This window comes from Medicago sativa, chromosome 2 (genome assembly GCF_051527215.1).
Source record: "Medicago sativa cultivar Bolivia chromosome 2, Bolivia_mono, whole genome shotgun sequence".
Lineage (NCBI taxonomy): Eukaryota > Viridiplantae > Streptophyta > Magnoliopsida > Fabales > Fabaceae > Medicago > Medicago sativa.
The window spans coordinates 80,514,665-80,576,088 of NC_140750.1; the positions used below are offsets into that span (position 1 = coordinate 80,514,665).

Here is a 61,424-nt window from a genome sequence, read left to right on the forward strand (position 1 = left end):
GGTGGCGTATAGCATGAGAAGTATAAGACTCTGTAAATTCGGGTGTATTCAAGATTATAAAATTTGGACCATGGCAGTGGCCCCTCTATAAAGTGTAGCATATTCCATTAATCAATTGGACTATCTATTATATTATATCCATAAACGGCGAAAAGAATTCAAGCATATGATTTTATTTTTTTTAAATTTTAACTAATGCTGTTAGAACATTTGATAAACAAAAATGCTAAATTGCACGACATCAATTTGTCGTGCTACCCACACGACTTTGTTTTCCACCAGGGCGCAATTTCAGATTGTTTTCATTTATTTTAATTAAATTTTATTTAAACAATGGATAGTGATGCCACATACAGGTCGTGTGCTTCGTGCTGCATATAGTGTCGTGTACTATAGCATTGCTCTTTGATAAAAAGTTTAAAGTGGAAGATTTATCTTAAAAGATCTTAAAAGTTGTGTATTCAACACAATAAAATATTAAAAAGAAATTTTTTTTCAATATAAAATTTATCAATTATTTTCTATTTTAAATCTTTAACAAGTACCTAAAGATATTTGTTAGCATGATTCTACCATTCTTTTTTTCTGGATCTAGACATATGATTCAAAGACAAACATAAAAGTTTCTCCAAAAATCCTAGGTAGCCAGCGTTCTCCACGTGAACCTCGAGGCTTGAGTTGAACTGCTACTTTACTAACTGTCTGTAGTCCTCCAAGTAGAGATACTAGTGAGCAGAGCAACTACTCCATCTGTTTTAAAATGAATGTCGTTTTAGCCAAAAAAAATTGTTTTAAAATGAATATCACTTTTAGTTTTCAATGCAATAATAACTTTCTTTTCAATTGTACCCTCCAATTAATACTCTGCACACTACTTCTAAAGTATTATTACTTTTAAAACTAACCAATAGTTAATAAGGATAATTTGGTAAAATAATCATTCTTTTTCTTTTAATCATTGCATTTCTTAATATGTGTGTAAACACCTAAAACGACACTAATTTTGAAACGGAAGGAGTATAAGATTTGTTGATTATTCCTAAAAAAAAATTATGTGGCCAAAGTCAGCATAGTGTTCCCTAAAAAATAAAGGGTTAAATATGTTTTTGGTCCCTATAAATATACCAACTTTTCGTTTTAGTCCCTCTAAAATTTTCCTTCAATTTTTAGTCCCTATAAAATTTTCAAACACTACTTTTGGTCCCTATTTTTAAGTTAATTTTAGTATTTTTTTTTTAATGAAATTGTGCAGAAATGTGTAGAATATTGTAAAAATATTTTCCAAAAAAAATTAGAATTTTTTAACAAAACATAAATTTAATATGAATTTTTAGCCATAAAATATATAAAAATTCATATTAAATTCATGTTTTGTTAAAAAATTCTAAATTTTTTTGGGAGAGATTTTTATAATATTATTAATTTTTCTGCAAAATTTTATTCAAAAATATAAATTCTACATATGAGTTTACTTTAAAAGAGGGACCAAAAGTGAAAATGGAAAATTTTTGGAGGACTAAAAGTTGAAGGAAAATTTTAGAGGGACTAAAACGAAAAGTTTGTATATTTATAAGGACCAAAAACATATTTAACCCAAAAATAAAATAAAAAGTAGTGTTTTTTAATTAATTTTTTTAACTCCGAACTTTACATATATTATGTATTGTCATTACCGACTGAGCTAAACCCACGAGAACGTTTTTTTATTAAATAAATGTGGGTTGTAATATTCAACGAATATGAGTGTGTATGAGCGGGTTATTTTCATACATATACTTTGGTATGTATGCTTTGCTGTGTCTAAATGATAGAATTTTCGTGAGTAATTATTATTAGATCATGATTGTTATAAATAACATAAGAGTAAATTATAATATCCGTCTCTCAAAGATGCTTGAATTATACTTTTTTTTCTCTTATATGTTAAAATATACACTCTCCTCCCCTCTTATTCAAAACATATTAGAAAACATTTCACGTTCCTTAAGAGAAGCTTAAATTACACTGCAATCTCCACTTATGTTAAAATCTACATTTTATTCCTTCGATAAAAAAAATTATTTCTAATAATCTTGGAAATATTATTGCGGGTCTATTTTAATATAATCAAAATTTGAATACATATTTTTTGCTATTTTTTATTCACAATTTCATTAACATATAGTTTTAAACCCTATTATAAAATATGAAACAACCCAAAATAAAATTAAAATATGTGAAAAATTACTAAAGACAATAAAGTAAGGTTATTCAAAATTTAATTTTATACTCTAAATTATAAAGTTAATAGAAAAATATTTAAATTTATTTATCATTGAAATTTAATTTATAAAGAAATGAATTTATTTTTATTAAATGGTGGTTCAAAATTAGTATATATCATAAAAATATTTATTTATGTTAAAATAGATTAAAGTGTATTGCATATTTAATTATTAAGAAAGAGGGTTGTAATTCAAGCATCTTAAAAGGGAGAGGAATATAAATTTTACTTTTCAAGGGAGGGGAGTGTATATTTTAACATAAGAGGGGAGGGGAGTGTAATTCAAGCATCTCGTTAACAAGACCTCAGGGGCACTATTTAAGCATTCTAAATTAAGTACTCCCTCCGTTTCAAAATGAGTGTCGCTTTAGGCTTTGGCACACAGATTAAGAAATAGAATGAAATAATCATTGGATATAACGCTTTTACTAAACTGCCCTTACTTTATAAGAAAAAGACAAAATTAAAGTTGCATTGAAAATTGTGTGAGAGAAGAGTTGGAGAGGGTAAAGTTGGAAGAAAAAAATTAAAGTTGTATTGGAAATGTAAAACGACACTCATTTTGAAACAATTTTTTTTGGCTAAAGCGACACTCATTTTGAAACGGATGGAGTAATAATTTTTTAAAGGGTCTTGTCAACGAGTGCTCCGATGCACTCATTAAACATTCTAAATTAAGTAATTATTCCTTAAAAATGTTAAAGTTTTCAATTTCCAATACATTGATTCCACAAACATTCATAAAAAAATTATTATTTAAGGTCTTTAACTAGTGCCCAGGACACTAGTTAATATTCTCCTAAAAAAACCCATTTATTAAGAAAGTAGAATGACTGCATTTAAGTCATTATAAAAAATAACATCTTTTCAATTTTGTCCTTGTCTTAGAATAATTTTTTAGGTAGTAAATGAGTGAAAAATCTTTGGAAAGTGTTAAACATGGGAATATGAAACAAATTGGATAAAGTTAACGAGGGTAAAATTGAAATAGTGACATTTAATAGGATGACTTTAGTATATGTTTGCTTACATTTGAGATCACCAATTTTTTTTATTGTTTTTTACATTTGAGACCGGAGGGAGTATAAGACATACTCAATACAATTTTCAACTATGAAAAATGATAAAAATTAAGTTTTATGTTGAAAGGAAGTTTTACATTGAAAATGACACTTTTTAAACTTGGCTAAACTACAGTTTTGACTCCCTAAGTTTGTCAATGTTGCGATTTTGGCCCCCTAATAAAAAAAATGACAATTTTGGTCCCCTAAGATTTAGCCCCTTTGCAATATTGACCTTTTGGTTAATTTGACCGAGTCAACGCCTAAGTGGCATGCCACGTGTGTAATTACTAAATTAAAAAAATAAAAAATCTATATAATCATTTTCGAAATAAAATAAATTATAAAAAAATTGTAAAAAAAAATAAAAAAGGAAAAAAAAAAGAAAAAAAACGTGAGTTCATGTTCAACACCCACAAAATCCAGGATTCATCCACAAAGTAATACTATTATATTTGATTCTTTAACAAATCTAATAGAGACACTTGTTAGTAAGACCCTTAAACTTTAATCATATACCAACAGACGCTTTTAGCAATGACCATAAAATTTGTAGGTATAGACGATATATACCTACAGACACCGAACAAGCCGTGGGTATAGGTATAGGAGGAATTCTAAGGACTCTCTTTTGAGCACTCTCTTTAACAGTCACTCTCTTATTGGAGAAAATTAATATATGTCCCACTATTTTAAGTGAGACCCATTTTCAATGTGAGAACCACCTTGATTTAAACAAATAAGAAAGTGGGTGTTTGGGAGAGTGTTGCTAGCACTATTCATGTGCATAGACGTTTAGTGCATCAGGAAAATAAAAAGATAAGCAAGTGTATAAACAATGATCAACAATGTATTGATTTATCAAAAATAAATTAGGAATACCTCAATCAATCCATGATCAAAGCCTCTTGGCAACACTGATTTGAAACATAAAGAGAGACACATAAGCTAGCACTATTCATTGGTATAGACGTTTAGTGCATCAGATAAATAAAAAGATAAGCAAGTGTATAAACAATGATCAACAAAGTATTGATTTATCAAAAATAAATTAGGAATACCTCAATCAATCCATGACCAAAGCCTCTTGGCAACACTGATTTGAAACATAAAGAGAGACACATAAGCTAGCACTATTCATTGGTATAGACGTTTAGTGCATCAGATAAATAAAAAGATAAGCAAGTGTATAAACAATGATCTATAATGTATTGATTTATCAAAAATAAATTAGGAATACCTCAATCAATCCATGACCAAAGCCTCTTGGCAACACTGATTTGAAACATAAAGAGAGACACATAACTAGTACCCCTTCATCTATGAATCTTCCTCAACTAGGAATATAATATTCATCAGATATATTCTCATGTATGAAAAAGAAGCACACAAAGGAAAAATGTTCCACCAAATTTGGTATATTCAATTAATATTCAGAAATTATTGGTATAATGAGAAATTTTTGTAATGATGCCTCTTTTTTGTTTGTTGTTATAGGGAATGTCACTGCTGTGGTTAACAGCCATGATCCCGTCGGCACGGCCTCCTGCTTGCATCCATCCATCTGAAGGCTGTGAATCAGCAACACCAGGTCAATTGGCAATGTTATTCTCTGCCTTAATTCTGATAGCAATTGGAAATGGTGGTATTGCATGTTCTTTAGCTTTTGGTGCAGACCAAGTGAATAGAAAAGATAATCCCAATAACAAAAGGGTTTTGGAAATATTCTTCAGTTGGTATTATGCTTTCACAACTATAGCTGTCATAATAGCTCTCACTGGAATAGTATATATCCAAGATCATCTTGGTTGGAAAGTTGGTTTTGGTGTACCAGCAGCACTCATGCTTTTATCAACTGTCTTGTTCTTTCTTGCTTCTCCTCTTTATGTGAAAATTACACAAAGAACCAGCTTGCTCACTGGTTTTGCACAAGTATCTGTTGCTGCCTATAAAAACAGAAAACTTACATTGCCACCTAAAACCTCTCCTGAATTTTACCATCACAAAAAAGACTCAGACCTCGTTGTTCCAACTGATAAACTAAGGTATATAGAATCAAATTACTATACCATCTTTTTAGCTTTTGTGGTTCATGGTTAATTATGTTCAACAGATTGATAATGAATACTTCCTCCAATCTCTATTATAAGAGAAAATTCACTTTTAAAGTTCATTCAATAAAAAATGTATGTAGTTTCTAATATCTAGACCATATAAATCATTTATTGAATGAATCTAAAAAGTTAATTTTCTCTTATAATAGAGACCGGAATAGTAAATATCAGGTGTCGAAATTTATTAATCATCAAAATAACTTCATTAACCACAAATTTGAATGTGATTAAGCACAATTTTTCAGAGGTTCAAATTTACATATAGTTGCAGACCTGCAAGCTCGTGTTGAACGAAGTTATGTTGCTAGTTAATGAGTTTCGACACATGGTTTATTCATTCACCATCTATAAATTGAGCATAATTAACCTTGTTAACCGTTTACGATGTTGTTGTGAAGATTGTCTAAACTTGGTTTTACAAAAATCATTTCTCATATAAAAAATTTGATTTCATTTTCAGGTTTCTAAATAAAGCTTGTGTTATTAAAGATCATGAACAAGATATAGCCTCAGATGGTTCAGCAATAAATCGTTGGAGTGTCTGCACAGTAGATCAAGTTGAAGAACTAAAAGCCATTATTAAAGTTATTCCATTGTGGTCAACGGGAATCACAATGTCTATTAACATTGGTGGCTCATTTGGATTGCTGCAAGCTAAATCCTTAGACAGACATATCACTTCACACTTTCAAGTACCAGCAGGATCTTATTCTGTTATCTTGATAGTTGCAATATTAATATGGATAATTATATATGATCGTGTTCTTATTCCTCTAGCATCAAAGATAAAAGGGAAGCCCGTAAGTATCGGTCCAAAGAAAAGAATGGGAATTGGGTTGTTTTTTAATTGTCTTCACTTGGTAGTTGCAGCAATTTTTGAGACTGTAAGGAGAAAGGAAGCAATCAAAGAAGGATATTTGAATGATACTCATGGAGTGTTGAAAATGTCTGCAATGTGGCTTGCACCTCAACTTTGTTTGGCTGGTATAGCTGAAATGTTCAATGTTATTGGCCAAAATGAGTTTTATTACAAAGAGTTTCCAAAGAGTATGGCTAGTGTTGCTGCTTCCCTTTCTGGATTGGGAATGGGTGTGGGAAACTTGGTATCCTCTTTAGTATTGAGCATTATAGAAAATACTACTTCAAGTGAAGGAAATGAAGGATGGGTTTCTGATAATATTAACAAGGGTCATTTCGACAAGTATTATTGGGTTATAGCTGGAATTAATGCTCTAAATCTACTGTATTATTTAGTATGCAGTTGGGCTTATGGACCTACAGTTGATGAAGTATCCAATGTGAGTGAAGAAAATGGTTCCAAGGAGGAACATTCAACTGAATTCAAGCAAGTAAATCCACAAATTGATGACAAGGTTAGTGATGAAACTAGTTCAAAGGAGAAAGAGTTAACTGAATTCAAGAATGGGGGCCAGGTTGAGAAAGCATTCAAGAATAGTGAAGAAAGTGACTTGAAGGAGGAAGATTTGTGATAGAGGGCTTATAGTTGGTCCAATTCATTTGGAGAAATGCTATAAACACTCTCTTTTTAACACTTTTAACACCTCATCTTTTATTGGATGAAATCTACGTGGAACTCACCACTTTATGTGGAATTCATTTTCAAAGCGAGGGATCAACATGTGTTTCACCCAATAATAAAGTGGTGTTAGAGAATGTTAGAAGAGCGTGTCCATAACACTTCTCATTTATGAATTATTAGTTTTTTTTTTTAGGAATATTAGTTCGCATATTTTGTTTATTATTTTGGTATATTGGTAGTTATTTTTGAATTCTTAGGTTTCTAAGATTTTCTTATGGACCTTGAGATTATGAGACATGGATGTGAGCATTTTATTTAGATTAGTAAGGATTGCCAATAAATTTGATTTGATATTTTTATCTATAGCATTTTATATTATTTATACTATCAGTTGTTACACCTAATTAGAAAGTGTAATAACGAATACTCTATTGTCTAATTTATCTAATATATTCTAGGAAAGTAAATTATTTACAACAAGGGATGAAATCAATTCTTAATTAACATCATCGAATTGATGTGGTTGGTCAATGGTCAATAAACATCAATTTGCTAACAAGAAATTGATAACACGGGTGTCAATAACCACCTTGCAATTAAGTAGTCATCATAGGTGTAACGTTGAATGACAAACGACTTTGATATGATTGGTGCGTTCATGAAAGACAAGACTTTCAACAACTTGGATGAACACTTGTGTTGTTGACTTAAAGAGATATTGGCCATGTTTGAGGAAATCCAAGTTCAATCAAAAGACCTTGAAAACAAATTATTTGCGAACAAGCAGCAAACATGGCACGTTACTCATATTCAGTAGAAGATTTAGAGTCTCTTACTTGCTTTTTACTTGTCAATGATATCGAAGAAGAACCAAGAAACATGCACAAACCAGTGACATATCGTTGAATGTCAGAACACCCTCCCCGATTAACATCAAGTAAGCACTATGTTTAAGAGTTATCCAAGTGGGAAAGAATATACCACACTAAGAGGTTACGTTAAAGTAGCGAATTATATGACGAACCATTGTCAAATGAAGATGGAAAGGAGTGATGTCAGTCTGTCATATCATGTTTTTAGCAGTTATTATGAGTCACTTCACAGTAATTTTAGCAAGGTTTAATATGTTTTAGTTGAGTTTTGTAACAAATCAAAGGAAAGATCATGGAAAGGGTAATGGTGGATACAAAACCTTGGAACCATGACAAATCACCCAAAAGAGACAACTATGTGGTCATGCTATACTTTTTACTTGATGTATCAAGTGATCCCAAGGGATATAGTCACTATATACGCTTTGGTGAGGAAAAATGGATAAAGGAATGAAGAAAAATAGAGGAACCGACTACTAATACATGCATGATGCATGCTATGAGCTGCGCGACGCACAACTTAAAGAAAAATAAAAAATATTTAGTCATTGGTACACGTGTGATTCATGCTAAAAGTTACTGAAGTAAAATCAAAAGTGTTTTGCCACCGATAGATATTACTATTTTTTTTTTTGTGGTGGCTGAGATTCAAACCCCGAACCTAGCATATATTATGTTTTGTCCTTATCAATTGAGTTAAGATTAGGGATACAATGGATATTACTATTAGTTAAAATAAAAGTCGCTTTTCAAATTCAGTAAAAATAAGTAACATTTTTACTTAAATACCCTTGTCATGTGATTGCTAAACCCTTTTCGGCTATTGACTCACTCACTCCACTCGCTCACCAAAACCCTTTCGATTAAGCAGCTACCATCGTCCGTCCCTCTCTACCTTTCGTCAAGTGTTTCATTCCCAATAATTATTAAGGTATTTTCATTTAATTAATTTTCCATACTTTAGCTTAATCGTGACTTTTATGTAGCTGGTGAATCCTACATAAATACTTAAATTATTCATCATTTCAAATGTTTGTATCAAATAAATTCATTTGGGGTTCTGTCAGTTAGATTTGTTGTTGTCTTATCTAGCGGCATGACATGAATAATTGTTTCAGACAGCTTATGAAAACAGCTTAGGACAAGGTCTTTTCAGCTTATTTTCATAAGCTCACGGAGATAGCTTATACATATCATGATTATAGATACTTATGATATAAGCTGCAAATTAAGTGTTAAAATTGATTCTAGATGTGTTGTAGAATTGATTCTACTTGAAGCTAAAATTTGTAGTTTTTGGCTTTTACAATTGATTTTAGCTTTGAATTTGTTGTTCAATTCACACTTACAAAAATATATTTAAATATAAATCACTTTTAGTCAAAATTAATTTTACAAAATTAGTTCATTCAAAATCAATGTGTCACTGTAGAACCATACACACACTAAGCTGTTTATCCAAACAGGGCCTTAAGGTATACTATCATAGTGAGTCCATTGCTTGTTCTTCTTATGTTTTGATTTCAGTTTCCAACTGTCATACTGGATTAGATGGTAGGTTTCATCTGAGTTGTACTTTGGCTTATTTTTTAGGTTTGTTTGTAAAATATGAGTTTAATATCTCAAAATGCTCGCTCTAGAAATGAGACCAAAAGAGAGGATGACGTTAAGGAAAAAGAAGTTGAAGATGGTCAAGATAATGATGTTGATACCGTAGAAGTGAAAAAGAGGAAGCTAGATGGAAAGGAAGAACATTTGGCAAAAGAACAAGTTAAAGAGATGAAAAAACTTGAAAGCTTTTTGTTTGGGTCTCTCTACTCCCCTCTTGAATTTGGAAATGGGGATAACGATGAAGGGGAAGCCATGACTGCTGCAAAGGCTTCCAATTTGTTCTTCACTGACCGTTCTGCTGATAGTGGCCTCACTGTTTACCAAGAAGATTCTGACTTCTCGGATGGAAGTTGTGATGATGATGCTTTGCGAAGAAAGCCGGTTTGGGTGGATGAGGAAGAAGAGAAAGTCACTGTTAACACAGCCAAAGTTAACAGATTAAGGAAGTTAAGGAAGGAAGAGGACGAGAATGTGATATCTGGTTCAGAGTATGTGTCAAGATTGAGGGCTCAACATGTGAAGCTCAACCGAGGAACTGACTGGGCACAGCTTGATTCAGGGTCAAAAATGGATGGATCTTCTGATGATGAATTGACAGATGATGGAAGTAATGTTGTTGCGAGCCGGGGTTATGAGGATCTGGATGATATTCTCAGAACAAATGAAGACTTGGTTGTGAAGAGCAGCTCAAAATTGTTGCCAGGTCATATTGAATACTCGAAACTTGTAGATGCAAACATTCAGGATCCTTCTAATGGTCCCATTAATTCGGTTCAGTTCCATCGAAATGGTCAGCTGCTTCTTGCTGCTGGATTAGACCGGAATCTTAGATTCTTTCAAATCGATGGCAAACGGAACACCAAAATTCAAAGCATCTTCCTTGAAGATTGCCCCATTCGAAAAGCATCTTTCTTGCCCGATGGGTCTCAAGTGATAATATCTGGAAGAAGAAAGTTCTTTTATAGTCTTGATTTAGTTAAGGCTAGAGTTGATAAAATTGGTCCGCTGTTGGATAGGGAAGAGAAGAGTATTGAAGTTTTTGAGGTCTCTCCTGATTCTAAAATGATAGCCTTTGTGGGTGATGAAGGTTATATTTTACTGGTTTCAACAAAATCAAAGCAATTAGTTGGTACTCTGAAGATGAACGGAACAGCCCGTGCGTTAGCTTTTACTGAAGATGGACAAAAGTTGTTGAGCACCGGTGGTGATGGCCATGTTTACCATTGGGATCTGAGAACAAGGACTTGTATGCACAAAGGTGTAGATGAAGGCTGTTTAAACGGCACAGCCCTTTGTACTTCTCCAGTAGGGACACATTTTGCAGCTGGTTCGGCTAGTGGAGTTGTGAATATTTACAATAGTGAGGAATTTCTTGGGGGAAAGAGAAAACCTATCAAGACCATTGATAACCTGAATACTGAAGTGGATTTCATGAAATTTAATCATGACTCTCAAATATTAGCAATCTGTTCAAGGTCAAAGAATAGTAGTTTGAAATTAATACATATACCATCCTACACTGTTTTCTCTAACTGGCCGCGTTCAAATGCGAGCCTGCATTATCCCCGTTGTATTGATTTTAGTCCAGGTGGTGGTTTTATGGCTGTAGGAAACGCTTCAGGCAAAGTGTTACTATATAAGTTGCATCATTATCACCATGCCTAAAGTAGATTAGAAATACTAGCAGAGTTTTTGTTGTCTTTTCTTTATTTGAAGTGTTGTAACATTTTTGAGACTTGAGTTGTATTCTATCATTAATTAATGAACATTTTTTTCTGCGTCAAATAACCAGAGCTTCATCTGTTGTCTTGTATTTTCTTACGCCTACTCTATCTGTATATGAAATGCACATGTTGTCTACTCCCCCTTACCCAACTTAGATTTAGCGATAATGGGGAACTGCAATAGCAGGAGGCTAGTACTCGGAGACAAAGTGCAGTGGCATTTGTGTTTGAAATGTGCCACCCCCCTTGGATTCGCTCAACCATGGTTTCACTGCTAGCATGCATGGTCAATAATGTCATATGCCGCAGACATTTGTGGTTAATATTGTCTCCATATCAAATTTGTTTTCATAGCATAACTATACAAACATGGGATATGTTAATTATACTAGTAATTTGATCACGATTGAACGATCATGACTTAAACTTTATCATTAATTTTGATGAGCAATTTCATTATATATGACACAGTTTAGAATGAGAGTGATACACTGTTTATCGGTTTAAAGCTTCCTTCAAAAGGATATGGTTCAAGAGTGGATATGAGAATCAACAGGGGAATTACAGTATTTTTTTCTCCCTTATACAGAGGGTTACAGTTGTTTTTTACGGAAGGGATTACATATAGTTTTATTGCTCATAATCTGCTTTTCACTTTCAGGGAGAGTGAAAGCTAGATAAAAGAGGACACAGGGTGAGAGTTTTAAAAGAGGACACACGATTCTTAAAGTAAAATTTCTTAGCCTTTAGATTAATAAAAATAGGTGGCATTTAGCATGCCAAAATGCATCTTCTTGTGTATGGTGCAAAAATGAGGTTTTCACCATTGATTTATTATTAAAATATTCAATGAACAAGATTGAACAAGGGGGTACTTGAATAGTAGGTTTGTTGTTAAAGTTTTGGTATTTTTAAAAAATAGTCTTTAACAATAATGCAATTGCAATTGTATTTATGTTACTGTAATTAAAATTTTTAAAAAGCTATTACGATTAAAATTTTGAAAGAAGTATAATTATTTGTTCATCAAGCCCAGAATAATCACAAACCCACACATGGCTAGTTCTCGAATCTCCCCCCTTCTTTTGCCTTTTTTGCTTCACAGCCAGTCTCCGACCACCACGAGCTTGTTCAAGGAAAATGATTAGCAGACCCCTTCTCTTTCATGAGATCTCTCTTTGTCTACTCTCTTTATCTTTTTGAGTTCTGAACACCTTCGACAGATCCGCCGTCCGCCACCGCTTGTACGTGAATCGTTGTTGTTCGGTTTCTATTTTATTTTTATTTTTTAGTTTTGCTATTTGAGTGAGATTTCTCTTGTGCTCTTGTGTAAATAATTTTTTTTCAAATTGATATGGGATTGGCTTCCATGAAATTACTGTGAAAAACGTTGTTACTGGATTTGTTTATATTGGATTACTGAATTTTTAATTGAGCTTTTTCATGAAATTAAAATCTAGTTCTCTGATCTTTTTCACGTTGTTACTTCCATGAAAAAGAGATTTTAATCAACTTTTTTTTTTTTTTGCAAGAACCTTAAAAAAATTATCTGGTTAAAGCAAAAACACGGGTATGGGTATGAGTTTTCCCCGATTTCAAAACACGGGTATGGGACGGGTAACGGGTATATAGGTACCCACCCCGAACCCATACCCAAACCCATCCCAAATGTAAAAAATTACTTTATGATGATATGTCATGTTATTTTGTTTGATAATTGTCATTTTAATAAAAACTACCATTGATATTTAAAGGATCAACTAAATCAATCCGTCTAATAAATGTTAAAGTGATCGTATTGTTGGATAATGTATTACAACGTTGCTCTTGGGGATGAAAAAAAACTTTTATTTTTTATTAAAAAAAATTATTCAATGCGGGGACGGGGATGGGGCGGGGATACCCGAACCCGTTGGGGACGGGGATGTGATTCAATTTCTCATCCCCGTTGGGTATGGGTAGGGTAACGGATAAGTATATTCAAATCGGGTATGGGGACGGGGAAGGTTAAACCCGTCCCCACCCCGCCCCATTGCCATGCCTAAGTTTACCAACTAAAACATGCATACACCTGTGTCACTTTCGGATTCAAAATGTTTTAAATTTCATTAATTGTATTGAATTGTGATCAAATAATTCAATTTTTTTTAACGAATCAATTAATGCATCATTGATTCATTTTAACATGAATTGTGCAGTAGAAGACTTTTTGTTTAAAGAATATTCCCTCCGTTTCTTAATATAAGCAAATTTACTTAAAAAGTAAAATTTGATTATATTTAAAAACGGAGGGAGTACAATATAAGACTTGTGTCTTACATAGATACAAGTCTAAGGCTCCGTTTGGTAAAAATAGCGAAAAGCTGATAAGCTAACTTATATCTTATAGCTTATAGCTGATAAATGTAAAATTACATAAAAGGATATTCTTAATTCATAATAAAATTTATATCGATATTTAAGTATTTAAAATTTCGTAATTTAAATTTACTTGTTTGAAAAAGTAATTTAAGTTTATTAACTTAATATATCTTTTATATTATAAATTAAACTTTATTTGCTAAAAATTTATTTTCATTTAAGTGTTTATACTTTATAAACATTGACGGTTACTAAATGTATTATTTTTTGACATAAAAATTGGCACACAGTAATGAAATTGGCAAACAATTTTTTTAGAGGTAAATTCAGTTCAAAAATAGGAAGATATATTTTCATTAAATAAAAAACACATATGAAGGTTATATTGTATATATCTAAACAAAATTAAAATGAAGTGGATTGAATAATTTTTTTAACAAAACATAAATTAAATATGAATTTTTAACTGTAAAAAAAATAAAAGAGCACACATACATGAATGATAAAGTGTAGTTCAGATTTGAGAAATTCCACCTACCACCGAAAATCCGTTCTGAGTAAAATAACATTGGATTAAACAACTAAAACCTATATCCTTTAAAGACGAAGGTTTGGCCCTTGAACAAATATGCAGCAAAACATTCCTAATGATGTAGGTTGAAGTGTCTTATATAGCAATATAACCCTAAGTTTATTATTTTAAAAAATATACTTAAACAACTCTAATTGTACTAATATTGTGTTAAATGAAACCAAAACAACACTAATTTAAGTATCCTTTAATAACATCATTAAAATAATCCTATCAACTTTATGTATACTCCGGGAAATAACATCATTAAAATAACACTAATTTAATAAAACTAATTTAAGTGTTTTTTAATAACATCATTAAAATAATCATATCAACATTAATTGTACTAATATTGTACTAAATAATTCGGATGACTTGCCTCCGGGAACCCGATCTGAGAAATTCAAGTTTTTGCATCATTTTAGGTTTGAGAAAGTCATTTTGAACGGTTGGATCGGTTGTACCTGTTGTCGTTCATATGATAGGCACGTTTAGGTCCGTGTAGTAAACTAGTTCCTAATTTGACTAGTTTATGAGGGGATAGTTTGTCCGGATGACTTGCCTCCAGGAACTCGATCTGAGAAATTCAAGTTTCTGCATTCTTTTAGTTATGAGAAGCTCATTTTGAACGGTTGGATCGGTTGTACCTGTTGTTGTTCATATGATAGACACGTTTAGGTCCCCGTAGTAAACTAGTTCCTAATTTGACTAGTTTATGAGGGGATAGTTTGTCCGGATGTCTTGCTTATGGGAACCCGATCTGAGAAATTCAAGTTTCTGCATCCTTTTAGGTCTGAGAAGCTCATTTTGAACGGTTGGATCGGTTGTACATGTTGTCGTTCATATGATAGGCACGTTTAGGTCCTCGTAGTAAACTAGTTCCCAATTTGACTAGTTTTTGAGGGGGATAGTTCGTCCGGATGACTTGCCTTCGGGAACCTGATCTGAGAATTACAAGTTTCTGTGTCCTTTTAGGTATGAGAAGGTCATTTTTAACGGTTGGATCGGTTGTACCTGTTGTCGTTCATATGATAGGCACGTTTAGGTCCCCGTAGTAAACTAGTTCCTAATTTGACTAGTTTCTGAGGGGATAGTTCGTCCGGATGACTTCCCTCCGGGAACCCGATCTGAGAAATTCAAGTTTCTGCATCCTTTTAGATCTGAGAAGCTCATTTCGAACGGTTGGATCGGTTGTGCCTGTTGCCGTTCATATGATAGGCATGTTTAGGTCCTCGTAGTAAACTAGTTCCTAATTTGATTAGTTTCTGAGGGGATAATTCGTCCGGACAACTTGCCTCCGGGAACCCGATCTGAGAAATTCAAGTTTCTGCATCCTTTTAGGTCTGAGAAGGTCATTTTGAATGGTTGGATCGGTTGTACCTGTTGTCGTTCATATGAAAGGCACGTTTAGGTCCGCGTAGTAAACTAGTTCCTAAATTGACTAGTTTCTGAGGGGATAGTTCGTCCGGATGACTTGCCTCCGGGAACCCGATCTGAGAAATTCAAGTTTCTGCATCCTTTTAGGTCTGAGAAGTTCATTTTGAACGGTTGGATCGGTTGTACCTATTGTCGTTCATATGAAAGGCACGTTTCGGTCCGCGTAGTAAACTAGTTTCTAAATTGACTAGTTTCTGAGGGGATAGTTCGTCCGGATGACTTGCCTCCGGGAATCCGATCTGAGAAATTCAAGTTTTTGCATCCTTTTAGGTCTGAGAAGTTCATTTTGAACGGTTGGATCAGTTGTACCTGTTTCCGCTCATATGATAGGCACGTTTAGAGCCCGTTTTGTTATAGTTTTTTTTTAAGAAAAAAATCTTCTTGTGACACTCAAAGCCCGTTTGTTATATTATATTTTTTAAAAGTATTGCATCAGTTTGTTACAGTATTTTTAAATATCAAAATAATCTAAAAAAAAATTCAAATGAAAAGTTGTTAAGAGGAGCTTCTCAAATAATATATTTTTTTTTAGAGGAGAGAGGAAATATGGATCAAAAGATTGAACCAATTTTGTAACAAAAAATCGCTTATAATTTTTTTTTTTAGAGGAGTGAGGAAATATGGATCAAAAGATTGAACCAATTTTATAACAAAACATCGGATCGCTGAAATTCGAGTTTGTATTTTGTCCTTAGTTCGCTTAGGTTTTATTCAATGGTCAAATTAATTAAATAGAAGAATTTCTTAGTTGGACACAACTCCAAATCAAAAAATTTAGACACATAAAAATTAATTATATGTGTGTCAACTTAAATTTTATTTAAACGTAAAATTTGGTCTACATAGAAACCCATAATAAAACGAATTAAATCATTTTGACATAAAATGAATTCATTTTATTTGTCGACTAGGAATTCAAAATTAATTCAATGTAAACCAAATATAATTCATTTTATTTCTCTCAATAGCTATCAAATTTCTAAAAACGAGTAAGACAAAGCCTGAGAAATTCAAAATGAGTCTTGGCCACGCTATGTAGTAAAAATTATTATTATTATTATTATTATTATTATTATTATTATTATTATTATATTGCACAAGAAAATAGGAAAAATAACAATGAGAAAGTATTAAACATCATTATTTCTCAAAACTTGTAACAACAATTAAATAAAATTAAAATCCGCAAAAATCATTAGTTCATGCTTGGTACAATTGGTGATATAGTCGCTGGTTTTATTGCATTGCATTATAGGTCGCTGGTTCTGCATTATAGATCGGTGGTTCGAATCTTGGTTGTATTATAGATCGGTGGTTCGAATCTTGGTTGTAGAATCTTGTATGGTGGTTCGAATCTTGGTTGTAGAATCTTGTATATTATAGGTCGCTGGTTCGAATCTTGGTTGTACTATTTTGATTTTTTTTGCCATTATAGATCGGTGGTTCGAATCTTGGTTGTAGAATCTTGTATATTATAGGTCGCTGGTTCGAATCTTGGTTGTCGCTGGTTCGAATCTTGGTTGTACTATTTTGATTTTTTTTGCCAATTTTTTTTATTACTCATCTTCTTCGCCCGCGATTTTAAAACGGGTTGTTTCGACCCATGATATGACCTGACCAGATCTCGTTCGAGACACAATGAAATTCAACTATTTTTACGTAGTTTTGATCGGATTTGAATGGGAAGGAGAAATCACATACATATTTTACAAATCCACAAGTTGATCGCAGTTAATTTTTTTTTTAAGGTTCTTTCAAAAACAAACATGGTTTAAATCTTTGATTTTTTATGGAAGTTACATCATTTCACACAGTAATTTCGAGAAATAATTATTCGCACAAGAGAAGTCTCACTCAAACTGTAAAACAAAAAAATGGAGTATGCGAAAAACTAATTCTCAGAACGGTGGAGGTATTTTTGACGGCGGACGACGGTGACGAACTGAAAGGGTGTGGATTGAAGGGAGTATGATGACAAACAGTCTGACTGTTTTTAAAATGGTGGACATATGTTTGACGGCGGAAACCTGCCGGACAGTGGTGGCGCGGCGTGTAACGCCCGTCTTAATTATTTACTTAATTTAATGAGGATTTATATATTTATATATATATATATATATATATATATATATATATATATATATGATTTAAGAATTTAAATAGTTTGCATGATTTATAGATAAATTATGTGATTTTATAGATTGATGTGAAGTATATTGATGTTGTGAAGTTGTTATGATTTGTGTGACTTATTTTATTATTAAATAAAATAAGTTATGAGAAATAAAATAAAAATATTAAAGATTGGGCTGCGTGGTGAGATGAGCAATTAGTAGTGAGAAGAGTAAAAAGGAGAGATAAATAGACAGACATAAGTTAGGAAAAGTAGTACGTACGTTTTTGGAGAAAAAGGGAGAAAAGTCAGAAAGAGAGAAGAACAAAAGGAGGGCTGCGATTCTGCTATTATCAGGTAAGGGTGAGACTAATTTCCAATATCATTAAGGGTATAATTCTATAGGATGAATTTAGCATGATTAGGTTAAGTTTTGGTGAGAAATGAGAATTAGGTTTAGGATCAATTTTGATGAATGAATCAAGAACAGATGTTAGATTGATGCAAAATTAGTGTACAGACCTTAGATATGACTTAAGATGATAATTAGATGCTATTTGGATGAAGGAATCATGAATATAGGTGAAAAGTTGTGATTTTTAGGTTTCTGGCCGTACTGACATTCATCGCTCGCATCTACGAGCAAGAACACTCGCAACGGCGAGCTAGAACCCAGAGCTCGCATCTGCGAGCAATGCAACTCGCAACTGCGAGCGACCTGTAAGCTCGCAACTGCGAGCAGAATAACTCGCCACTGCGAGTAAGGACTTAGGAACCCAGAATGCACGCTTTGCTCGCCATTGCGAGCAGAGTTACTCGCCACTGCGAGTTAGGCTGTTAGTTGCCCAAAATTGTCCCGATGCGATCCCTTCGCACGTGTAGTCTTGAGTTGACCTTAGAATTAAGTAAGAGAGCTGTTTAGGATGTTTTTATAGACCCTGCAGTCTGTTCAGGTGACTGAGGTTAGAAGTGTGGTTGCATGAATGTTATAATGATGCTTTATGGTATTTATGTTGATGTAATTCATACCTTAGATGATGTTAACGCATTCAAATGTTATTAAATGTTGTATCTTGTTGCTGTTCCCTGCTTTTGACTGTTAGTGTCTTGAAGTTGCATGAGTCGGTCTATGTTGTAGAATTCAAGGAGTGGTCCATGATTATGAGTCGTATGAGTTGTTTATGTTGTTGTCTAAGTTGTTGGAAGTTGAGTTCATTGCATACTCATTAAAGTTGGGGGCTTTAGGCCCGGCAGCCTTTGTGCTCATTAAAGTTGGGGGCTTTAGGCCCGGCAGCCTTTGTGCTCATTAAAGTTGGGGGCTTTAGGCCCGGCAGCCTTGTGCTCATTAAAGTTGGGGGCTTTAGGCCCGACGGCCATTGTGCGCATTAAAGTTGGGGGCTTTAGGCCCGGCGGCCATTGTGCTCATTAAAGTTGGGGGCTTTAGGCCCGACAGCCTTTGTGCTCATTAAAGTTGGGGGCTTTAGGCCCGGCAGCCTTTGTGCTCACACGTTGAAGAGCCTATTATGCTCATTTTGTTGTTGAATGGTACCACATGCATTTGCATATCAAGAAGTTTCATGTTGTTTAAGCTGTCAAGTTGTTGTTGAGTTGATAGAGTTGCATGGTCAAAGATGAGTTGTGTTGTCAAGTTGTTGTTGAGTTGATAGAGTTGCATGGTCAAAGATGAGTCGTGTCGTCAAATTGAGTGTTAAGTTGATTATGATTTGCGATGAAAATTAGTAATGGTATTTGATGATTGTATTTGTTATGAAATGAAAAATATGCTAATTGTTAATTGTTGATATGTTATTAATGTTTAAGTTGTTAAAATGCATTTTATTAGATTATATGCTTAATGTATTGATTATGAAATCTCACCCCTTCTGCGTATATGTTGCCTCGACCGTGGGTAATGTGCAGGTATTAAAGATTAGAGGCGTTTTGAGTGGACTCTCAGTTGGTGTCTAGGTGCTCTGATACGTAACGGGATGGGGGCTTGCTTTTACTTCTGTTCCTTACGTGTCTCTTTTATGAACTAATTTATGAGATTTTCAATAAGGCCTGCGTGCCAAGACTTTTAATTGTTGAACTATTTTCCGCTGCAACAGTTTAAGATTTTTCATGATGTTGAATTCGAAGGATAATTATTATTATCTGTTTTGAGATGTTAAAGTAGTGTGTAGCATTCCGTTATGAATTAAATACTCTGATTTTAAATGAAATTTTTATGTTGGGAAAACGGGGTGTTACACGGCGAGATAAAGACGGTGGAGTTTGGCAGTGAAATGGGAAATGAATATATCTCACTCTACTAGTTCAAAAAATAAAATAAAATCTGACTTATGGAGTTATGGTGTCTGAGATTTGATCTAGTGGAAAATTATTGTCATCAGTGACTCTTTCACTCACCATGTTCTACATAGAAAAAGGGCAACTGGTTCTTCTGGTAGAATGGATTGGAAGGATCTTGGTGAAGTTTTTATTTTTTTTTTATTTTTTTTCAAGACAAGTAAACACAAGCATGGAGTTGAAGCCTCCTGGTATTTTGCTTTTGGGACGAGCACATGAAAAAGATGAAGAACATAGTACAATTAATTATTTAAAGTTAAAATTTGTTCAATAGAAGAGATTAATTATGCATGGGGTAAATGTATAATAATCAAAACTATCGTGGCAGGTCCATAATAATATTAAATAAAACAATTGAGGTGAATGTCATAATCTCACATAAACCTGTAAACTGGTCATAACAGGTATTTTTATTTATTTTCATTTTTGTGCACCATACCAAAGAAGATTGATTTGTGTAGGCTAAGTGCCACCATAAAAATAAGAGAATTACTTTTCCCACCGTATGACCTTTCTCCTGCACCCTGTAAAATTTCCAAAAATGCCCTTGTGCAATCCGGATTTTAAAATCCGGATTCATGTTTATTATTTAGGATTTTATAATCCGAACAATTCTTATGTATCATCAGTCATCAGACTCTCTCACATTTCAGCAATTTTGAGTTTTGCTTTTAAAAACAACAAAAAAATTAAGTAAAAAAAATGCTAAAAACCTGTCAAATAAAATCATAAAAATACCACCAAAAAATTCTAAAAATCAAATAAAACTAATGCAAATTTTTTCGAATTTTTCTGAGAATATGAAAAATAAAAAAAAATAAAAAATAGGTCTAAACGATGGAATTTTGGATTTTGAGGGGCGGAGTCCCGTAATTTTTAATTTTTTCTGATTTTCTGGGGAAGTTTCGGAGCAATCCGATCAAGTTGCCCGATAACCCGATTTTTTTACTAAGAACAGGTAACAATGACCCAAAACAGAAGGATGAGAGTTAGGAAGATTAATATTGTCCCTAAAATGAATATCCATGTTACAAACATGTTTATAATTTGTGCTGATACAGTTCGGATTATATAATCCGAACTGTTTTTCACTTGAAAAATGGGGTTTAGGGGGTGTTCGGATTATATAATCCGGAAATTCATGTAACACACCCTATTTTTTGAAGTTTCCGGATTACAAAATCCGGAAAAATCCGTAACTCATTTTTTCACCCTTTAACAAAAGAAAACACCATTCCGGATTATATAATCCGGAAACTCAAGGACATTTTTGGAAAAAATAGGGCGCGCGAGGAAACATACAGAGTGGGAAAAGTAAATCTCTAAAAATAAAGGGATAGAATTCGAAGTCAAATTAAACTTTGACACATTGTGACAATTGATCCTATATGTGCATGAGTGTGTGAGTGCGCATGTGTGCTGAACGACCATAACCTTCATCAATTTGATTAGTGTTCCATTTTAAAACTTTGACAATGACATGCCTTCACGTATGTAGATGTTGGTAGTTTGTATCAAAGTTGTTTGGAGTTTTGCATTGTTTAGGTTCTCAACCTGTTGGATGTATAAATGTATTTGGATACCCTTATCTTTAATTATATTTTTTCGATGAGACCCAAACTAATTTAACATGATATCGAAGTCGGGTTGGTAGAATAGTAGCTTGATATTAGCCATTGTTTTCTTGTTGAACATGATTGAGTAAGTAATATGAAGACTCTTCCACTAAAGCATTATCTTGAAAGATCCTAAATCAAATTGATTTTTTTTATTAGACCAAAATGATCTTAAACATGCTTTTAATATTTTTAGGAAGATTTATTTTTAGGTTGTAACAGTTTGATTTGGATCGATTTTCAGTCAAAAAATGTCGCTCTCATGTTCAATTTGATTTAATTTTTACTGTTTTTTAAAAATGAAATTAAACCATACTAACCAGTTTAATTCGATTTGCTTCGGTTCTGTTAATCTGTTTTGTGCCACTAAATTACAACTTTTATTTACTAAATTTTGATGCAAAATATTTAAACTCAGAATTGGCACTTAGGCTCTAAAATCAAGGCACAAAACAAGTATAATGTAACTTACTCCAAATATTTTTCCAAAATTTTCATAACATCCAATCACGATAGAAATTAAATATCAAGTTTAATTAGAATTCAGGGTCAATACCCTTTTCATTTCTCAAAGAGATTGAGAACCCAATTTATGAGAGCGAAATAGACACACGTGAGATATTGATAAGACTCGCTTTTAACAATATTTAAAAAAATATGTCCTACAATATTTCACTTGTGTTTATACATTTCTTTAAGAAATAGGGAAAAATTCATCTCGAACAATCTACATTTTGTGTCCAAAAGATTCTAAATCATCCATTTCATGTTTTAAAAGTTCAAAAAATTGTTTTTTTCAATAAAGATTCTGAAAACACAAGTCAACAATAACTTTGTTTCTTTACTAAAAAAAACAATAACTTTGTTTTAAACAACCGTTAACAAATAACTTGTAAGTTTTGAAAACACAAGTTAACAATAACTTTGTTTCAGACAACAGTTAGCAATAACTTATAAAAAACAAATAATTTATGATGACAAGGAAAAAGGTGCAGATGCAAATCAACATCATTCCATGAATGTAAGGTGTGAAACCAAGTTGAGAGATTTGAGAAATTGGCAAACAACAATTGTAGGCGGGACGGTAGTGATGGTCTACCACTTACTCATCAAGTCAAAATTTCACATTATTTTATATTACTGTAATATTTTAGACATTTATCAAAGAAATAATTGCATGTAAAGCATAACTCAACTGACAATACCGAAATTGTAAAGTGAATGCCTTTACTCAGATTTGAACCCAGAATTTTACAGTATATGTGAGTTTAAGTGCTCTTTATCACTTCATCTACATATACAAATAAAAAAGGTTTAATTTACATATATTATCAATCAATCACATAGTCACATAATTCACAATTCGTGTTGGTACCCAATACATTTCCCGTTACGCGATAGGAGAAGAATTTAGTATGTATTGGTTCATAGTACCAGTACTATCTTGATTAAATATAACAAGCTACTTCAATATTGCAAAAAATTAGAAAAATTTTAGTAGCCCTCTGCATGAAACTAGTGTCCACTTTCCAAAGTATTTTTTTTTATATTCACTTTTTTTATGGTGTTATTTTGCAAGAGACATTCTCTTTCTCCAAGCTTTAAATAGGTTTTTCCGCAAAATATATTGGCTACAACTGATGTTTTTCTTTCTCTTTTATCTCCTACTCAATCTCTTTTTCATCTTTCTTTAATCATCACTCGTTTGTCTCGGTTCGTCAGTTTTCATTAAACAAGAGAATTTGTGCGAATCAATTCGCAAAAGTACCACAACGCAAATACCAATTTGAAGTTCACATCATGTTAAGAAAATTATGTGACTATGATCAATCATAACCATTTATAATTAAAACAGTTTAACTCTAATCATAACTACTTCTAATGTCACAAATACAGACAATTGTAATTTGTTTACCGTGTATCAAAGTTAAATTAAAAAATAAAATGTAAAATCTTTTACATGACAAAGCATAAGAAATTTTAACTTTTTTCCACTTGCAAAGACTATGGTTACCAAATAAGTCTAAGTATACACCTACATGCATCATGTGAACATGTTGAGTGGGTCAAGATATTAAGAAATGATATTTGTACAACTATTTTGGTACAACTTTTGTACAACTTTCTCTCTTATACTCACATTATGTTTTTATTCTCTCTCTTCCTTTTTCTCTCTCTATTGTTTTTGATCAATGAGAAGAGAGAACAACAAAGTTGTCTCAATAGTTGTACCAAAATGGTTGTCAAAATATCACTACTCCAATGATTGAATGATATTATGTGGTCCTTTAATGAGTTTGTAACTTCTATACAAATTTTATTAATAAAGAACCTTTTTGATGATAATAGGACACACATAGAGACAGTGCATTACAGATATGCATTTTTAGCAAATGCATTCACACCACATGAACACGCAAAAACGTTTGCAATTCGCAAGCATCGACATCATTTCACACCCAACTTCAATCAAAATGCATGGACATTGCTACTTTAAATAAACACTTCACTCTTCTTGTCTTTCCATCTTCCTTTTACATATATAGGATAGAAAGATCTTGGTAGTGACATAACAATAATAAAACATGGACAAGGAACTTCAACTTTGTTCTGTTGATGATGATGAAATGGTTCCTCAACAAAACATCTCTCAACAACCTCAAAGACGCAGGGGTGGTCTTATCACCATGCCTTTCATCATTGGTCCGTTATCTATCTATCTGTCTGTCTGTCTATATATTATGCATCACACTATTAAACTACCGAGTCATCCTCGATCTCTCTGACTCAGCAGAGATGGAGGATGACTTAGGTGTTGTTACTAGTGTAATCATGAACGAGATCTTTACTAGTTATACTTATACTTGGTCATTCACATTAAAGAGAATATTTGGATTGAATTTTGTTGTATAATATATGGTTTTATTGTTGTAGCTAATGAGGCACTTGCAAGGATGGCAAGTTTGGGACTATTGCCCAACATGATATTGTATTTCATGGGAAGTTACAGGCTTCATCTTGCCAAAGCTACTCAGATTCTTCTCTTATCCTCTGCAGCCAGCAATTTCACACCTGTGGTTGGTGCTTTCATTGCAGATTCTTATCTGGGTCGTTTCCTAGGTGTTGGATTAGGTTCATTTGTCAGTTTCCTGGTATGTCTAGATATTCATTTTTCCTCTACTTTGTTTCTTTCTTACTCCATTGTGTTTTTCTTATCTTTGGAGTTTAATGAATATGCATATGATTCAGTTCAATTGTTTCCTACTAGGTACTTTTGTTCAACAATGATAGATTGTAGCTTTTTGAGTAAATTATTATTTTTAGGTGGGGGTGAGGTTGAGATTTTCTGAAAGAGAAGGAAAAGTTGATAATTTTGTTTCTGATATGATTACAACAATACAATAGAAAAGTTGATAATTATTAATGTATGTATGTATGTATGTATGTATGTATGTATGAGATTCTGTTAAAAGTCTAATAGTATTCCTTTTTTATGATTGAAAATTGGATGTTGAGATGGTGATATATTCCCTTGTATGAAAAAGAAAGAATTACAAAAAGGGATAAAATTCCATCAAATCTTGGTAGGTATATTCAATCAATGTTCTGAAATTAGTTCTGTAATGAGAAAAGTGTGTAATAATGCCTCTCTTTATTTTTTTTTGGATATGATTAAATGCAATACAATGGAAAAGTTTATCTGATAAAGTATGAGATTCTGTTCAAGTCTCATCTGATTCCTTGTTATGATTCAAAATCAAGATGTTGATATAGTGATAGATTCCCTTGTATGAAAAAGGTAGAATCATAAAAAGGAAAAAGTTCCATAAAATTTGGTAGGCATATTCAATTTAATTCAATCAATATTCTGAGCCGAAATTAGTGCTGTAATGAGAAAAGTTGGTAACAACGCCTTTTTGTTTTTTGTTATAGGGAATGGGAATGTTGTGGTTAACAGCCATGATCCCAGCGGCACGGCCGCCTCCGTGCAACCATCCAACAAAAGGCTGTAAATCAGCAACAACAGGTCAAATGGCAATGTTACTCTCTGCCTTTGGTCTCATGTCAATAGGAAATGGTGGTCTTTCATGTTCCATTGCATTTGGTGCAGACCAAGTGAATAGAAAAGATAATCCCAATAACCATAGGGTTTTGGAAATATTCTTCAGTTGGTATTATGCTTTCACAACTATTTCTATCATAATAGCTCTCACTGTAATTGTATATATCCAAGATCATTGTGGTTGGAAAATTGGTTTTGGTGTTCCAGCAGCACTCATGCTTTTATCTACTATCTGTTTCTTTCTTGCTTCTCCTCTTTATGTCAAGATCACAAAAAGAACCAGCTTGATTACTGGTTTTGCACAAGTCACTATTGCTGCTTATAAGAACAGAAAACTTCAATTACCACCTAAGCACTCGCCTCAAATTTACCATCACAAAAAGGACTCAGATCTTGATCTTGTTATTCCAACTGATAAACTAAGGTATATAGAATTAAATTACCATCATTTTAGCTTTTGTATGTTCTGTATATGTGGATTGAATCAGTTGTGTTATTTGAACAAATACACTTTTGACAATTTTTGTCACAATAACCTAAGTGGTTATCGCTGTTTTAATAGGTTGATAATTACGTTAAGTAGATGATGCCGATACTCATTAACCATTAATGTAACTTCATTAATCACAAATTTGGGAGTGATTTACCGCAGTTTTTAGAGGTTCAAATTTACATGTACTTTAAGCCCTGATACGTCTAAATTTGTGGTTGATGATGTTATTGGTGGTTCATGAGTTCCGAACTTGGTATATCCATTAACCATCTATTGAGCGTAATTGACGAATAATTTGAACCGCATTAAACAATCTAAATTTGGTTGTACAAAAATCATTTCTCAGATTAAACGTTTGATTTCATCAGCTAATTCTTTTCATTTTCAGGTTTCTGAACAAAGCTTGTGTTATTAAGGATCATGAACAAGATATAGCCGCTGATGGTTCAGCAATAAATCCTTGGAGACTCTGCACAGTAGATCAAGTTGAAGAACTAAAAGCCCTTGTTAGAGTTATTCCATTATGGTCTACAGGGATCATGATGTCTCTTAACATTGGTGGATCATTTGGATTGCTGCAAGCTAAATCCTTAAACAGACATATCACCTCAAACTTTGAAGTACCAGCAGCATCTTTTAGTGTTATCATGGTAGGTTCAATATTTATATGGATAGTACTCTACGACCGCGTTCTTATTCCTCTAGCATCAAAGCTAAGAGGGAAACCAGTTAGGATCAGTCCAAAGATAAGAATGGGAATTGGGTTGTTTTTAAATTTTCTCCACTTGGTAACTGCAGCAGCTTTTGAGAGTATAAGGAGAAAAAAAGCAATTCAGGAAGGATATTTAAATGATACTCATGCAGTGTTGAAAATGTCTGCATTGTGGCTTGCACCTCAACTTTGTTTGGGTGGTATAAGCGAAGCATTCAATGCTATTGGTCAAAATGAATTCTATTACAAAGAGTTTCCGAGGACTATGTCTAGTATTTCTGCTTCCCTTTGTGGATTGGGAATGGCTGCAGGAAACTTGGTATCTTCTTTTGTATTCAACACTATAGAAAACGTTACTTCGAGAGGAGGAAAAGAAGGGTGGATTTCTGATAATATTAACAAGGGTCGTTACGACAGGTACTATATGGTTATAGCTGGAGTTAGTGCTCTTAATTTGCTGTATTTTTTAGTTTGCAGTTGGGCTTATGGACCTACAGTTGATCAAGTATCTAAGGTGAGTGACGAAAATGATTCAAAGGAGGAAGATTCAACAGAATTCAAGAATGTGAATGCACTATTTGATGATAAGGTTAGTGATGAAACTAGTTCAAATGCGAAAGAGTTAACTGAATTCAAGAATGGTGGTCAGGTTGAGAAAGTAGTCAAGATTAGTGAAGAAAATGGATCAAATGAGGAAGAGTCAACCAAGTATTAATGAGGTTGATTCATATAGAGATGTTGAAGTCACATAAATGTATGGTTAGTATATATGTTGAATTCTAGTCAGCTTGTTAGATTATAGAGCAAAAGTCCTTAATAGGAAATGATCATAATTCACACTCAAATTGGATATCCATATATTCCTTTATCCTGTTTGTTTTGATGAGTATTAGTTACAGATATGTGTAGGCTATATAAATTTAAAATTTGCTTATGCATACCCTTTTTGATAGAGAAATACGAGTATTATTTAAACAACCAAAACTTGCCAACTTATTTGAAAATCGAATGAAAATACATCATTTATAATTCTAACTATTGATTTAACTTGAAGAGAGAAAAAACAATAAAAAGACGAAATCGTATTTATACGGTATATAAATACGTTGTTGGCCAACTTGTCCAAATAACATTTCTCTTTATAATAACAAGACACCAAAGTAGGCTTGTCATCTTCTATCCTGTTAAACCTGTTTTATCCAAGAGTCCTATAAAACCAGTTAAAATCCCAAAAAGTAAAATGCAATGAACTTTATTGTATATACTCTTCGTTCCTAAATGGCAATGGTTTGGTATAGATTCTTTTTATGACATTGAAAGTTTGCACCATTCTATAGAATATGTAACTAAGTGCATTAAGCGTAAATCAAATTACTTAGATGTATATTTATTTATAACTCATAATAAATTTTATAAAACAAATGATTTAGTGCTAAATTGTGTACATTGAATTTGGTGAAAAAGCCAGTTCAACCTAATGACCATTGACTAACATTAGCACATTGAACTCAAGACTAGATACAAATATTTTTGAATTTAACCTTTATTATCAGCATGAGAAAATAATTACAATAATTGGACAAAGAAAGAAAGAAATAGTGTGAGTATAATAATAGGTAAAACAAAATCAATACATCATTGGTTTATAAAACGACATATATGGCAAAAAAAAAATAGCTCGACTTATATTGTGGGATGGAGAGAATAAAAATTACATAAAATAGTAACATTATTACCATTGACAGGTTATAATTGTTGTGTTATTTATTAATGTTTTTTTACAATCATGTTATTATTTATTAATTAACTAAAAGTATATACTCATTTCCTCTTATTTTAATTGTCACTTTAACATATTTTTTGTCTCAAAATAATTATCACTTTATAATATAATAAAGCATTTATTATGTTTTTTCACTAATATACCTTTATTTATTGAATTTCACTCTACTTAACTACTCTACTAACTACAATTAATAAAAATCTTTTAGTAAATTGAGATTAATTTCATCATTAAAATCAACACATCTAAAACCGTGTACAACCTTTAAAAGACAATTATAATAAGACGGGGAATAGTAAATAAACCATGCCTTCAAAATAATAAATTATTAATGTGTTACTTTTTCCAAGGTCAATACCTAAGACATGTTACCGATCTTTTCCATTTTCCATATCTCCATTTATTCTCTTCATTAGTATAATTTGGGATGAATAAAAAAAGATTTAGACTCATTTAATGTCGTATTCAGAGACTAAAAATTGAGTGTCTTTGGGGTGAGATTTCAAGGGTAGATGTGAAGCTTGGAGAACCAAAAGAGGAGGCTCTTGTAAAAGGGTTGATGTCTTTTGGAGAGAGATTCATGAGGTTCATAAACATAAGAGAGGAGAGTCTTTGTGAGCAACTTGAGTGAATCTTGGGAAACCAAAGTCTAAAGGTTGGTTTCTTTTGGGGTTAGATTCTAGAGTTGGGAAACAATCAAAAAACATTGGATAGTAAAATCATTGAGTCTCTTGGCCAAATGAAGAGATTTGGTGAAATGGTAGAAATTATGATTGCTCTTGGAGAGTTTGTTGAAGCTAATTTCTTGTAACTTTTTTGTATCTCTTTGTAAAGAATGCTTTAATAGTGAAGTGAAGAGATCTCTCTCCTTCACATGTTGGTCATTGTTGGGCCGAACTGTGTTAACAAATCCATGGTGCGTTGTTCTCTATTTTCTACTCTCTTTATCTAGTTGTTCTTTGGTTCGATTGTGATTTTGCTTACATGGGATTGCTAGGTTAGATGTACACCTTTTATTGGTGATTACGATAGTTTTGATTATTAGTTGTCATTAATATTTGCTTCACGCATCTAAATTTATTGGTGTGATTTTGAGTCCCGATTTCAGAACAAACTATTTTTAATCATATGTTAAGTATAAAATATTCACTAAATTCGACGATGACTCTAGTCTCTCCTCTCAACTAGGTCTTTTTTTATTGTGGTGGCCGAGGTTTGAACATCAGACCTTGCATATATTATGCATTGTTTTTACCAATTAAGTTAAGCTCACGAGGACTCAACTAGGTCTTTTAACTACAGAGATTAAACTCAAGTTTCTTAAAGCGATGCGAGTATAATTCACTCAAACCAATGTAATGGTATACTATTTGATATAATAATATTATTTAAAAAAAAAAAACGTATTCATGATGCTTTTATTATGCCTAAAAAAATTTATATCATAAAATTATATTAGACGACATGTAAAAATAATGAAAATTAAATATTTGTTTAACATGAGTGTGTAGTTCTTACGTAAAGAACTATTTGTGTATCATTCCGCAATTTTCAACAAGATTCATCTAGTTTCCTCAAAAATACAAAAGGTTATGGTGACTTTTTGTAAACTCTTCCATTATCACTAGCAAGTCTTTCAATTCTGACGAAATCTTAATTACAAGCTTTGTTAATTGAAAAGAAAGATGAAGTATTTTTATAGTTTAGAATTACTTCATCTTCTTCTTTAATTAACAATGGGTTTGTCTAACATGTGCAATATTGCACATGTTAAGGTAACTAAAATTAGTAATTTTTCATTGAAAACCAACAATTATTCATTAAAAGCTACATAATTAATATAAAAATCACAAGTTCCAAGTCAAAGTTATTACTTTAAACTTCTTAACATGTGCAAATTTGCACATGATAAAAAAACCCATTAACAATATATGTCTTTAAGTTGACGGAAGCACGTCAACCAAAGGTGTCAAGGCGGCGATGATTAAAAAAAAATTAGGTTGTGCATGTGTGTTGTCCCTATTTCTGTTTAATTTTATTTGTTGAAAAATGACCATATGGCAGCATATTTTTTGAGAGAAGTATACTTTTAGTATTTCATTAGCAATCAATTTAGTAATACATGATGGTAAATGATTAAAGATACGAAAGTTAGATAAGGATATGGCTACCCTTACTAATTGATGAACAACTTTATTTATTTGCTTTTTAATAAATGTAATGATCTCAAAATTGAGAGTGTAATAAAATTGATAATTGTGAATTGATTATTGAATGAAGAGTAAAATTGATAGATTAGAACTCAATTAAAATTGATGTTCTTAGTACATAAAGGATAAAGGAAAAGATAGAAGAAATTACTCTACTAGAGAGTACCAAAGGGAGAGAGATGAGAGACTTTCATCATTTTTCTTTCATACCTCTTAATGATCATTCTTTCCCTATTTATGCACAATCACTAGCCACATGTCCACTTACCACAACCAATTACATTTTGCCACGTGTATTTTCTAATGTGCTATTTTGAATCATAACATAAATTTAATATGAGAGTTTGTTATATGTATATTACAAAACTAGATGCTATTGATCAAATGGCCGGCTTCGAACTCGTGATATCACCACTATCTCTCTTAAAGTAATTAGCAACTCTCTACGAATCCACCTCAATGTCCATATTTGCTAATTGTAAATCATGAATCCACATGATAGCATGATAAAGCCCCACAGCTTCAGCGATTTGATTTATCACGCAGTCCTTAGCATGTTTAGGGTTTGCAATCACGGATCCGCAACCATCGCACATGATACATCTTTTTCATAGTACGGACTTGGATATACTTTGTTTCAATCACTAATATAATAATGTAGATGAATCATAGTTCCATCCCAACTATTGGGTGATATTGCTTAATTCGTACAACACTCATGCCAAATTGCCAATTGAACAAAGCATATCACATCATTCAAGATAGTGTGTACTTTCTTTTATATTTTAACTAATTTAAATCTTTGTGATTCCGCTTTTAGAAATAATTAATTCGACATAGTCCAAGGATGTTACAATCTATTAGGACAATCTTGCAGTACTAAGGTATAATAAAGTCTCTCTCCAGAAGATTAGGACGGTTGACACGTGCATGAAAATTTTGAACTTCACTACGTACTTCTTTCCCTTGATATTTAAATCCTTCTCTATAGGTTTTCTTTGTGCTAATTAAGCTGAGACCAAAGCATGGAGAGGGAATTATTGGAAGGAGCAGATCCAGTTCATGATGAACTCATTCATGACCAAAAAAGACGCAAGGGTGGCTTCATTACCATGCCTTTCATCATAGGTACACATTTTTCATAACGATCATATTATATGTAGGAAGTATTCACCAAATATTTTTATTTTTGATAATTTAGTACAAAATATCAACAAAATATCAATCGATTTTGTTGATGACTAAACTCCGTTGAGAAATATGGCTGGTATAGGTATTTAATTTGTTCTCAACAAACAAACAAAAAAAAATAAGTATGTGTTTTGAGTAGAAAAAAGCTAGCTTATTTTCCTAATTAGTTTTTATATTATGGTGTTTACATGAATGATATTATTATTGCAGCAAATGAGGCACTAGCTAAGCTGGCTAGTGTTGGGCTTATACCAAACATGATATTGTATTTGACTGAGGATTACAGGATAAGAGTAGTGAAAGCAACAAAAATTATGTTCTTATGGTTAGCAGCTACTAATTTCAGTCCTTCTGTGGCTGCTTTTCTGGCTGATTCTTATATGGGTCGCTTTCTTGCTATTGGTTTAGGTTCAATTCTCAGTTTTCTGGTAACATCCTTTCTCCTTAAAGTCTTGTTCCATCTTGGTGAAATAAGTTTTGTTAAAAGCACAGTGTTGTCATTGGATCATTTAATGTCCTGTCGTTTTTTATTTATGAGTTCCTATTTATTTAGATTTGAAAAAAAATCTTATATTATCTTAGATTTTTACATCTGGTATAACTCGTCCTTATCAAGAGACTTATTTACCTATATTTTTTAAACCAGTTTGTAAAGTGAAACGTGTCACTTATTATAAATTTTTATCAAGAGACCTATCTTACCTATATTTTTTACGTGGAACTTAGATTTTCTCTCAAATATATTGATTAATATTTTTTACTCCACTTTTTTTTTTGAGAGAGAGTACACCACTTGTTATTATTTTGTATTTTTTTTGAAGGATTGTTATTATTTTGTATTTAAAACTAGCACCTTTGAGAGTGATGCATATAATAATATGTTGGAATACTTCCAAAACATAAATTTGTAAAATTACATTTGGTAAATTATATGTAATGGTCCCCTCAAACAAAAAAAAAATGTAATGATCACATTCAATCACAAATGGTTGTGCCGTTTTGGAATTCTGGTGTGTTTGAATGGCATCGGTAGGAGTAGAACCATCACGTGTGTTTCCTTACAAACGGGGGATGTATATAATGTTCTGATTAAATTATGTTGAAATGTTTTCAAAGTGTTGTTTCTTCCCTTTACAAGGAATATGAGCTCCATTGCACATACATTTTTTATTGAAGGAAAAGTGTTGTATCTGGCACCGATACAAAATCGATACTTGTGATTATATTCAATTATATAATTTTTTTTAAAATTTTATCGATGTTGACATGTCTATATCAATGTCGTGTTCAGTATCCGTGTCTGTCCGTGCTTCGTAGGCTACGAGTTCCTCTATAAATAAAAACACTTTTTAGATAGAAAGAGATGTGATTTTCATATTTTTATCTGCCAAAAAAAAACTTTATTTTGTAACTATTTGAACTATACTACTAGCTTATTAATTAACTAATCATTTTTTCTTGAAACATCAACTCTCTCTTGTGAATTCGTGATGGGGGTACACAAGTATTAACATGACCTAATAAGTAACATAGCACGACTGACAGTTGCTTCGGTTGTATGAATTTAAAAATCAAATACTTGTACGTTAGATTTAAATAAAACTAATTTCAAGTTGATTTGTACCATGTAGTAGTATAATATTTTTAAACACTTTGAAGTTTGATCTTAAGAATATTCTCAAGTATTTTTGTAAGGTAAGATCAAGTACGTTTGCTTAAGATAATTTATTCGAAAAAAAATGTTTTAAATAAAACACTTTATAGGATTAAACTTATTATGTACCAAAAATAAATAAATAAAGAATTAAACTTAATAACATAGTATGATTTATTTTTTTTATGAGGGGAACATATAGTATGAAATTATTAGAAAACGTGACTGAATATAAGTTAATAAAACAAAACCAAAATTATAGATAATTAATTTGATTTTATGCTCAAGAGGTTGATCAACGACCTTGGATTCTTGGAAGCAATTTATTTGCTACTATAGTGTTCATATGAATTGTGCAACTATGCCTAACTAGTTATTTTTACTTTGTCATTGTGATTTAAAATGTAAAATTTTAATTAATCATCTATCCTATGATCTATAATAAGATTCGATTCACAATTCAAAAAATAATCTTCGCATTCATGATTTGAATCTTGATTTGATAAATAAGAATACGCGTAGAAAATGAGATAAACTTTTGTTACAGGGAATGGCAGTGATGTGGTTAACAGCCATGATTCCACAGGCAAGGCCACCTTCTTGCAACCATCATTCAACAGAAAACTGCCAATCTGCAACATCATCTCAAATAGCTATACTATTCTCTTGTCTTGCTCTCATATCCATTGGAGGAGGTGGAATATCATGTTCCTTATCTTTTGGTGCTGATCAACTCAACAAAAAAACTGATCCTAACAATCAAAGGGTGTTGGAAAGCTTCATAAGTTGGTACATTGCTTCTCAAGCTATTGCGGTAGTTTTTTCCTTGACAGCAATAATCTATATCCAAGATCATCTTGGTTGGAAACTAGGTTTTGGTGTTCCAGCTGCTTTTATGTTCTTGTCAACTTTGTTGTTCTTCCTTGTTTCATCGTGTTATGTCAAGAACAAACCACATAGCAGCATGCTTAGTGGCTTTGCTCAAGTAATAGTTGTTTCCTATAAGAACAGAAATCTCCCACTTCCACCTAAGGATTCAGTTGGAATGTATCACCAAAACAACGACTCAACCCTTGTTGCTCCGACTGATAGATTAAGGTTGAACTTGAATGCAATATTTTTTTACCTAATATTGTCTAAATCGACTGAATCGCCAATTTAGTCCCTAAAATTGCAGGCGTCTAAATGATTCCTGAAATTGAAAATACTCGATCACATTAGTCTTGTCGGATAATTTTAAGGACTAATTTGACCGATTCATAGAGCTAATGTGATTAAAGATTTTCAATTTCACGGACGACTGTTTAGGAGTATCAATAATTCCATGGACTAACACTTGGTCGACAAGCCCTACAATTTCAGGACAATTTTGGCGATTCACTCGATCTTAATTAAGTATGATAGAAACAATAATAATTAACTTGAGGTGATACTTTTGAGTTTTAGGTTTCTGAATAAAGCTTGCATCATCAAAGATAGAGAAAAAGATAAAGCCTCTGATGGATCAGCCTCAAAGAGATGGAATCTATGTACAATAGATCAAGTTGAAGAGCTAAAAGCCATCATCAAAATCATTCCCATTTGGTCTTCAAGTATCATGGTGTCAGTTAGCAGTTGCCAATCCTCATATCATTTGCTACAAGCCCAAACCATGGACAGACACATCACTTCAAACTTTGAAATTCCAGCAGGATCGTTCAGTGTCTTCATAATGTTGGCAGTGTTCATAACTGCAGGCGTTTACGACCGTATCTTCCTTCCTCTCGCGTCGAAGATAAGAGGAAAACAAGTTACTATCAGTGCTAAAAAAAGAATTGGAATTGGAATTTTTTTCTCCATTCTAGACTTGGTAGTTTCAGCAATTGTGGAAACTATAAGGAGAAAAAAAGCAATTCAAGAAGGATATATTGATAATCCAAAAGCAGTTATAAACATGTCTGCAATGTGGCTTATTCCACATAATATTCTGTGTGGAATATCAGAAGCATTTAATGCAATAGGCCAATCAGAATTCTATTACTCTCAGTTTCCAAGCAGCATGTCGAGCATTGCAGCGTCGCTGTTCACCTTAGGATCCGCTTTTGGAAACTTACTTGCTTCTCTTATAGTCAGCATTGTTGATGACATTACTTCAAGAGGGGGAAAAGAGAGTTGGGTCTCGGATAATGTTAACAAGGGTCGTTATGATAAGTATTATTGGCTTCTTACCATAATGAGTATTCTTAATATAATGTACTATTTGATTTGTAGTTGGACTTACGGACCAAGTGATGTTGAAGCTGCATCAGAGAAGGAGGAACGGTTAACTATACGAGCGAGTCACGTTCATCATGAAAAAGAGGCCTCTTAGGTGCAGAATCCAATCCTCAACAAATTGTTCACTTAATAATAGTCATGTCATGCTGGTCTGGTCGCAATGTAATTAATTAAATTTAAAACTGTTTCCTACCAAAATGAGAGAAGAACTCAATTTGGTTGGTACTTGGTATTATTTATTTTTTTTGCTTTTTTTGGTTCTTCCATTCAAGGTATAACAGTTCCATCCATGAATAAAAAATATTTGAGCACTATGGTTGTATCTTGCAATTTACTAGTCTTCACTTATTATAAGTTATATATTTGAGACAGAAAACTGTGAAATTGCCAACTTATAGCTTTATTTTCTTATAATTCAGTTACAAGCATCAAACACAAACACAAAAACCAATCAAAAGAAATAGAATTTTCACTCATTTTGAAAGAACTGATGAAATAGCTGTGATCACTTAGACATGAATTGAGTTGAGGGAGGTTTGTTCAATGTTGGATCACTTTGCTGTTTTGAATGCTGTAGTGCAAGAATACCATTCCACCCTGCACTCAAAAAATTTGTTATAGTTGTCAACTTTGAGTCACTTTATAAATGAACATTTTTATTCATCAAATATAAAGTGGAGGTGAATTAAATACCAAGAGCAGGGTCAAGTCCTCTAATTTTGAGCTCTCTGAACTCTTGACATAGGGAACAACAAGGACAAAAGATGTGAGAAATCACATCTGAATGTGGAGCTTCCACCAAATCATACTTCTTCCTTAACTTTGTTCTATACTTTGAACCCATAATCCATTGTGTGCACAAAGCAGGCATCATTAGCAGGTAAATGAAGCTTCCAAGATGGCAACCTTACATTATTACAATTAACAATTAATTAGAGCATTTTCATTTTATTTAATCAAATACATGGTGAGTTGAGGAGGTACTTACTAAGTTCTCCACCATCCAATACTTCTGCTATCTGTCCAAATGTTACACAAGGCAAAAATGCTGTCATAATAGCTGCAAACCATAAAAAAAGAAGGTATATATATAATCAGATAAACTATTCCTGCATATTACAAGTTTAACAATGAAATAATAATGTGTTTGGCAAGCAAAAATTTGCTTCTTTCAACTCTAAAGAATTCAAACAATTCATAGTTCATAGTAGGGATAAAAACAAAGAAGTCATGTGCTATTGACATGAACACAGATGACACGTCGACGCCGATAATAATTTGAGAAAATGAAATAATTGAATGTATCTATACGTGTTGATGTCAGACACAGATGACGTGTTGGATACACTTTCAATTTGAAGTGTCGGTGCTACATATATTTGTGACGGTCCATGTGCTCAAGAATTACTTAAGAACTTCAACAAGGTTAGATATTACCAAATTTCATCAAGTTTTTTCTTTACAATTTTTAACAAAAGTTGAAACAGATAAATAAACTAGCTATTATAAATAAACAAACTAGTTCAATGGAATTAAAGTTGAGTAGATATTAGTATTACCATTTGTTTGGTTCTCATGACAGTCAAATAGTCCAGTACTCCATGGACTCCCTACTTGCTGAATTGTATTAGCTTCATACCTTGAGCCAACAGCAGGTTCCTGCTGCTGAGTCTTCTGCTCCTCAGTGGTCTGCATCTCCCTTTTCTTTTTCTAGAAATTGTTCCAACAATGATAGAACACAAAAACTAAACAAAGAGTAGAATGAGCTTGTTGTTCAAGTAAGTTAATGATCATATATATATATATATATATATATATATATATATATATATATATATATATATATATATATATATATATATATATATATATATTGCATGTTGGAATTCTAATGTTTGCTTATAATATTATCCATTGCATGTTGGAATTTGAAAAGTCATTTGACCATAATTAATTTTGGTTCAATAAATAGATTCCTGAATTAAAAAAAAAGTTATAACTCGATTTCTGAATTTGTTAATAATTTGTAATTAGGTCCCTGAATTTTAAATAGTTTACAATTAAGTTTGTAAATTTAGGAACACAAATACAAATATTTAAAATTTCATAGACCCAATAAAAATAATTTAATTGTTTAAGAGGGACCTCATTATAAATTATTCAAAATATCAGGGACTCTAATAAAAAAAATAAGTTCAAAATAATCAAATTAAATATTTTTGAAAAACTTAATGATTCAGTTACAAAAAAAAAATTAAAATTAAGGAACATATTTAGAAATTCTTAAATAATTTAGAAATCAACAAAATAATTAAGCTTTTTTTTATAAAGTTTAGAATTTAATTTATACAAGTCAATGACAAGTAGCTTCGTTTTTTTTGACTAAATGACAAGTAGCTTCATACACCCTTCCTCATCCTATTGATAAAAAAAGAATACTTATATAATTTAAAATAAAGTCAAAAGAATGGAAAAATGTATATTAAATTTTAGTTAATCTCAACGTATTAAGCAGTCTTATCTTGTATAGCAAGCTGTGACATGCATGAAGGTGGACAACTAGAATTAAAACAATGAAATTGAATTAATGTCTTCTTTCTCTAAGAATCGGAGGACTAAAGCAAAATATATATATACACACACATAGAGATCAAGTTTAAAAAAAAAAAAAAATTATAGAGATCAAGCATTATTTCCCCTCTTTCAAGGGTCAGCAGAATACCTCTAACTATATAAAGGTCAAAGCCATAATGTGAATGCGAATACTAGTTTTTGTGGCTATATTTCCATTGAAATTGAAGGTCAACGGACCTTTTAAGTTATTGGAATGTTGAGGTTGCATAGTTGTAAGCTTAGTTTACAGAATATCATTACTCTTTTTTTGTCAAGACATTACTCTTTATCATTACAGCCTCATCAAAGGTTAATATATGCATTTTATATACTTCTTCAAGAAAAAATATATGCATTTTATAAGACATTGGACCGAACCTGCAAATTTGCTGAATGATTTGAATACAGGAAGTAATAACAATAATAGATACAAATACCATATTTTTTGGTCAAGCAGGTTAACAACAGAATCTCACACATTTATCATAGAGAAGCGAGGAACTTGAGATTCGAACTCCGACTCTTATATATTATTGTCTCTACAACTACCAACTGATTTGTGCTTACAAAACATATTCGTATAAGAATTGTCCCTACAGATACAAATAACATATTCGTATAAATGATAGATATAGAATTATAGTTCCAATAACTAAAGTAAATTCTTATTAAAAAAAACTAGAGTACATTTATAGATAAAACATAAACAACAAACTTCATAACCTAAGAGACAAATCAAGTTCAAAAATTCCAGAATGACATGCTTGTTTCTTGATGGTATGGTGATCAACGGATCTGCCAACCCGAGCTGACTTGTTTACAAGTATTTATACTATTACACATGAGAGATAAGTTTAAATTAACAAATTTTCCTGAGTATAAAACTCACCAACCAAACTACATACTAATGTAAGAGCAATAAAAAAGAAGAAGCGGGGCAGACAGGCTTAGTTTAGATAAAATAATTGGCATGTATACATTTTCAAATATCATTCATAAAAGGTGGTTTTTACAAACTCAATTGCATTAACAAAACTTCATTCATTTCTATTCCAAGTGCTCTTAAATTACATATTTTCCCGGAGTCATTTCAAGTTCATATCTCATCTCAAGTAAAAGAACATTTAATCACTTCATATCGACATATGACATATGATCGTCATTTAATCAATGCATGCCACCTAATTTTTCATGTTGGATCATTAATCCAACATTGACCTTATATGTGTATAATTATATATTGTGGACTGTCATTTAAGTTAGGCCCAATTAAAGTGATTTAATAAGGGAAGTTATACCCCACACCCCTACATTTGTACCTTCACCCCAACATTTAACACAAAGTTCCAATTTTACCCTTTATATAAAATCAAACTCAATCACTCTTTCACTTGTTCACCCACCCTTTTTCTGGAAATCTCACAACAAACGTTCACCCACACCTTCTTATGGAAAACGTTCGTAAGCATTTCATGATTGAGGTTGTGTTTGTTCTCTCAATCGTTTACCGAAATCTTTGATTGAGGTTTTCTAGATTACCGGAATTGTTCCGCTCCATGGTTGTGTTGGATCCATGTCGTGTTTTGGGTTACTGGAATCAAAATCGTTCTTTGATTATACGGTGTACTATCCAATTTCATAGTTGGAGGTTTGAGAATTGTTTTCATAAATTAAAGAAGTTTTGGTAATTATTTTGTCTCCTATAGCCGACGTGTGAGAGAACAGAAACAACCTAACATCATGGATTGCTCTATCACTTTTTTTAGTCACAATATTGGGAGTGCTCGTGTAAGTGCTACAGCACACATGACTTGATGATTTCACAAGCAGGAACATTAATATATATTTATCGGAAAGAATGTGTGGAGTTTTTTGGCATAGCTTTCGAAAAACTAAAGATGAATGTTCCGGGAAAATTTTGGAAATGTATTATAGGATGAATAAATTGGAAATACATACTCGGAAAAATAGCACGTAGGGGTGAACTTGAATGGGAAATGTTGAAATTGAGAAAAATAGCACGTAGGGGTGAACTCTTGAATGGGAAATGTTGAAATTGAGGGTGAAAAATTATGTGGAAAAAGGTTAAACAACAGAGAGGGTAAAATTGGAAATTTTAAAGATTTGTAGGGGTGAAAGTACATGTGTCGGGGTATAGGGTAAAATTTTGGCTTAAACGCACTTTTCACCCCCTAACTTTGCATAAGTTGCAATTTTGGCCCCCTATTAAAAAAAAATGGTAAAAGTGACCCCCCATGTCTACCCCCTTTTGCAAAACGTCAATTTTGACTTGGTCAATCCTACGTGTCATGCCACCTGGGTATTTTTTGAATTAAAAAATAAAAGAAAAAGCCACGTGTGTATTTATAGAATTAAAAAAAATAAAAAAGAAAAAGAAAAAAGGGAGGCACGTGATTCTCTCTTCTTCCCCATTCTTTCTCTTCCTCCCCATTCTTTCTTCCTCTTCCTTCTTTCCTAACCCACCGCCCCCTTTTTCCTCCACCCACCGTGGTGCCTATACCCACCATTTATCAAACAAAATACATAAATGGTATAGGCACCACGAATCCCTATTCCCGAAGGCCCTCCCGAATCTCTTGATTTTAACTACTGGCATTATCAGATTCCGAATCCATTAATTCAAGATCTGTAAACAGTGTCAACTCTTGCAAATTGAAGGGTGTCAAAGTTGTTCCACTTAAAGAGAATAATATCTTAGAGCAAACTGAGGGAAATGTAATTGAAAGTTTCTCTGCACAGGAAGAGGAAGACAATGAGAAGTATCTTAGTTTACTGAAAGTATTGACTGAAGGGAACAATTGGAAAAGGAAGTGTAAAGTGGTAGAGCGGTTAAGACTCTTGCTGTGGGATGATGAGGAAGCCAGGATTTTTATGAGGGCCAATGGATTTGTTGAAGCACTTTTTCAATTTCTTCAATCAGTTGTGCATGAAGGGAATGCGATGGCTCTGGAAAATGGAGCTATGGCTTTGTTCAACCTGGCTGTGAATAACAACAGGTAGGACACATAATGATTTTAGATTTGAACAGTAATGTGAATCTACTTTGTATATGTTCACAAATTTAAAACAGTTATCATTATTGTTCCTAGTGCTCAAGGTCGAAAATGCAGAGAAGACGAGCATAGTTCACAAGTGCATGCTGAAAATAATGTTGTCACCTATTGAATTGCAACTTTTATTTAGGACGTTCCAATGTTAAACTGGACTAAATATTTTTGAAGAAATAGAAGTATTAAGTTCCAATAATTATTTCTGAATTAGGATAATGGTTGCTATTTTATTTCTTTTGTTCTTTCTTTTCTTTAGTGCAATTCATTAACATAAACTCAGATCTCTTTTTCTTCAACAGAAATAAGGAACTTATGATATCAGCGGGAATCTTTCTTGCCTTGAAGAAGCCAAGCATATGATTGGCGCGAGTCAGGCTGTGCAGTTCCTAATCCAGATGAAGGGGGCGGTGGGTTAGGAAAGAAGGAAGAGGAAGAAAGAATGGGGAGGAAGAGAAAGAATGGGGAAGAAGAGAGAATCACGTGCCTCCCTTTTTTCTTTTTCTTTTTTATTTTTTTTAATTCTATAAATACACGCGTGGCTTTTTCTTTTATTTTTTAATTCAAAAAATACCCAGGTGGCATGACACGTAAGATTGACCAAGTCAAAATTGACGTTTTGCAAAAGGGGGTAGACATGGGGGGTCACTTTTGCCATTTTTTTTAATAGGGGACCAAAATTGCAACTTATGCAAAGTTAGGGGGTGAAAAGTGCGTTTAAGCCTAAAATTTTCTCTAATAAGGTTTGGCTAAAGTGGGCTTATGAGTATCTAATAGGGTGTGGGCCTTGAATTCTGCTCTTTACCCAAACGGTTCTGCTCATTCCCAAAGTAAAAGTCCAAAATGCCCATACGCATGTTAACATGTGTTAGTGTATTATGAGCGTATGTTAAGTCACGCTACGTGACTTAACATGCGTTAGTGTAGTATGAACGTGACTTAAGTCACGTACCACTTAGCACTAGCGCAAGTTAACTCACGCTAGTTGGCCAGTGAAGAACAAACGTTTTTTCCAACTTTGGTCAGCTTTTCAACATTCAATGTACACGTTTTTTACCACTTTCACACGTTTTTTTTACCACATTTATGTTAGATACAACCTAGGTTCACATTTCTACCTATAAATACCCTCACATACTTCCCATATTCCTCACATTATCTCCTCCCACTCTCTCACTCTAATTCTCTTCTTTCTTTGTTTTTTTTTCAATATTCTCTTTGGGGGATAAAAGTGATCAAAATTCGTCGGGGTAAAATAGTGAGTAGCCGACTTGGGGAAGTGATCGACCCTTGGGATAATTTTAAATCTGATTTTTTAACCGCAGAAACTTTTTACCGTGGGTAAAAAGAACTTCTTGTGGTAAAAAAAAACAGATTTAAATTTAGCCCAAGGGTTGATGATGTATTTTCCCCAAGAAGGCTGCTCACTATTTTACCCCACGAAGATTGATTACTTTTTACCCCCAAAAAGGATAAAATAAGTAGATTTAGTGAATTAGTTCAAAATTATTGTATGAATAATTGTAATGTATGAATTATCAATGAAATGAGATATTGTTATATTTACTTTTATTTATATTTAGTCCATTTGCTTTTATTAATTTAGTCCATTTACTTTTATTTATATTTGTATTTATTTAAAGAATAATATCGAATCAATAATTTAGAATAATGTTAACAAAATAATTTCAGAATAATGTTAATAAAATAATTTAGAATAAAGTTAAGAAAATAATTTAGATTAATGTAAACAAAATAATTTAGAATAAAGTTAAAAAATTAATTTAGAAAAAATTAAGAAAATAATTTAGATTAATGTAAACAAAATAATTTAGAATAAAGTTAAAAAATTAATTTAGAATAATGTTAAGAAAATAATTTAGATTAATGTAAACAAAATAATTTCAGAATAATGTTAATAAAATAATTTAGAATAAAGTTAAGAAAATAATTTAGATTAATGTAAAAAAAATTATAATAAAGTTAATAAATTAATTTAGAATAAATTCCTTAAATGTAACAAAAAAAAAGGCCTAATTGAAAATTATTTAGTGCATAGTTTTTATATGCACTAAATGCAGTCAAAAAACAGTAAAAAAAACGTGTAAAAATCAATAAAACCATGGTTGAATAACCGACCAAAGTCCAACAAACGTGTTCTTGAGTTGTGACCACCGGCCTAACTAGCGTGAGTTAACTCACGTTAGTGTTAACCTGTGCGTGAGTTAACTCACGCTAGTGTTAATCCTTGGTGTGTTAACTTGTGCGTGAGTTAACTCACGCTAGTGTTAATCCTTGGTGTGAGTTAACTCACGCTAGTGTTAATCCTGGGCTCAAGAACACGTTTTTTTGACTTTGTTCAATGTATTTTAATTGATTTTACACGTTTTTGTTAAGTTTTTACACGTTTTTTGACCCTATTTATGGTAGATATAACCTATGTTACAATCTCCCCCTATATATACACCTCTAAACTTTCTCATTTCCTCACACCATCTCCCATTCTCACTCTCTCCCCCCCTATGAATCTTCTTCCTTTCCTTCTCTTTTTCCTTCTTTATTTTGGTGTAAAAAAAGAAAGGATGATAAGTAGTGGGAATGCTGGGGAAAAGATAAGTAGTGAGCAGCTTTCTTGGGAAAAGAACCACATTGAGTAAAACTAAATGTGCAGATTTAGTTTTACCCCAGGAAGGTTGGTTTTCTTGTGGTTTATTTTTAGGTTTACCCCAGGAAGATAGGTTTTCTGGTGGTTTTTATTTTTTCGCAGATTTAGTTTTACCTATTGTAAATGTAATAAGAATTATATTAATAAAATGATATTTTATATCCATTATTTTTGTTTCTTTATTTTTGTTAATTGTTGCATTTATGTTACGATTGCGTATTGAAGAATTAGAATAAATTCAGCGTGAATTCGAATAAATATTGTGATAGCGTGAATTCGAATAAAAAGTGCGATAGCGAGAATTCGAATAAAATAAAAAGTACGATAGCGTGAATTCGAATAAAAAGTGCGATAGCGTGAATTCTAATAAAATAAAAAGTACGATAGCGTGAATTCGAATAAAAATTGCGATAGCGTGAATTCGAATAAAAAGTGCGATAGCGTGAATTCGAATAAAAAGTGCGATAGCGTGAATTCGAATAAAATAAAAAGTACGATAGTGTGAATTCGAATAAAAAGTGTGATAGCGTGAATTCGAATAAAATAAAAAGTACGATAGCGTGAATTCAAATAAAAATTGCGATAGCGTGAATTCGAATAAAAAGTGTGATAGCGTGAATTCGAATAAAAAGTGCGATAGCGTGAATTCGAATAAAATAAAAAGTGCGATAGCGTGAATTCGAATAAAATAAAAAGTACGATAACGTGAATTCGAATAAAAAGTGCGATAGCGTGAATTCGAATAAAAAGTGTGATAGCGTGGATTCGAATAAAATAAAAAGTACGATAGCGTGAATTCGAATAAAAATTGCGATAGCGTGAATTCGAATAAAGAGTGCGATAGCGTGAATTCGAATAAAATAAAAAGTACGATAGTGTGAATTCCAATAAAAATTGCGATAGTGTGAATTCGAATAAAAAGTGCGATAGCGTGAATTCGACTAAAATAAAAATTGTGATAGCGTGAATTCAAATAAAAATTGCGATAGAGGTATCGTTACATTACATAAACGACATGTATGTCAACAATTACATTACATTCCGGAATGTACCTTCCAAGTGCAACAATTATCTTACCACTGAATGGGGCAAATTCAAACTTGCTAAGTAGCAGGACTCCAACATTCGATGAGCATCTTGAACGATGGTATTCAAGTGCCAACGAAATGAGCTCCATTCCTTGACACTTGAGTACCATCGTTCAAGATGCTCATCGAATGTTGGAGTCCTGCCGATTAACAAGTTTGAATTGCCCCATCCAGTGTAAGACAATTGTTGCAGTTGGAATGTGCAATCCAACTACAACAATCATCTTACCTCTGAAATGGGGTAAATTCAAACTTGCCAAACAACATGGACTCAAGCATTTCGCTCGACATTCATGCTTTCCTTTGAAAAGAATAAATTTTTGTTAGGCTTGATTTAGATTAAGGTATTCAAGTGCCACCGAAATGAGGTCCATTCCTTGACACCTAATACCTTCATCTAAACCAGCCTAACAAGAATTTAATCTTTTCAAAGGAAAAACATGAATGCCGAGCGAAATGCTTGAGTCCTCACCGTTTGGCAAATTTGAACTACCCCATTTCAGAGGTAAGACAATTGTTGTAGTTGGAATGCACCTTACCCTAACTAACGACGATCTTCTGGCGGAATCAAGCTGTTGATGATATCTTCAGTTGATCTCAGCAACGTCACCCGCATATCGATCCACTGGAACTTGGTGTGCTCCCAAAACATGCTCGTCACGTTTTCGTCGTTCTTTAACTCCACACAAGTGAATGATACCCTCTGATCGTCGAGCTTTGGACGTTTATACCGAACGTTTTGCACCCTCCTTGTGTCTCTGGGGTTGACTCCTTGGTTGAATTCATTCAGTTGATCCTTGAGACCTCTTAACGTTACATCAAGGCACCGAACCTTCAACCTCTGAGGTTCTCCGCCGTTGAATTGTGCATGAACGTCGATCCACCCGACCATTGCTTCAAATCTACACAATTACAAATTAAACACAATCAATGAAAAACTCATTCAAACATTTCATCAAACACTTGGAGTGCAAATTATACATAAACCCTAAAAATAATAACTACAACATAAACATGCAAAAATCTAAATAATTAAGCAATATTACTCATTTGCTGTAACATTGTATCATATGTTGCAAAAAAAAAAAAAAAATTAAACAAACCCTAAATCTAAAAAAATCTAATCTAAGTGTAAAAAATCTAACATAATCATGCAAACATCTAAACATCATAACAATTAAGCACTATAAGTCATTTGCATGTAGCAATCTATCATTTCTTGCAAAAAAAATTAAAATTTTAACAAAACACTAAACCAAAAAAAATTCTAGATTAAGTGAAAAAAATCTATCATACCAACATAATTTAAGTGAAAGCTTACTTGTTCTTGTTGTTGTAGTGTTGTTTGATTTGAAGTTGAAGGAATTTTGGAGTTGGGTAATTTGAGAGAGAATTGAGATTTGAGTGTGTGGTGTTAGATAATGAGGCAGGATGAGGTTCTGACTGGACTTATAACAGCACGCAACGCAACTTAAGTCACGCAGCGTGACTTAAGTTGCGTTTATTTTCTAACTAGCGCATGTTAACTCACGCTACGCATGTTAACATGCGTAGGGGCATTTTGGACTTTTACTTTGGGAATGAGAAGAACCGTTTGGGTAAAGAGCAGAACTCGTGGGCCTTTAATGTGTAGAGACTAATGAGTAATTCTATTTTTATGATGGGCTAAAATAGAAATACCAATAGTTAACCCTAAGTTGGGTGCTATAAATAAAGAGGTCATGGTCCCCAAGTCACACACCAAGCCGCCGTTCTTTGCTGACATCACATCATGAGATCAAGAGAATAACAAAGGGTTCTCTCAGTAAGAGTGTGTGTTGATCTGGAATGTCATTACCACATCAACAATCTTCGAATATGATTTCAGGTACGCTTCCGCATATTGATTTGTTATTTCTGATGATTAACATGATTTGACTCTAGGGTTTAAAAGTAAGTTTGGTTTTAACATTTCACTCCTAACTTAGATCTACCCCATTAACAATAAAAGGAAACAGAGATATAGTGTGAATTATGTATATCAACACAATGTCAGCATCATATGATATTCTCTCGTATATTTACTTTAGATGATTTTATTTAATATTTAAGTTGTGTCGGCTCAATGGTAAGAACTTGAATTTATAAGTTTAAGGGACATAGTTCAAATTGCACTTGAAACAATTATAAAATGATCATCAATACCACATTATTAATAATAATTTCTTTCCCCGATTATTTAAAAAAAAAAAAATATGATCTACATACTTGAGCAAACAATAGAAGATAATTTATTCTCTTATATTTTTGTTATCATCATAGTATTGTGAGAACTATTTATCAATTTGTGTAATTTTAATGAATGTGATATGAAAAAACAATAACATATTTCTAATTTCAAATGATGTGATGTAAAAATTAATTGCTCTCTTATATTTTTGTTATCTTCTAGATGCTTTGGCCGAATATTTAGCCCCAAGATATGGGAAAGGCTGTTTCGATGCTAAAGGGCAAGGGGGCACCCTAGAAAAGGGCCAATAAGCCTTTGTAGAGGGCTAGCATGCCCCTAATAGAATATTGGCGGTTCAGTTTTGCTCTTTCAAAATGACAACGTCTTTTTCATCCATTTCTTGCTCCTTGAACTCGTCTTCTATGTGATGGTCTCGAAGACAGAGAAGTTACCAAAGTCGTCGTCCCCTTCATCGTTGTCGTCGAAGTGATTGGGATCTGAGATATTGGCATTGTCATGGTCGTGGTGTGTGGTGGAGGAATCTCCAAGCTCATCGAGGGGGTTGGGACTTGAGGTCTTCGTCGATGTCATTGTTGTTTTTTTGCATAGTGAAAGAGAATGTGGTGAGGGAGAGGAAAACAATGAGTAGTTGATGATTCAGTTGTCATGATTTTCTCAAAGATCTTTACTCTTACACTATTAAATGTTCAAATAAGACATTGGTATTTTGATGCCAACTGAAGGAGAGAAAATCACGAGAAATGGAGATTTGTATTGTGATGGGTTTAAAAAAAATGTTTTCCCGTTTCTTTTATAAAATTAAGTTGGTTACGATACGTTTTGAGTTAAGAGGGATAAGAATAGGGATAAAGACACAATGAATTTATTCTGGTTCACTCCAAACTCGACAACTACATCCAGTCCTCTCTTCACAAAGAGATTTCGTCTCAGTACCGTTGAGGACTTAATCCACTATAATGTGAATCAATTACAAGCACTAATATATATCTTTATCTACCTAACAATACCTTATATTTCTCTACAACTTGGCACTTTGAAGAGTTACAACAATGATAAGATACAAGTGTTTGATGCAGTGCAGAGTATACTTTACAGAGAGAATGATACCGTTTCTAGCTCAATACAAGTGTATAATCTTTTGATGTAAAGTGTATGAAATGAATAGCACTTGTGACTTTATTTCTCACTTAGTAAGTGTTGTTCCTCTCTAAAACAGATTTGAATGTTGCTCAGTATTTCAATTTTTTTTTTTTGGATAAATATTTCAATTTTTAATTGTAGCTTTTTCTCTTGCGCTTGTAAATATGTCAATTGTTGTACTTTGTTGAGAGTTGGAGAGCTTCTTATATAAGCAAGTAAAATTGGACAGGTGCAACATGTATCCCCTTGATGTTTTAATTTATCGCAGTGTTGTCCCTTTCATTAATATTTGATTGAATTGTTGAAAAGACTGAGGCTACTACCTTAGTTGTCTTCATTCTTGTCTACATTCAAGTTTTTCAGGAAATGTCTACATTCTAGTTTCTCTCAGGAAATGAGTGTAATTTTTTGTAATATGTTTTGCATAAAAGGGAGGGTAACATATATTTTGACATAGGAGGAAATGGTAATGTACTTTAAACATCTGTTAGGAGAGAAAAGTGGAATTTACTCAAACATTTTTGATAAAATTCAGATACAAATCTACAGCCAATAAGAAGATTTATTTTATCCCTAAAAAAAGATTTATTCTTAAAAAATTTACTTTATTTTTTTTTTAAGTCATAAAATCGTAATAAGGTACTGTATTCAAATCAAAATAAGTTAACATTGGAAGTTGCAAAGGCATACTAATTGTGATTATATAATACACCAACTGATTTGCATGGAAAAGGGGGGACCCAGAAAAAAGCAGCAACATGGTCACTACTCACAGGTAAAGGAATATATATTTTGTTTGTTTGTATCATCACACACTCAAAAAGGCAGCAACATGGTCACTACTCACAGGTAAAGGAATATATATTTTGTTTGTTTGTATCATCACACACTCAAAAAGAATCCCTATATCTCAGAAGATTCTCACAGACTATACAACATTCCCCAAGTCATAACTCAATACAAATCATATTTAACAAGGGAGATCATCAATATCAATATATGTTGCTCAGACAAAGTATAAATCCTTCTTGAAGACCTGAAAGGAGTGATTTTTCAGAGTCTAAAGGCACTAATCTCCAATGTCCTGTTACAGTGCCAATTGACATCGTCCACAGCTCAAAGACATGGCCATCGCAAAATGGTTGCTAGACACTACTAGCCTTTCCGTTCCCCAAGCCCCTTCTTCGGCTAAATTAGGTTGATGAACTCATTATCTGGATCTGTAAAAAAAATATATGGCATGGTTAGATAAAAGAAAATAATATAAAAAGATAAGTAGCAAAAGATCTTGCTTAAAGTACCTTATTCACAAGTAAGTTGACTTGTTCTCTGTACATTTCCTTTAAATCGACAATATCCGCACGAAGTTCCTCCAGCTATACACATTCAATTTTGTTCAGATAGAAAGTAGATAACTTTTCTATTTATTTATAATTATGTGAAAGGAAATCGGATAGAATAATGACAGTGTTTTAGAGTCAGAGGCTTGCATAACTAACTAGTTTAACCCAAAAATTGTTATCTTTTCTCCTTTGTCACTCTCTGTATTTGGGGTCCAGTGTGACTAGTGCTTTTATTTTATTTTGATTTATCAGATTGTATGGAAGGAGGATAGAAATCCAGTTGTGCGATGTCCGGGCTCTTGAATATTTCAACCACGAGAAAATTTATAAGGTGAACAAGAGTGAGTTCCTTCTTAAATTTCTAGGAGTGCAATGACTTTCCTTAAAAAAGAATTTGCAAGATCGACAGGAACTGTCCAAACTTGTATCTGAACAAAAATTATCTTTCAGGGTGAGTTTGCTTCAAGGTCTGGTTACCATAAATATTTTGGAAAAGTGGATTGGGAATAAAACATTTCCATGTTTGGTACTAGTTTATAAAATCATTCACATGTATTATTTTATATTTATGGAAATAAAACACAACTAACAATAACTATTCACTTCCCTCTGTTTACTTGTTCTATTTTTAATATTTTAAATTTCAAACTAAATAAATTTAAAAAAAAACTAGAAATATCAAACACTTACAAAACACAAACACCCCCTAAAATATCGCTTTTAGAAAGCAAAATTAGGTATAAAAATTACCTCTTCATCACGTTCACCCATCAACTCCAAAGCAGCAGAGTGCCTCCTCCTCAGTGCTTCTAGCTCTGATTTTAAGCCAGGCAGCACAGCAACCTCTCCACGCAGCTTTTCACACTGCAGTGTGGATATACAAATTGTGCTCAACAAGGAAATGGACCAGAGGATAATTGTTAAGAGTTATTAAAATAAGTTGCTAGGGTTTAGTCTTGAGTATATGGGCTTGATCCACATGTCTTTCTTTTGTATTACTCTCTTAACCTAGTAACTAACTAGTAATATAAATATGAGGGTCACTACACATTATAGTCTATCCCATTATAGTATTCTTGCGTCTCCTTTCTCTCTTTCTACGGTAATATACAGGATGCTGAACTTACCTGTGCTGTCAATTTGACCAACTCTTCAGCAAGAGAATCACGAATAGATTCCAGTGATGCCTGAAATTTTTATAATTAAAAAAATGTCATCATTGTATTCTAAAAATAAAAAATAAAATTAACATCAACATCAACATCATATGATCTAATAGCTTAATATAAATTTCATTACTTATACATTATGAGAAGTTCTCAATGACAAGAAACAATAGAGCTATCAACTGGATGGTATGTGTTAAGCCTCTAACAAAGAATGTTTATAAGAGGAGAGGAAGAAATTAATCTGTGCAGTAGACAGTTATTTATTTTATAATTAGCAGTTATTAAGTTAGCTATGTGTGGTGTGTGAATAAAAAGGAAACAGCCTGTCATTGTTGGTTATCCAGGAAATATTAGAGTGGCTATTTGGAAAGGGAGAGATCCCAGTCTCTCGAATCCTTGGTAGGAATTGTATCTTCATATGTGTGTTCTGTGCAACATTTCAATTATGTTTGTGTGCAAGTGTAAGTTCTATCTCTGATTGAGAACCTTACTCTAGAGATTACTCAATAATTAACAGTTGCTATTCAGTAACTTAGGCTATTGGTACCACGCCAAATATTAAACTAGAGAATGAAGGCAACAAACCATACCAGGCGTGACATATACGAAGCAAGTTCACCCTCCTTCTGGCGAAGGGCAGCCTCAAAAGAACTGGGTGTCATGCTCTTCATATAGTAAGGACTCATGCTTAGTTCTCCCGGATTTCTCCGTTCAGAAGAACTGTCAGATGAATCCAGTGATGCTTGAAGAAAATAGCTTTCTTCCATGCTTCCAAGAGAGCTTGCAGTAGAAAGTTTTCGGGACAGATTCCCTACATCATAAAGTATATTATAGAAATTATGACATACAAGACAACTGAACCGAGTGATGTAAAGAGAAGCAGAGCATCACACCATTCTCAAAAGCAGAATTATGCTTTGTTGTGGAAGTTTGTTCTGATGATGGCGCAGAATGAGCGCGAACAGTCCTTTCCAGATCTGATCGAGCAGCCTTTTCTTTTTCTATTTCCTGGAAAAAAATGACATAAAAATCACAAAGGTTCTAATAAGATGGATGGAATTCAACATTGTTACCAACAATACCATATCCCATCAATTTTTTGTTTTTATTTTAGTATATGGTTTCAGCTCCATAGCTTTCTCACATGTTCTACATCATGTCGCTAATATTTGTTATATCCCAAAGCATCCACATATGTTTTGAAATGCCTAAAAAAGCAAGTTGGCTTTCTTTTGTTACATTTTTCAGAAAAATTCATCAGCAAGAAACCAAATAAATGTCTTTGGCTGGTACATTCAATGACCAAAGTAATGGAAGAATTGAAAGATAAGATAAATTTAATGCAAGAAGAAACCAAGAGCTTCATATAACATGGATGCACTTAACGATGCAAGTTTGAAACCCTAAGCAGAAACTCTACCTGCTGAAGAAGCTCCCTGTGTATCAATGCCTCCTGCAACTCTTGCTTGTGTTTCTGTCGTATGTCTCTAATCTCTTCCTCAAACTGTCTAGCACGACCTTCTTGAGTGTCAGCTTCCTCCTTTGCAGCATGATATTCCTGCCTACTTTCAGCTGCCCTTTGTCTCTCCTTTTCAAGGGTCCTACTTAATTGAGTTTGTTCTGCCCTAAGACATGAAATCTGAAATTCATTGAAGTTAGTCACACATACACAAAAACCGCCATTGAAGACATGATTTCACTCAAGAAATTGCAGAACCTGAGCCTCAAGAACATTAATTCGAGACAAGGTTTGAGACAAGCGATCATTCACAGATCTCTCTCTTTCTTCAGCAGTTGCAGCTTTAGCCTCGGCTTCCTGTAGATTTCATTGAAAAAGATAAATAAATACAATAATAACTAGTAGGAAAGATTCTAAAATTAGAAGTAAATTATTCTAGAGACCTGTAGTCGAGAATTAAGAGTTCTTTCAACAGCAGCCCAAGCTTCAGCTCTTCTGGCATTTGAATCCTGTTATCAGGTGAATTCTAGTTTAGCACAGATCCCACGCAGCAGAACAAAAAACAGAAGGAAAAGCAATTCTCGATCATATGTTTATTACCTGCATGGCTTCAATTTGCCTTAAAAGTGGCCTTGTAGATTCTGGAACTTGTGTAATCAGTTCCTCACAACGTCTTTCACTTGCCTAGCAAATGCAAGTCAAATTAGAAAACTACCAAAAGCGAAAAAACCACTACTAAAACTTCAATAAAACAAGGAAAAGCAGCATCCTCAAAAAGTTAAATAACTGACAGACAAGCAGAGAGCAGGGGAGCAGACCTGGTAACGTTTTTGAAGATCCTCGATGTCTCTACAGAGCATGTCTTCTTTAAAAACAGCCTGGATATGAAGGAAACAGTTGAATTAAATCCTGTGAAAGTCAATTTAGTAAAAAGAAAAGAAGGCAGAAAAGACAACAAAAACCTGCTGTTCCTTTCTACTTAATGTTTGTCTCAGCTCTTCAAGTGCCTGGACTAGCATAGATTCACGTTCCTCGGCTTCTCTTAGACGACTCTCTAGCTCAGTTCTTGCTTCATTGTTTGCTCGAGCCTCTGCTAATGCTTCAGACTCCTTAGCAGCAGCCAAAGCATTAGTGTAATACTCTTTCTGCACTGCGAGTTCATTTTGATGTTTTTCTATTGTTTCTTGCAACAACTTCTCTGTAGCTGTCTTGTCCCTCTTGATGCTTTCTACTTTATTCTCCTCCACCTGGATTGCATGACATCAACCAAACAGCAGCTTAAATTAGAAATCCAAATAACATTAGGAGTGTCAACACCTACTACTTTAAAATGGAATTTGATGCTTTCTAAAGACATAGAGGATCCACAGCAGCAGTAGCACACAAGAATAAATCATAAATTACACTCGAGACCTAAAAGTAATATGACATTTATATAATTACAATCAGTGAAATGGGATTTTTACAGCCAAACTATATCACGAAGAAAATCTTTTTCAACAGAGTAATAACTTTCAAAAAAGCAGCAAGAAAAATAATAACTTTCAATAATGCTCTTGGTATTCACTTACCTGAAGTTTAGTAGTCAAACCTTTTTTCTCCTCCTCAAGATCTCTAATCTAGCTTTCATGAAAAAAGGTAAATATAAGATTCATCATTTACGGATAGAAAAGGATTTAAGACTGTTGTAGGAAGATAAAATAAGTACTCTGCATACCTGAGCCCTAAGTTTCCTTATTGTAGATTCTTGAGTAGCCTGTTTTTTGGAAAGCTCTTCACCTGAGATGAACGGAAAATTTAATCTTAAAAAAGGGCCTCTATAATCAATCGCTAGTAAGTAACCTGTTGGCATAAGCTTCAATAGAGAAAGTTTTTGATTTAACAGCAAAGCCCTTAAGATGAAATTATCCATTTTCAAAGCAGAGCGGAGAACAGTAACAGACTCACAGTTCAAATACAAACTTTACAAACTAGACATCATTCTTCCTTAATTTATCCCTTTTTCCCAAGGTTGTTAAAATTGCGAGTGGAAATGATTTCACGAGTCTATGTATCAATTTCGAGTTGACTCTGCTGTAAATACGAATTAAGGCAAACTTGGAAATGAAACCAAGTTTACTCGGCCGGACTTGCAGCGAGGCAAACTCACAGGGAATTGTTAAGAGTTTATTTTATCTTTTTTCTATCTCATTTTTTACATTCAGTTCCTTTTCCTTTTTGTTAGTTTGATTTTGTTCATATAAACTTCTTGCTTTATAATTGAGATGAAATTTTGAATTATGGATGCATTTATTGTATTGTATAAATGTATGTCATCTATACATTATTTTTTGTCACAATACGAGTTTTCTTAAACTCTCAATTTTGACAGCCTTTGTCTTTTCTCTTTTGTTGACATTATTCAATCCTTTCCACCAAGCGAACCTCTAAAAGAATTAATTTGAAAATATGTTTGGTCAACTTTTTCATCTATAACCTTAGATCCCAAGCTGTAGTGTCCATCAAGCTAGGTTTCAATCTCCAATACCATCTATCAAAACACCAAAGTAGCAGTCACTAAAATTGAATTGATTAAACACTTTTAACCTTAAAATTCTTGCCTACAAAAACTTGAAAGGAAAAAATTAGTATGCACAATGCATCTAGTTTGTTTGTGCTATGAAACATGGTTATCAGAAGGACGGCCTATTTTTTGAATCGTAAGATACATTATTAATAAAAATATGACAATTTTATGTAAAAACAAATGACATGACAAAAAACATAAGCTAGTGCATATGAACCTCAAAATAATTCAAGATTCAAATAAAAGTTCACATAAAAAAGGCTAGCCGCACAAAGTTGACAAGATAAAAGTGTGTGGCTTCAAAGTTCGGGGGCAAGCTGTAATCGATTGGATTTGATGCACAAAGTGGTTGGTATCGATTGGATTCAGTTTTGACTGATTGTATTTTTTTTTCTATTTATGAAAAAGTACAACTAAAATAAAAATCGTTTGTGTCTAAAATCAAAATAAAAAATAAATGCATTATATTTAAACTTAAATTACAAGGTTAAATTTATCTTTTACTAGTTTGATCGATTTCTCTCTACTCATTTCTATTCATCCTACCTGGAGCAAAGAAGTTTTTGTGTTTCTCTCTTCTCTATTTCTGTTTATCCAAACAATATAAAATTTCTACTCCACTTCGCTGTTTCTCTCTTCATATTTCCTTCGTTTCTATTTCTCTTGGCATCCAAAGATAGTGTTATTGCTATAGTATTTGTCTAAAGAAGTATCCAACAGAACAATTTAGAGTTACAGTTTTTGTCATTTCAGACTTTGTTGACATATCTCTAAAAGAAACATCCATATAATTAACCCTAACAAGACACATCAAACAAAAAAGTTCTGTATCTACTGAAGTCAGGATAATACAGATTTAGGTTTGATTTCAGATAGTGTTACCTTCTGCCATAACTTGAGTGATTATTTCATCCTTTTCCTTCAATAGAGCAGCTGCATCACTTTTTTTATTCTGCTCTCGACGAAGCGTATCCCGTTCCTTGGTGAGAGCATAAACCTACAATTAAATACGAGTCTCATAACAGTTTTAGTTAAAAGTATACCCTTAAAACATATATGTAATATCCAATAATCCTTTTGATAAATCACAATTTTCAAAATCCAAGATGAATTTCTAATACCAACCAACAATGCTTAACATGCTCGTGATCTCTAAAATTGAAATTATAAAACATGCTATCATCCCCATAACTCTTTTTCTTGGCTAACAAGACTTGTGTCGTTTGTGGCACGGTATATTGTTTTCCATGACAAAAATTTCAATTATAACTTTGATGTACAGATTGAAAATGTTATACACAACTTTTGAACAAATCATTTTGAGTTACATTATTGAAAACTTTGTTGAATAAGGACAGGAAACATAAGATTTATGACAAATGATACCTTTCTCTCTAGAGTTGAAACCCTCTGATGGTATTCCTCTCGCAAAGACTCAACTTCAGCTTCATTGGACTTTCTCTGCTCCACAATTATCGATAATTAAATAAAAATATTTTTAAGAACGTTGGGGTACAGGACACATGACAAAAAAGAGAAACAGAACATGCTAATTAATTAGTTTACAAAAACAACAACAACAACCGAGCCTTTTCCAACTAAGTGAGGTCGGCCACATGGATCAAATTACAACATAGTGTTCTATCATACACCATCTTTCGGTCCAACTCATTAATTTCCAAATCTTTCCCAATAGTTTCTCTGATAGTTTTTCTAGGTCTTCCTATGCCTCTAGTGATCTGAGTATCCTCCATCTGATTTGCTCTCCCTACTACATAATCTATAGGTCTTCTCTCTACTTGTCCAAATCACCTAAGCATGTTTTCTACCACCTTTTCTACTATAGGTGCTACCCCAACTCTCTCTCTAATATGGTCATTTCTAATCTTATCCCAGCTGGTTTTACCGCACATCCAACACCAAAAACACCAAAGGATTATCAAATAGAGATGTACAAAGGAAAACAAATACATAGTGTTCAAGGAAAAAAAACTACAATGCAGCATAGTGTATGAAAAAACTACTATTAAAACATAACATGATCCTAACTACCATTTATTGAAAAAATAAATATACCTTTAAATCTTCAATTAAAGCTTTGAACTGTTCATTCTCATTCATCAATTTTGCTATCTCATCAGCCTTAGCCTGCAAAGAGAACCAAGAGTAAAAAATTGTGATAATACATACAACACTCTCATGGCTGCAAAAATTGTACATAGGAGACAAAGGTTGGGAGCCTGGGAGCATAATTAGACAAGACATGTAGCTTTTCGAACATATAGATACATTAATTAAAAAAATCACATCAAATGATTTTTCGCCAACAATGATTCATAGTACGAGCCTTCAACTTATCTAGTCCATGACGCGTCAACTTAGTGGTAAAAGCTTGAATTTGTAATCTCAAGAGACCGAGTTCAAATCCCCTTAAATACAGTTGTAAAATGGTCATTAGTGTCGCTTTATTTAATAAAAAATTCAGAAGATATAAGTTGGTTATAGATGAAGAAAAGGGGTAAAATGGAGCAAGAAAACAAATTACAATAAAGTGAATTAAAAACTAACTATTTAACACCACAAGGCAATCTTCATGATCTTAGTTTAATGTACAAGAAGCCTAGCAAAATATCCCTAAGGCCATAACCAATAAGAAAAGTACAATTAGGCCATGAAGAAACTTCTTAATCATAACAAATCCTGCCAAGTGCCAAGAGACCATATGACCACTTGTTTTCATGCTCAAAATGTAATAAGATATGAACCCTAAATTGACTTGTCTGGGAACTTGTTACAAAATAAATATGCATCACAAAAGCTTTCATTGCTAATACCAAAAAGAAAAAATTTGTGAAGTATACTTCTCAATCAGTCCACAACAAAGCAAGCAAGCATATCTATGACAGTGAATTAGAAACCTTAACAAGAAGAAAAGTTCAACAGCAGAGCAAAACTTCTTCACTTTAATAATAGCTACCTTGAGACCATGTGAACATTTTCATGCTAAAAAAATAAGATTGGAGCCCTACATTTTTTTCCAATCTGGCCACTTAGAACAATATTCTTCCCATCTGGACACTTGCAACAAAAATGAATGTGCACTCAAAAGCTTTTTTTATTTCTTTAAAGATTATGTAGAGTTTATGAAATACCTGAGCTTGTCTTGCAGCACCTTGTAATGCTGCCTCCATCATTTTCATCTCCCTCTTCACCCTCTCCAACTCAAGTTTGGAATCCGAGTCATGCATATTTTGTGTTGAACTCAAATGCTGCTCTTTTATGTCTGTTTCAATATTGTTGGCAAGATGGTCCCTTTCATTTTCTTCAACAATTGTCTCATTGTCATGTGAAACCAAATCAGATACCACCTCAGATGATTCATTTGGAGTGGCAATGGACTGGTGTTCATTATACGGTTGATCGGTGCTATTGGATTCTTCAGAAGCTACGGAATGTAGAACAGAAGTGTCTGTATCATCTCTTTTCTCGGTATCGTCTGATGCCTCGGGTTGAACAGAAGAAATTCCCTCTACATTCTCCTCTGTGTGTATCCTCTCTTCTTCTTTACTCTCCTCTTCTGTCTCAACTCCAATAGTATCATGCACATCACTAGTACCACGAGACTCACCAAGCTCACTAGTACTACCCTCAACTACATCATCTCCAAGGTTAGAAACCATGGGCTGCTGCATCATAACTGGACTTTCCAAGGTTCCCACTTCAGCAATCTCTTTCTCTTCAAAATTGCTAATCGAATCCGAATTCTCGGACTTCTGAATGGGAGATTCGGGTAATTCAACAGGCATCTCCGGTAACTGCTGCTGTTCATCCTTTCTGTGGTCCAAATCCTGTACAGTTGTTCCATCCACTGACTCTACATGCTCACCATCTTCTTCTGTCTCGTGCACTTTATTTTCCTCTTGTACAGTGATTTCTTCAGCTTCCACATTGTCTCTTTTATCTGTTTCAACGACTTCTTTTCCCTCAGCCACAGGAACATGATCCAAAGACTCAGGTTTTTCCTCTGACATTTCAGGTTCAGATTCTTGCTTAGAGGATTCAACGTTCTCAGATGTTTCTTCACTATCTTCCTCACCTTTGTTCCCCATAAAGGCCAAGACAGGGTTAAATAGTGCCTTCCCATCAGTAGGTATAGGCCATGATCCTGAAGATTCTGAAACTGGAAAACGAAAAGAGCACAACTCTAATCAGTGTAAAAGCTAATAATGCTCCCCACCTTAAGAACAGACATCAAACCTAACATTTCAAAATTCCTATCTACAAAACTTAAATTTCTCACTTGATACAGCAATCCATTCATTCAGAAGACAAAGATAAGTAGCTATGAAGCACGGACATAGACACCAACACCCGACACAACATTGACACTAGTAATAATTTAAAAAATGACATCATTGAATGTAATTACATGTGTTGGTGTCGTGTCAGACAAGGCGTCTTCAATCAAAAGTGCCGGTGCTACAGAGATAATAAGCAATAATAAGAATCTGAAATAGAAATTACCTTGTTGATTATTACTGGATTCACCATCTTTCTCTTCAAAACCAAGAGCAGTATCAAAATTCTTCTCAATACTCTTGACACTCTCTTGAAGCTTATTCACAGCTCCCGCCAAATCAGGGAAGTTCCCCCATGCATTTTTCGCATTAAACCATGCCATCTCAAAACCTACACACCAATTCCAAAACTCAAAACTTTAATCCTCACACAATTTTCAGATCCCCTAAAATACAATCAAATTCAATTCATACACCACAAAAATTTAAAAAACAGTTACGCATATAAATAAAACATTAAATCTGAAACCGGATCAATCAATGCAGAGGAAATGAATATGAATTGAATTAGGAAAATGATTAAGATCGAAAGTGAAAGAAGCTTACCTTAATGAATGCGTATGATTCAGTGAGGAATTTAGATCATGGTTATTGAAATGGTTAAGCTTGAGCTTAATTTATGAAATGAATCATTGAAAATGGACAAAAAATAAGAAGATTGTCGGTGAAATTAATCAAAATCGTGTTAAATAAGATGAATTAGGGTTACGTGTGCGGTTTATGAGAGAAAAAGTGAGAAAGCGGGAATGGAGGTTAGATTTGATGAGCTCTGCAAAAACAAAGATGATGGGATCTTTTCTTTCTCCAACGCTATTCTAATTCTTTCTTTCTCACACCTTGGTGATGAGTGAAACGTTGTCGTTTTGGTTCATTTTTCTTTTTCTTTGTTGGTTAAATTCTTTTTTTTTTTTTTTAAGGGAAATATAAATTAGTTTATAGCTTATAGTTTGTTTATAGTAGGCTCGTATGACAAAAAAAAAATCATGTTTGATAACAGCTTTTTTATTATGAGATTATAGTTTATTTTATGAGTTCATAACTTATTTTTCAGACGCTAAATATTATTTTGGTGGAGAGAACTAAGTAAGCAAAATTATTTTGAGGGAGTAACGAGTTGCTTTATCAATAATTGATTGGTTTAAGTGGTAAAAGACTTGAACACTTAAATGTGGTTAGCAGTTTGATTTCTGAATCATGAGTATAGAAAAAAATATATGGATGGGAGGGGAGAGCCCATCTTAGGTTTTGTGTCGAAGATTAGAAAAATGTACTTCAAACCATTTGTAAAGTTTAACACAATTGTTAATATCGATATTATTAAGTTGAATATCTTTTATGGTGTATCAAATTATTCGTTCTGTGAATGTAAGTTTATAGTGGTGTTTGTCATTTCGTCTACAAACAACAAGTACTTCAAACTTGTTACAAAGAAGATAATACATATTGTTGAGAATAAAACGTCTAAATATTTTTTTTTTGAAGAATTTAATTTTAAAATAATACATTATTAAACATATAATTAAAATTATTGGATAAAAAAGATATAATTAGGATTTATAATTTATATTTATGATTAAAATTATTGGATAAAAAAGATATAATTAGGATTTATAATTTATATTTCTGTTTAGAATACTTTTAAGATTTTTGTTTTATTTAAAAATGTGATTTAGAAATATGCTTTACCTCTATGTTTAATTATTCAAAGGATTGGCAATTCACTCGTAA

General features: G+C 32.9%; 6 protein-coding genes across 7 annotated transcripts in view; 4 read left to right on the top strand and 2 right to left on the bottom strand.

Annotated features, from left to right (window-relative positions):
- Positions 1–7,331, top strand: part of LOC146951311 (protein NRT1/ PTR FAMILY 1.1-like) — an 8,723-nt gene extending 1,392 nt beyond the window's left edge. Inside the window, exons 3-4 of the mRNA XM_085747268.1 lie at positions 4,822–5,369; positions 5,899–7,331. Coding sequence (XP_085603394.1) covers positions 4,822–5,369; positions 5,899–6,928 — 1,578 coding nt within the window. The 3' untranslated portion in view covers positions 6,929–7,331. The remainder of the gene's footprint in view (positions 1–4,821; positions 5,370–5,898) is intronic.
- Positions 7,332–8,684: 1,353 nt separating this feature from the next.
- On the top strand, positions 8,685–11,246 carry LOC146951312 (U3 small nucleolar RNA-associated protein 18 homolog). 2 transcript variants are annotated; one of them, XM_085747269.1, is made up of 2 exons: positions 8,685–8,781; positions 9,444–11,246. In XM_085747269.1, exon 2 carries the CDS (start codon positions 9,459–9,461, stop codon positions 11,124–11,126), a length of 1,668 nt encoding a protein of 555 aa, XP_085603395.1. In that variant the 5' UTR covers positions 8,685–8,781; positions 9,444–9,458; the 3' UTR covers positions 11,127–11,246. The 2 variants fall into 2 exon arrangements, with proteins under 2 accessions (XP_085603395.1, XP_085603396.1); XM_085747270.1 differs by having other exon boundaries at positions 9,491–11,246.
- Positions 11,247–24,160: 12,914 nt separating this feature from the next.
- LOC146951313 (protein NRT1/ PTR FAMILY 1.2-like) lies at positions 24,161–27,931 on the top strand. The gene is made up of 4 exons (XM_085747271.1): positions 24,161–24,338; positions 24,570–24,787; positions 25,569–26,122; positions 26,580–27,931. The coding sequence occupies exons 1-4, from the start codon at positions 24,221–24,223 to the stop codon at positions 27,616–27,618; spliced, it is 1,929 nt and encodes a 642-aa protein (XP_085603397.1). The 5' UTR covers positions 24,161–24,220; the 3' UTR covers positions 27,619–27,931.
- A 3,937-nt stretch (positions 27,932–31,868) lies between these two features.
- LOC146951314 (protein NRT1/ PTR FAMILY 1.2-like) lies at positions 31,869–36,311 on the top strand. The gene is made up of 4 exons (XM_085747272.1): positions 31,869–32,024; positions 32,298–32,515; positions 34,289–34,839; positions 35,188–36,311. Exons 1-4 carry the CDS (start codon positions 31,922–31,924, stop codon positions 36,089–36,091), a joined length of 1,776 nt encoding a protein of 591 aa, XP_085603398.1. The 5' UTR covers positions 31,869–31,921; the 3' UTR covers positions 36,092–36,311.
- Positions 36,312–36,373: 62 nt separating this feature from the next.
- LOC146951315 (protein PLANT CADMIUM RESISTANCE 8-like) lies at positions 36,374–37,785 on the bottom strand. Its single transcript, XM_085747273.1, has 4 exons — positions 37,557–37,785; positions 36,986–37,057; positions 36,691–36,903; positions 36,374–36,594 (listed from the first exon to the last, which is right to left on the bottom strand). The coding sequence occupies exons 1-4, from the start codon at positions 37,690–37,692 to the stop codon at positions 36,503–36,505; spliced, it is 513 nt and encodes a 170-aa protein (XP_085603399.1). The 5' UTR covers positions 37,693–37,785; the 3' UTR covers positions 36,374–36,502.
- An 11,692-nt stretch (positions 37,786–49,477) lies between these two features.
- Positions 49,478–60,484, bottom strand: GC5 (golgin Putative 5). Its single transcript, XM_085747275.1, has 20 exons — positions 60,243–60,484; positions 59,863–60,027; positions 58,491–59,518; positions 57,415–57,486; positions 56,725–56,799; positions 56,221–56,335; positions 54,490–54,551; positions 54,344–54,391; positions 53,735–54,019; positions 53,591–53,650; positions 53,373–53,456; positions 53,216–53,281; positions 53,031–53,129; positions 52,734–52,952; positions 52,207–52,321; positions 51,904–52,124; positions 51,272–51,331; positions 50,895–51,008; positions 50,103–50,177; positions 49,478–50,021 (listed from the first exon to the last, which is right to left on the bottom strand). The coding sequence occupies exons 2-20, from the start codon at positions 60,017–60,019 to the stop codon at positions 49,995–49,997; spliced, it is 2,982 nt and encodes a 993-aa protein (XP_085603401.1). The 5' UTR covers positions 60,020–60,027; positions 60,243–60,484; the 3' UTR covers positions 49,478–49,994.
- Between the last annotated feature and the right edge of the window lie 940 nt (positions 60,485–61,424).

Coding starts and splice junctions, on each gene's coding strand:
- GC5 (XM_085747275.1), bottom strand. CDS start 60,019: ATGGCATGGTTTAATGCGAAAAATGCATGGGGGAACTTCCCTGATTTG. Junction 53,651..53,734: donor TAAGTAGAAAGGAACAGCAG/GTTTTTGTTGTC, acceptor CTTCATATCCAG/GCTGTTTTTAAAGAAGACAT. Junction 52,125..52,206: donor TAATTCTGCTTTTGAGAATG/GTGTGATGCTCT, acceptor TTTATGATGTAG/GGAATCTGTCCCGAAAACTT.
- LOC146951315 (XM_085747273.1), bottom strand. CDS start 37,692: ATGCAGACCACTGAGGAGCAGAAGACTCAGCAGCAGGAACCTGCTGTT. Junction 37,058..37,556: donor TCATGAGAACCAAACAAATG/GTAATACTAATA, acceptor TATGGTTTGCAG/CTATTATGACAGCATTTTTG. Junction 36,904..36,985: donor ATTGGATGGTGGAGAACTTA/GTAAGTACCTCC, acceptor TAATAATGTAAG/GTTGCCATCTTGGAAGCTTC.
- LOC146951314 (XM_085747272.1), top strand. CDS start 31,922: ATGGAGAGGGAATTATTGGAAGGAGCAGATCCAGTTCATGATGAACTC. Junction 32,516..34,288: donor GTTCAATTCTCAGTTTTCTG/GTAACATCCTTT, acceptor CTTTTGTTACAG/GGAATGGCAGTGATGTGGTT. Junction 34,840..35,187: donor GCTCCGACTGATAGATTAAG/GTTGAACTTGAA, acceptor TTTGAGTTTTAG/GTTTCTGAATAAAGCTTGCA.
- LOC146951312 (XM_085747269.1), top strand. CDS start 9,459: ATGAGTTTAATATCTCAAAATGCTCGCTCTAGAAATGAGACCAAAAGA.
- LOC146951313 (XM_085747271.1), top strand. CDS start 24,221: ATGGACAAGGAACTTCAACTTTGTTCTGTTGATGATGATGAAATGGTT. Junction 24,788..25,568: donor GTTCATTTGTCAGTTTCCTG/GTATGTCTAGAT, acceptor TTTTTGTTATAG/GGAATGGGAATGTTGTGGTT. Junction 26,123..26,579: donor ATTCCAACTGATAAACTAAG/GTATATAGAATT, acceptor TTTCATTTTCAG/GTTTCTGAACAAAGCTTGTG.